At 39.5% G+C, this 72,089-nt stretch overlaps 2 protein-coding genes and 2 long non-coding RNA genes across 4 annotated transcripts in view; 3 read left to right on the plus strand and 1 right to left on the minus strand.

Annotated features, from left to right (window-relative positions):
* The first annotated feature begins 19,299 nt into the window (after positions 1-19,299).
* Positions 19,300-43,626, plus strand: LOC122987886. The gene is made up of 3 exons (XR_006404651.1): positions 19,300-19,401; positions 33,107-33,116; positions 43,613-43,626. It is a non-coding gene; the product is annotated as an uncharacterized LOC122987886 (long non-coding RNA).
* LOC122987068 lies at positions 23,970-33,793 on the minus strand. The gene is made up of 14 exons (XM_044358714.1): positions 33,151-33,793; positions 32,195-32,400; positions 31,914-32,051; positions 31,173-31,311; positions 30,758-31,082; positions 29,492-29,633; positions 29,244-29,387; positions 29,092-29,160; positions 28,512-28,570; positions 27,520-27,710; positions 27,037-27,437; positions 25,473-25,572; positions 24,821-25,019; positions 23,970-24,730 (listed from the first exon to the last, which is right to left on the minus strand). The coding sequence occupies exons 1-14, from the start codon at positions 33,274-33,276 to the stop codon at positions 24,588-24,590; spliced, it is 2,382 nt and encodes a 793-aa protein (XP_044214649.1). The 5' UTR covers positions 33,277-33,793; the 3' UTR covers positions 23,970-24,587.
* Positions 25,009-26,494, plus strand: LOC122987803. Its single transcript, XR_006404610.1, has 2 exons — positions 25,009-25,123; positions 25,962-26,494. It is a non-coding gene; the product is annotated as an uncharacterized LOC122987803 (long non-coding RNA).
* Positions 43,627-70,909: 27,283 nt separating the features above from the next.
* The window catches only part of si:ch211-71n6.4 (para-nitrobenzyl esterase), a 17,797-nt gene continuing 16,617 nt past the window's right edge, over positions 70,910-72,089 (plus strand). The window contains exon 1 of the mRNA XM_044358781.1: positions 70,910-71,029. The gene's annotated coding sequence lies outside the window, so the exon portion shown is untranslated. The remainder of the gene's footprint in view (positions 71,030-72,089) is intronic.

The raw sequence follows: 72,089 nt of genomic DNA on the forward strand, positions 1-72,089 counted from the left end.
AGCACTATAATAATGTCGATATATGATGTTCTTTACTGAAGTAATAAAAATTACGATAAAACTTCAAATACATTCAATAATCTCACTGAGTTTAATACTTTAATAATTTGGTAGCACGTTACATTCCAGCTCAGTAATAACAAGGTAATACTGGAGAAATATCCCGATAACAAAGAAGTAATAATAAAGTAATATCACGGTAATTACCAGAGTAATAACAAGGTGGTTTAAACAAAGGCTACATCTACTGTAGTTAATATTAGAGAGAAATGTTTGTAATAAACAGCTAAAAACAAAAACACATCTTACAAATAATGTTGAACTATTCAGTAAAACGTTGGTAACCTGCTTACAATAATAAGAATTTATCAGTATGACATTTTGATTAAAATTGGTAACATGGTGACGTTAATGTGGTGATAACATGATAATAATGAGGTAACACAGGTTTATATTTTAAAAACATTATATAATACTATCAGCCTCAAAATCACATGAAAATTCTTGGAAGTCAAAGTTGGTAATTATTAGATTCCCTGATGTTCCAAATATTCCCTTTTGTTTTAAGGTAATACTGTAAAAATTCTACTTTTAATGCTGTGATTTGTTACCTGGAAAGACTTGTGGTCGTTTCTGTGTAACAACAATGAATCAGTGCTGCAAAATGCAAAACTAGCGCTACTCTAGCCTAAACTAAATAATAATCATTGATTTACAAGAAACAATGAAAAGAATCAAGTATTTTTAGCGTTTCAGGATCATGCTGTGACAGTTTTTGGTCAATTTTAACTGTAATCTTTCTTAATCTTTGATTCATTATTAATAAAACATGAATAATTTATGTCGACTTCAGCAGTGTGAGAATTTTATAATATGATTAAATGAAAAGATGATAAACAATTGTAGATTTATTTTTGAATGTTTGGAGGACCAGAGAAGTTGTTTCTCTTGATAACTACATAATTTTATTTACCCTGAAATATATATTTATAAATAAAAAAATTTTCTCTAAAGATCCTGAAATAAGTATTTGATTGTGTCGAGAAAATGTAGGTTGTTACATCTGGTTCACAAACCTCATTATTTTATTGGTGGTGTGATTCCAAGACAACAACCTCCACAGTATAATACAATAATTTTCTCATTTCTCAGTTTTGTCATCTTTGGTCTTCCATACTTGTATCATAAATCAAATTTCAGTTTCTACAGTTTCCATTGAACCAATTTATCTTTTCTTTGCTGCCTCCCTGAAGGCTATCTCGCCACAAAAAAACAGTTTGTCAAAATGTAACAAGACAATTTAGAGTAACATCTTTCAAACTGAACATTGACATGCAGATCTTTAATAACACCACTTGAGTAAACAGCACGATACAATCACCACTATACAGTTTAACTCCGGCTACAATGATTTACTGAATTTGTTTCCATAATGTGTAATTTTACTCCGCCGACACACACGGAGGGAGGACGAGGACGAGGACCGAGACGCTCATTAAGACCTCCAGCTTCCTGTTCTCTCTGCAGTAAAACATCTCACAGATTTTATCAACACGACTCCAGTTTAACTCCTCTGGTCTGAGAGTGTTTTCTCCTCAGTAACCAGTAACGTCATAACTGATTCAGACACATATTTTCACAAATCGACCGTACAAATTGTCATCCGGCTCCTTTTTTACGATTACGTTCTTCTATACAGGCTGCAACCAATTACTCATCCAATAATGTATTTAATTAAGAGACTATCAGGGTTAACTAAAGGACGTGTCTCTTTAATTTATAACACTTTGTTAGAACGTACACAGATCTCATTAGCGATAATAACAACGTGGCATAAAGACATAAAGACTGTTCTTAATCATAACAGACTGGATCAGAGTTTGGAGGAATGATTCTCTCTTAAACTAACAAACCTGAACTTCATATATCAAACTTATTTGAAACCAAGGAATGAATTGAATATAACCGTTTCTCCAAACTGTCCCCCATGTGATTGAATTACATTTTCACATATCATGTGGAGGTGTCCATCACTTTGAAGTCTCTGGGTACAAAAAACTAAACATCTTGGTTTAGAGATCGACTGCTCTCCAGAACGTTTGCTCAGAATGATGATTCTGGGCAGAATTTAAACAACACTGAGAGACAGCTGTGGTTATCAGATGCTGGCAACCACCACATACTCTTCTATTCATCAGCGGAATCACTCTTTAATACAGTTTTTATCTTTGGATGAACGGGGGTGGGGGGTGGGGGGTGGGGGGCCAGGTTATTGTGGTGGAAAACTGCCTTTCCATGAATAGGCCAGTAACAGTGAAAAGATAATATTTACGTCAGTAAGAGACAGTTCCCAAGGGAATTCGGAAGAGGAGGATCAGTGATGTCACATTTTAATCTTCTGTGTGTGATGAGTGAAGGCTGCTAGGCCATGTGTATTGTGAGAAATGTGGAAGGTGCCAACTACAACTGATACACGTTAGAGAAGTCTGAGACACCGTTGTTTTCTGAGATGAATCATGTCTGGATTATTACCAAAGTGTTAAGATCAAGCGAGGTGGGGTTCAGCAAATAAGCCCCACATTAGGAGGAGTTATGAGAGGTTTATAATTTAATGTTTTATGATTTTTCATTAGGTTCTTTATCCCGGCATCAAGGCCTCGGTGTGCTTTGTATTGCTCTTCATGCAGAGTAAACCTATTCATGTTGAACTCTACCAGCTTCCAGTGTATTTCTTTGAGTCTTTCTCTTATAAGTTTTGAGTTTAATACTAAGTTGTGGGTGACCTGAAGATTTATTGACCCATCTGAAGATTTTCCCACAACATCATGCTCAAGGCTAGGACTCAACGCAGCTAGAGAAGAACCATGATGTATGTTTTTACTCTTATTTTGTTTCCTTATTTACTTTGCAACGTACTGTCAGGAAATATCCTGCATGTATATATTACATTTGCACGCAAGTGGACATTGTGGGGCGTTGGAGGAAAAGTCAGAAGGTCACCAAAAAACATGGTGATGGGGAATGTAAGAATCCACAGATAATTCTGTGGAGATCCAACTGTTTTAATTTGGATATTATGTGTGATTGTGGATACTTGAGATTGAGATACTTTAGTGTTTGAGTTTTCTTTTTACAGGACTATTTTTATCCAATGGCTGAACTATAATAAATGTAGCACCACCCACCGGGACCAGCTGCATTCAGTTTCTGCTGTTAATTAATCAATAAATTAGTTATCCTTTGACAGGAACAGAGTCAGAGTCACTTCTTTGACTTCTGTTAAACACATTTTCCTGCTAATGAGAGCTGCTGCAACTAGCCATCATTAATTGTATTTTATTGACTAATCTATGCATTTTTTAATTAATCAGTCAAAATGGTTTTGTAAATTAAATGTCCTGCTGCCTGTAATGTCTCAAATTAAAGGTATTTAATGTAAACAGAGAAGCAAGAAACACTTTGTAATTAAGAAACTGCAAAAAACAAATAATATTCTGTTTTTGGTCTTTTTTATATTTACTATTATGGGATTGTTGCTTTAACTTAAGTGAAAGATTAAAGTCCTTCTTTAACCGTGCTGGCACTAAGTGACCGCCGTTATCATCGCGGAGGGAAAATGAAACAGGAGAGCGAGAGCCGAGTTAAATCACAGAGCGAGGAGAGAGCGGTAGAAAGTAGGCAGATCATTAATTCAAAGAGACAGATCAGAGGAAGGAAAAAAAAAAAAAACTTTTTAAAGTCAAGTCATCCACGGAAACTTCTCAGTGCTTCTCTCTGCTGTGAGTGTGGCCCGTCACTTATTCAGGACCACACACACACACACACACACACACACACACACACACACACACACAGACGGGTGTAAACGCTCACGCTCCACTGCACCGAGTCCTGTGAGTTCTGATATTACTGCAACATTAATTCCATTTGTGATGTTATTACACGGCGCTGGTTTCTGCTTGCCACCAGTCAAACATGCAAAGACTGGTGGGCTGGTGTGAGGAGGAGGAGGAGGAGGAGGAGGAGGAAGGTGGTGCAAAGATGAAGAAGGGAAGTTTGGAAAGAAGAGTGTTACTGTCACCCAACTCCCTCTCTCTCCTCTCAGTCTCTGTCTTGGTTTCTGTTGTTGGCAGTAAACAAGGAAGCAGGAAAAATGAACGTCCATAAGGAGGATATATTCCTGCTAGAGGTAACTGGCTCATTAGCAGGTGGGAAGCTAGTGAGGTGTCTCATCCTGAGTGACTCCTGGAGGTCTCAACGGGTCCAAAGATCTGAAACAGACCTGTGGAGACCCACCTCAACCTGACGTGCATAAATATTTTTTCAAAGAGAGACTCTTGATCCAATAAGTTCTCCAAATTACATGAAAAATATGTTGTTTGACCATGAAAATGTTTTATGATGTGACAACACTATGTTTTTTACTATTGGTTGCATGCTGGAGTCAATACTGAGTCAAAACTCTTCACACAGTCAACTTAACCAACACACAGCTGCACACAGCAGCTCATTTTACACACAAAAGCAAAATCCTTCCAGCAGACACGAACACAATGTGTCAATCAGACACACTGAGATAAAAACACTGACAACAGGCAGCACATGAGGATCTTTTTATGGCCGTCTGTGAAGTTACATCACTGTTTTATTCTGTATATCATCACCTTCCTAAAATAATGACCCAAGTCATTTTTTCAGGTTTCTCAGAAAACACAAAATAATCATCATGGTGTGCATGAACCCCTAGGAGTGCACACTGCACAGCAGGCTACTATAATACCGGTCAAATGATGTTATCATTACTAATATTATGTTCAAGTGAGATTTTCATGAAATAAAAACACAAAAGTAAAGAGGATCCTTTGTAATTTTTTAGTTATACACATAATTTCTAGCTGTTAGATTACACTATGGTATTCAAATCTTTCTTAATTAGATCAATGTGTAATGTGGAAAAAATTAGACAAAAACTGTAGATGAAATATTGTTTAAAAGGCAGAAAAGAGTTAACAGGAAGCCTTGTAATCACTATTAACAGCTACAGATTCTGGAGCCTTTACACTCTTTGCTAAATGCTAGCTCCATGGACTTAGCTATTTAGCGGACTAAAATGCTGACAAAAAAGACTAAATAACTACGCAATATGACGATTTAGTCACACTCTTAACATAGGCTGTTATACTACAGGAGTAGAATCACATGATCTGTTCAACTGAGGATGTGGGCGATTTTACCAGAGGTGACATCATGAGGAGATGATTTAGGCAAAAAAATCATTTTTGTCAAAAAATTACTTGGGCCATTATTTTAGGAAGGTGACGATATGTAGTTTTTAATGGTTGATACTGTATAAATGTGTATATTGTGTTTATGTAGTTTTAATGGTTGATAGTTTATAAATGTGTATATTGTGTTTATGTAGTTTTAATGGTTGATAGTTTATAAATGTGTATATTGTGTTTATGTAGTTTTAATGGTTGATAGTTTATAAATGTGTATATTGTGTTTATGTAGTTTTAATGGTTGATAGTGTATAAATGTGTATATTGTGTTTATGTAGTTTTAATGGTTGATAGTGTATAAATGTGTATATTGTGTTTATGTAGTTTTAACGGTTGATACTGTATAAATGTGTATATTGTGTTTATGTAGTTTTAATGGTTGATACATCTGTATAAATGTGTGCTTTCTGTGTGAAAATGATGCAAATGTGTCACAGTTTGCTCCATAATTGCTGCTGTTGTGTCGACTGTGTGAAGAGTTTTGAAGGTGCTCAGAATTGAACCGTGAAAATTGTTAACAAATTGTAAAAAAAAAAAAAACTGTAATTATAAACAGGAAGTGAACAGCAATCTCTTGTTTTAAAGGCTGATATTTTGTTGAATCATTCATCCACTCTCACCTCCTCCCTACAGGGACTTTTTTGATCTATATTAACATCACCTGATTTCCTTTGTTCCTGTCATAATTACTACAGTTACCAGACATAACTGTCGCTTAAACAATGAACACAGAGTTTTGAGACACTTGTAAAATGACAGAATATGTTGTTTTTCTTGGGAGGACAGTATGATATGATATATGCTATGTGATGTTCTCCTTTTTTACTCGTATGAACATTTTTGCAACAAATGCAGTAGAACAGGAAACCTTGTGTAACTGTTTCATGGCACGAACTACGCTGGTGATCAAACCTCACAAGGGCACACATAGTCGTGGAATTCATCAAGCTAAAAATGTGCACCAACAAAGGCAGAGAAGAAGAAGAAGGTTGCAAGCTGGATGTGAAGAATGCAGGATTTAAAGTACTTTAAAAACTCAGCTTTGTAAATGTTTTAAGAGGAAGGAAATACATTCAACACTTTTGTTTAGACCTCAAGGATGCACACAAAGCGTTTGGGCGGGAAACACTGAATGTTTTTTTTACAACAACACGCCACAGGGCAGCTTTAAGAGAAACACAAGAGGGGACAAACAATAAAAAACTATTTTCGTCTCTGCGGGCCAAAGAGCAAAAAAAAAAAAAGATGAAAAGCTTAGTTGGTGAGGATGAAAATGATGTGAATAATATGCTGCGGCCTTCACAGTCAGCAGATCTCAACCCAACCTTTAGGAGGTTTTGGAGGTCTGACAGGGTTCGGAGTCACCTGTATAAACACATTTTTGCTAAGTTAGAGGCAGAGTCTGTGGATGGGGAAGTTGGATTATCATCTTGCCATGAAACTAACTGAGATTATTATTTTCTTTTCTCTAATCCAGGTAACAGACTTGTTGAGATTAGAATCTCTTTTTTCCCTCTGGTCCCCCTCCCTCTCCCCCCGGGTTTGCTGGGCGGGGGCTTGGTAAATTTACAACCACACAAGACTCAAATCACCTGCACCTTCCATTTTCATTATTATTATTACCTTATTTATTATTCTCTCTACCTTGTTTCTTTTCTTTGTTGTTACTCATTCGTCTTCCCCTTTGATGATCTCTCATGTTCTTATATCTTTTTATGTTATATTGCACCAATTAAAAAAAAAAAAATAGCATGATTTTGGATTTGACCGCATTTAACACTAATTTAAATTGGATTTAACAACATCAAAGGTAGACTGCAGATGTTCATGCTCCCCAGAGGATGAACCCTGATCAGTTTAGTGACCCTCTGACCTTTTCTATGGTTCCACCATCAGGCTAAAACTTACACTTACACTAAAAGAAACCTCAAAATGTAGATGGCAGGTTTCTATGAACACACTCCTGCTCCCCAGAGGATAAACTCTTTGGATTTTAGTGCCACTATTTTTAGCTCCACTTTAAAGGAAGGATCTAAAAGTAGCTGAAGCATCTGGACATTTCTTGGCTTTGTGGAGTGTCGGAGCTTTACACGTAGTTCTGACAAAGTAAACCAAGCTAATCCTGATCAGGTTTCTTCAGGCAACCTCTGATCCCCTCAGTTACTTGGCGTATTAATAAATCTCTCTGTGTGACTCAACAGACAGTCAGGACACTCAGGTCCTGACAGGGAGGAGGGATATGCTCCCCGCCAGGGCCTGACCGCAGCGTGACTCCAGGCGCCCTACTTTCCGTGCGGAAGAAGAGAAAGAGAGAGAGAGAGAGAGGGAGAGAGAGAGAGAGAGCTACTCTGCAGGGGGAAGCGAGAGGCTGATTTTCGAGAGAGACGCTGAAGGAGCAAAACCGAGTGAACTCTAATTAGGACACGATTAAGGCTAACTCTCACAGCTGTAAAAATCCATTAACCTTAATCGTACAGTTCATCACACACTTGCGGTTGGAATCAGTGTGTGTGTGTGAAGAGAGAGAGAGAGAGAGAGAGCAAGAAAGGAAAGAAAAAGGAAAGAGAGGTGGATCTTTATATGTATGTGAGGTGGGAATCAAGTCTATGGAGTGATAGAAAATGTATCATGACCTTGACAAAACAATCAGGTAAATAAACAAAAGCATAAATAACCTCATCACTCAGTAGAAGAATCCTGGTTATAGATGGAAGTAGACTTACTTGTAAACCTGCAAATAATAGTATAATGCATGTAAAGGAATGTGAAATGTGTCCAGGAGTTTCAGCAAAAGCGGTTATATGTTGAAAATATATTATTATATATGATATTAAATTAAAGGTTATAATTGATCAGGGTGATAATTGAGTGGATCGCCGAATTATATGTTTTTATTGTCAATACATCTCATGTATCACAACCTCTTTGTACTGACTGTGAGAAATGTACAAAGTCAAGAGATTGTGATATGTAGCACAACAAGCTGACACAGCTGTAAACAGGACCGTGTTCTGCACATGCTCAGTGGCGTCTGCCTTACACAGACCTACTCTCCGGAGACTGAAAACATGATGCTGTTATTAGTCTTTGGAGCCGTTTCTAAACAAACTAACCTGACCGAACTCTTCATAATGAAGGAACATGTCACCCAGTGCAGCGTTGTGACTCACTGACGTGTTTTTAACAGTTTTTGGACAATAACGCAGGTCTACGGCAAAGAGGAATAAGACACACAACACTTGTTAGTAGATTAGTTTGTAATTGGTTCAGCTCCAAACATGAGATTTGTTGACAATAAGAAAAATATAGAAAATTGCCAGAATTATCCTTTAATGTTATGTTGGAGCTCAAATCCCGATCTGAGATATGAGAGTGGACAACGCGAACAACTGATGGAACAACGTTAGCAACAAATGCTACAGAATGGACGGCAGTTTGTGGACATGTGCTAACACATCAGATAGATGGGGAAGTAGAGGTAACTCTGCAAACAAAGTGTTCAGAGCAGGTTGAAGCCCTGACTTTTGACGTCAAGGTGGTCTTTTTTTATATATATATGTGCTCACGTCAAGTTTTGGACCTTTGACCACCTTTAACATCCATTATAACTAGGGACGATGAAGGGGCTCAGCAGAGCAGGGAAGCTGTGGTGAAGTGAAGATGAAGGTTTTAATCGAGTTAACAACTATGCTCGTAACTGTAACTGCAATAAAAACCTTTGCGAGTAATAAGCAAGTAAGATTAATTTATAAAAACACATGTTCAACAAGCATAAATGTGGAAAAGACTGTAAAGACTTTTTAGCTGCTGAACAACAGTAATTTTACAGCACAGGAGGCTCCACCATCACCCTGATCCAGCCCAATTATCAGTTTTCTTGTTTTCCACCATACCAGCCCTTTAGTTTCATTCTGACGGACCGACACAGGACCGCTAAAGACGGAGTGATCTGCCCACACATCAACCCCACTGATCTCTGTTAGCCTGGTGCTAACATTACGTTTCCTTTATAGCATCGTGTGTTTGATATTTGTATGAAATGATGCATTTCTTCTGATTACAATGACATAAATCACAAGTTTAATGACTGCAAAGTAATTCCTGGTTCAATGAGCGACTCCTTACAAACAGCACTTTCACATCTAGACTGTGAAGGTCGAATAGAAGCTACGTTCAAGTTTGTTCTCCACAAAGTCTGCGTCACAACTGATTAAAGTCGATTAGAAAGAATGTACTTGTGATCTATATTTTATTGAAAGCTGATTTCTATATGAGGAATCCACTATATTTAACTTAATTATGAAACAGGGACAATAAACTCAAGGAAATAAATGGAAAATGTCACAATAACAATATTTTTTATTTGAATACAAATAATTAAAAGGTCTAAACTCTACAAACATGACAAGTAAACATGTCAGTGACTGTGAGTGAGTCAGCCAGCCTTCAGGACAATCAGTAACGAGATGCGTCACCCGTCCAACTGTCAGCAGCGATGGCCTTTTTAAAGTTTAAAATGTTGGTTTTTAATTACTGCGTCAGCCTCGGGCCGACCGCTGATGTTTTCTTTTTAAATACCAGAACAAGGTGAAAAGAAGTAATGGCTGTCAAAACTCAACCCGTAGCTCCGTGTGTTGGAGTTAAGAGAGTTTGACCTTTGTTGGAAACACTTCACTGGCCTGATGTTAACTGAGGTGACAGATGGATGCAGCCTTCATCCTCACTGCTCCTGTCATGTTGTATAAATGAATAAACATGTAACAGCTTCAGTGATTTTATTTAAGTACCCGCACTGATGCACTTGTACTTCTTTTGATGGGGGATGTAGTTTTTTTTCTGTGCGCACAACGGAAACATTTCACTTTGTTATAAGGTATAAATGTTTGACAGCCGAGTGGCTTAATATATGGATAACGATGAGGTGTTCTCATGTATAAAGACAACAGATGATGATGTTAAATTACAAAAAAACATTTTGTATTCCCTTGTGGTATCTATCCATGTACTTTAAACTGAAACTATGTGGCTAAATATTAGTAGATGTAAGTGTGCACAATGTTTTTTATGATTTGAGTGAGCTGAACCTTTAATATCTGAAGTTTTTTTCGGTGAAACTGTGGTTGGAGGTGGTAGGAGGTGATGTGTCTGACAGCAGCTCTTCCATATTTTCAGCAGTGTGACTCTATCTTTTATAAGCTCAGACGCAGCTGCACTTTCTGCTTACAGAGCACATTCGGTGAAAGTTTTTTTTTTTTTTTTTTTTCTTTTTAATTTAGTGTTGAGTTCAATCTTCCACAGCAGCAGCAGCAGCAGCAGCAGCAGCGAGGCTGTAACGACGGCGCGGCTGCACTGTGTACCTGAGTGGTCTGAGGCCACAGACGCTAAATGACAAACAGATGCTAAATAATGAGCTGAGGATGACAGAGCTGTGACTTCTGACACTGCAGATACACAGGTAGACAGACAGACAGGTAGACAGGTAGGTAGACAGACAGACAGGTAGACAAACAGGTAGACAGACAGACAGGTAGACAGACAGATAGACAGACAGGTAGACAGACAGACAGGTAGACAAACAGGTAGACAGACAGACAGGTAGACAGACAGATAGACAGACAGGTAGACAGACAGACAGGTAGACAAACAGATGCTAAATAATGAGCTGAGGATGACAGGGCTGTGACTTCTGACACTGCAGATACACAGGTAGACAGACAGACAGGTAGACAGACAGACAGGTAGACAGGTAGGTAGACAGACAGACAGGTAGACAAACAGGTAGACAGACAGACAGACAGACAGACAGACAGGTAGACAAACAGGTAGACAGACAGACAGGTAGACAAACAGGTAGACAGACAGACAGACAGACAGACAGGTAGACAAACAGGTAGACAGGTAGGTAGACAGACAGACAGGTAGACAAACAGGTAGACAGACAGACAGACAGACAGGTAGACAAACAGGTAGACAGGTAGGTAGACAGACAGACAGGTAGACAAACAGGTAGACAGACAGACAAACAGACAGACAGGTAGACAAACAGGTAGACAGGTAGGTAGACAGACAGACAGGTAGACAAACAGGTAGACAGACAGACAGACAGACAGACAGACAGACAGGTAGACAAACAGGTAGACAGACAGACAGGTAGACAGACAGGTAGACAGACAGACAGGTAGACAGACAGACAGGTAGACAGACAGACAGACAGGTAGACAGGTAGGTAGACAGACAGACAGGTAGACAGACAGACAGGTAGACAGACAGACAGACAGACAGACAGACAGGTAGACAAACAGGTAGACAGACAAACAGGTAGACAGACAGACAGACAGACAGACAGACAGGTAGACAAACAGGTAGACAGACAGGTAGACAGACAGACAGACAGACAGACAGACAGACAGACAGGTAGACAGACAGACAGACAGACAGACAGGTAGACAGACAGACAAGTAGACAGACAGGTAGACAGACAGGTAGACAGACAGACAAGTAGACAGACAGGTAGACAGACAGACAGATAGACAGACAGGTAGACAGGTAGGTAGACAGACAGACAGGTAGACAGACAGGTAGACAGACAGATAGACAGGTAGACAGACAGGTAGATAGACAGACAAATTAAAACTGACCTGATGATGGTGCTAAAAGGAAAAGTGTATCAACAACATTATTAGAATATTATTATTATTCAATCTCAACTTTCAACATGGACGTGGAGTATTTAAAGTGCTCAGATAAATGAACATTTGAATGTCTACATGACGTCTAGGAAAACTCCATCTGCTGAGGAAGTGTGTGTGATACATGTGAAAGCTCCAGAAAAGCTGCCAAATGGACCTTATGGTGCTACTTTGTCACCAGCAAGAAGCTCCACAGCTATAAACCAGTGATTCAGTGGGTGAGAATAGTGATTGAGGGCAGTCAGTTCACTCTGAAGATCTGTTGATAAAAGATTCATCTGTACATGTACTGAATGTCTCTATTCCAACCACGACCTTTAAGGGGCAGAAAGGTCTCCTCACTAATTCATCTGATCTTGCTGTTTGTGTTTCTCAACAAGACATCACATATCTGCAGACTGCTGCTAGCTAGCGTTAGCCACACCAGCAGGTAGAGACAGATTGAACAAAGTAGAATCTGGAAGCTGTTCAGTCGACTGGCAGCGCTTCAGCTCTCCCAACCGGAGACGAAACCTTTTAGCAAATGTAAACCAAGAGTGCAGATCAGTGTGCAGAGTCACTTCCCGTCTGGAGCCTGAAGTCACAACAGTCAAAAAGTAAGAAGTGATGACGGCTGCTACATTAGCCGTGTTGAGTCATGATGAACTGTGATGTGAAATAGCAACACTACATGTTGATCTGCTGCAGTTTACGGGACTGTGATGACTCCAGACGGCTAATAGAGCAGCTATCATCAACTTCTTAACTTTTTGATTAAAAGTAACCATATTGTGCATGTTTTAAAGGAACCATGTGTAAGATTTAGGGGGATTAGAAATGGAATATAATATTCATAAGTATGTTTTAATTAGTGTATAATAGCATGAAAATAGGAATTGTTGTGTTTTTGTTAGCTTAGAATGAGCCCTTTATATCTACATAGAGAGCTCGTCTCACCATGTTGCACCGCCATGTTTCTACAGTAGCCCAGAGCAGACAAACCAAACACTGGCTCTAGAGAGGGATTTTCGGGGGGGTTTTTTGTGAGTTTTGCAGCCACCGTAGGTTCTTCTACAGGCTTGGCAGGAGGGGATGGTGTTCATTTACACTCACATTGCCATTAAATCCTACACACTGGTCCTTTAATAACTCAATTTTCATGATTTAGATATTTTACACATCATGCAAAAACAAAAAATATTATTTGTCAAATGTATTCAGTATATCAACCAGCCCTACTCTAGAAACAGTGAAAAAAATACATGTTTTTGTAACTTGAAGTGAAGCTCTCCTCTTCTCTCTTTCTCTCAGTTGTTCAAGTTCATTGCTGTTTGTCAAAATCACAATAATTCATCACATTCAGCCTTTTTTCCTGGATTTTTCTGAGCAAAATGACTGAGTTACAGTCACCATTTTGCAGTTGAAGAACCTTGTACTGAGTATCATATTTTTGTCTCCCAATCACTCTAAACGCACCGACGCCACGCTCCACTTTCCTCTGAACATCCGCAGGCTCAGACTGAGGCCATCCTGACCCTTTAATAACAGGCTTCACCTTCTAAAGCTCTCCATTACAGACAGATGAGAGGCTGGATGATGCTGCTGCTGCTGGCAGCCCGACGGAAAATTCCAGCCTTCATCCCTCCGAGATGACAGGCTGGAAAAGACAAACAGAGAGGACACACGTGCGGTTGATGGCGTGGAGTGTGTGTGTGTGTGTGTGTGTGTGTGTGTGTGAGAGAGAGAGAGAGAGAGAGAGAGAGAGTTCTGTCTCTCTCTGCTCTCTGTGAGGAGACGAAACACCACCTGTTGGTGAGACTGAGGTAGTGTAGTGACTGGCTGTGGGCCTTTAGAAGACTGAATCCTTCATCTCCAAGTAGTAAACTGAGGTTGAAGATGATGATGATGATGAGGAAGAGACAGGTCTTACTACTACTTACCACTTGTATTTTGTGGACACTTGACATCAACTTTGTACTGAATAAATTGACACTAAAGTCGAAAGTCAAGAGGTTGTGATGCTAATGAAGCTGTAAACAGAACTGCACATGCTCAGTGGCGTCTGCCTTACACAGAACTGCTCTCCAGAGACTGAAAACATGAAGGAATGTTTCACCCAGTGCAGCGATGTGGCTCACTGATGTGTTTTTAATAGTTTTTGGACAACAGCGGAGGTCTACAGCACAGAGGAATAAGATATATCAGGCTTTGATACACACATAATACTTGTTAGTAGATCAGTTCATCGTTGGTTTGGATCCAAACATGAGATTTGTTGACAATAAGAAAAATATCGATGGCCGAAGAGCAAAAACTCCTTTCTGAAAAATGCACTTTTTTGAGAACTAAAAAAAAAACTTGCTGTTTTCTTGCAGAATGCGATTTGTTAAGGATACCCGATACATAATACACTGTTTTTGGACTATATTACTATATTATGTGTTAACAATATCGTAATAACCGTACAAACATACCATAAACAATACCACATAACATAGTAATATAGTCCAAAAACAGTGTATTATGTATTGGATATCCTTAACAAATTGCATTCTGCAAGAAAACTTTGCAGAATTTTTTTTTTCTTTAACAAGTTTTCTCAAAAAAAAAAAAAAAAATCACCAGCCTTACGCTTTAAGTTGTGCTCTGAGATACATCCACTGATTTAGAGCTTTGGAGACAACCTGCGTTTAAATTCTTCTGAACAGTGTAAGAAATTTTGGACCAAATTCTCACAGTTTGATTGCTGCTGCTCATCTTCACACCAACCAATCATCAGACGTCAGGAAATAATACAGAAAACACTCCCAGATGTGACGCTGGAAGCACTCTTTCTGAATCAAGTTAAAATCAGTGCCGTTGCCATGGTCACAGGTTGTTGTTTTTGTTTTGATTAACATCCAATAGTATTAATCCTTTGCACTCAAGGGAAACGTTAAAAAGTGTGTTCTTTTATCTCAAGACCACACAAGATTTCTTGGTATTTTATTTTTTGGAGGATTCAAGGATCAAACAGATTTCCTTTTTTTGCAAGGTCAGCCATTCTCAGTGTTTCCAAATTAATAATTTGTAAAATAATAAATAATTTCCACTAGGAGTCCTTGAATCTGGATTTGAATTTCCAGTAATCTAGTAACTTTATCATCCCAGAGGTCTTATATAAACTATGTTAACCCTCTGGAGGTCAGGTTTATTTTAGTTAGAATCATTTTTGTCTTTGTTTTGCATCTTTTAAACTGTATTACCTCACATTCATGGTATCATTTTTTCAAACTCAGCTATGAATGTAAATGTAAGAAAGTAGAAAAGTATGAAGCTGCAGGAACCAAAATTACAAGAAAAATAACACAGGCACATATAAAAACGTACAATTCTTTAGTGATAATCACTCCCAGAGTAAATCACTATTATTGTAGAGCAGTTCAAGGTTGCTAAAAATATTGTTTCATTATTCATACACACAATTACAGCCAAAAGATATAGAACTATAATACAGTCTTGCTTTTGTGCTTTTTCATAATTGACTGAAAACATGAATAATTCACAGTTTTAAGCATGTTTCTGGTCTACAGACATGAATGAGATACTGTGTGAAAGCTCCACATCGGCTCTTTCAACTGGTTCTCTCTGCTCGTCTCTACATGATTTATATAAATAGTTACGTTGCTGGACGTAAAACATTTTCAGTGTGTGCACCGATCAACAGAAGGTTAAGAAGTTCCTCATTGTCAACTCTTTACACGTTTCTATTATTAACAGTGTTGCAGATTCACAGATGAGTGCATGCAATAAAACGTTATTTTATGTTCTGCCTGCACATCTTTTGTGATTGCATGAATATTTCTCTTGTGTTTTTAACCTGTTATAATTTTAATTTTCTATTTAATATTGTATAAATAAACAAACTGTATGTCAGAGCCAAGGGCTGTAATTTACTGATGTGTCATCAGGGTCAGCAGGAAGATCACCTGAAGGCTTTGACGAAGGATTCCAGCTGATTGTCTGACCTTTATACTCTGCCACAGACACACACATAGACACACACACACACACACACTACTGACACACACTGACACACAACCACACACAGACACACCAAGTTGAGGTTTCACACCAACGTGACTTTTGAAAATTTGCATTTTGACAAGTGTTGACTCTAATTACACATGATGATGCTGAACCGCAAACACGACAGAGCCAATTACAGGAAACACTGACATATTAGTGCAAATGACAGCTTACTAAAGCACACACACACACACACACACACACACACATACACACTTTCTCTTGGTTCAGTGAGTGCATAAATGTGTGTGTGTGTTTATAAAAGCTCATGCCATGCTTTTAACGCCCACGTTGGTATCTGTAAGTATAACTCACAGACAGAAATGTGATCAGCGCCGTGTGTTAATCCAGAAGAATCTATCAGGTGATGCTTCACATGTCCAGCCGGCTGCAGCTGATAATAAAATCTATCCTCACAAAAGGTCACACAATTAATAAGGTTTCAGAGGAATAAACACACCGTGAGGCTGCTGTTGTCTCATGCATGTTTTATTTTAATCGATACAGGTGTCTTCAAAGGCAGCGGAAAATCTCGCGTTTCACTCGTACTTTATGCACGTAGCCGTGACTCAAAGCGTTTTTATATCCTTCATGTCTGCTCTCTTCTGTTTTACACGCCTAACACACACTGATTGTGTGTTGTGCCAGGCAGAAACTGCATTTTTTATTAATTGTGTACGTTGTGTTAACTTACACTACAAAGCCGTTAATCCTCTGACCTTACTGGTCTGTGTGAAATGCATTCTGGGATACTTGGCTACCCAGAGTTCATACAAGTTATCTCCCAAAGACTTGACTTTGAACTGGAACAGTAGTTGAGCTGTGACTGATGACCAGTGTTAGTTGAAAATTACTGATTACATATTACTCGTTGTTACTTTACTGATTATTCAGCAGCAAATGTAACATGTTGCAGGACTCTGCAGTGATCCAGAATAAAAATCTGTGTAATTTAGCGGAATGTTTTTTTTGCTTGTAATGTGATAAACAATATTCATTTAAGATAACAAAGATTGTTTTTGAGCAAAAATAAGCAAACACACAATACATTAAAACATATTACTAATATTACCTCAAGCAGGCTGAAAGTAGATTTTAGTAAAACCATTGAATTTGAGATTTTTATTTCATCACAAACAGTTCAGAACAAAATGTGAAAATTTGTTGGAAAAGTGCAAAAGTTCAATGTGGAGCAGAGAGAGAGCAAAAATTAATTTGCGAAAACATTAACCATTAATAACTGGTAAGGCCCTTGACCTCAACTTCACCAAATATCTTTTAATAATAATAATGAGTTTATTTATTATAGCACCTTTCACAGAAATGAAATTCACAAAGTGCTTCACAGGAATAAGAGTTAAAAATAAGACCATACAAACATACATACACTAAATACATAGAGCTTCTCATAACATATTTTGAGAACATGACACTCAAACATTAAATTTACAAGCAGCATCTCTGTTGGTTTAAAATCTGCGGAAAAATCTGTGGAGGTGTCCTTGGAAGTCTGTGGGCGCAGATTACTGTGAGGGCCTGCTCATTACTTTACTTTTGTTACTCAGCCGACAGACGTTTGTGGTTTAACAAGCAGGCAGGAAACAGTTTGGAAGGATTTACTGGCCATCCAGCTGTTAGTATTAGCGTTAGCGTTAGCGTAGCCTCAGCGACACACAGAGCTGTAGACGTCCCGACCTCAGCTGCAACTAAACCAGCGTCAGGTGACTCCTGAATGTACCTGTGGCTAACGTTAGCATGCACGCTATCAATCCTCCGTTAATGCAATAAGGCAGCGAGCACGTCGAAGTGTAAAAGTAACGTTACTGAGATTAGTAACTGTAATATAATCACTGAATATCAAATTGTAATCCCTCACACTACTGTTACTGAAAAAAGTATTAATATTACTGTGACGTATTACAAAGTAACCCTGCTGTTGAGTGCAGATTAAGAAAGGCTGATGATTTTCTCTAAAACAAGAAGGTTTTTTTCCATAACAAATGTCAATAAAAACCAGGTCAGTCTGTCTTCTTCACTCACTGACTAGACTAAAATGTCCTGATAAACATCCAAAATACAAAACCAACTACAGAATGCTGTACGTCTCTGATTTGGCTTTTTAGTTGGTTATTCTATCTCTTAATCTTTAATGCTCTGCATATTTTCAGTTTTTATGTCTGAAACACTTTTGTAAACCTCTTTTTGAAAAAGCGTTATATAAATAAAGGGTATTATTATTATTATATTTGCACAATTAGATATTATGATTTAAAATGAATAATAAGTTTGAAGAGTTTATTTGAATTTATGATTCCAAAAAATGCCCGAAGACAATGGGATCAGAGGGAAGAGAGAAGTGAATTTCATCCCATTTTAAGCTCCACTGCTACACTCTTCCTCCAAACACAGGACCAGATGAGGTTGTGATGTGGTTATGGTTTCATGTGAATTGAAATGTATCACCTCATCTTGTTTTATTACGGTTAAATATAGATGCAATGGGCTGCGGGTTGTGTGTTTGTGTGTGTGTGTGTGTGAGGTCTTCCAGGTTTCCTCTGCATCCATCACCGTGGCAGCACCAGACAAACCAATCTCCTCCCTGTCTGTTCTCATTGCATCACACTCATCCAACAAGCAGCTTCATCAGCCGGCCCGGCTTTCATGAAGACACACGGAGGACAGATCATCTCGCACTGAGATGGACTACCGGAGGTTTGTACTGTTCCCATGTGACCCGAAACTTTGACCTACTGCATGTGTTGTTTTGAAGTGAGGAAACAATGGCGATAGGAATGCTTTTGGATGAACTGATCATTTCTTGATGGATTATTTTGCATTTAGAAGCTCTAAAATATATTATGTCACAAATAATCAAAACTACATTGATTTTACATTTACCTGCTGCTTTAAGTATCATTACTAATAGTCCAAAAGGATGTGACCAAAAGATTATAATTTAATATAATATACAATAATTCAAGATTGAGGAAAAGTGTCACATTCTTCAGTCACACATCTTTACCAAACAAGCAAACATCCCCTGACTTTTCTTCTAGCACCACCAGCAGGTCACTTATTAAAATGATGATAAAATGTGAACAAGCTATTACCAAAGTGAAGATATTGATCTGTGTATTAACTTTAAACCTGCAATAACTGATGTTTTGCTCACTAGTTTTCATCAGAAACAAGCAGTGAACACAACTCTGACATATCATCAGCTTTTAAGTTGATATGTTGAACTTGTTAGCAAACAGTTGCTTATTTCCACATCCAGCAGTTACGGAGCAACATCAACCTTGCATTGATAATGTCAATAATTACTTGTGGGGTTCCTCAGGGTTCTATTTTTGGTCCTTTATAGTTTCAATCTGGTTAAAACTGTTTATGTTTTTTGTCCACTTTTTTGCTGTAAAATAGTCTGTAAACATAACTTCTCTCACATTATCTGCTTAAAAAGTAGTTGTGACTAACGTATTAGCAAACAGCTGCCTACTTCACATCCAGCAGTTACGGAGTAACGTTATCATTCATTTGGAGTTTCAGTCCACCTGGTGAATGTAAGTCCAATATTCACTCTCTTTTAGCTCTGTTTTTGCTCTCTACCAACTCCTGAGGGAAATATCTGGCTCTTTAGCTGCTAAATGCTCCACTATGTTCACCAGCTAGTCTACAGCTAACTGTGTCTGTTTGCCGTTTGGTGCTGAGCAGGTAGTGTACAGCAGCTTTTTACAGCCTTTTCTCTGAAAACAGCTGCCTGCTGCGGCCCAAAACGTCACTCAGCTGGTTGCAATCTGCAACCTCACCACTGGATGCCACTAAATCCTACACACTGGTCCTTTAAGGTAAGTCATTTTATCTAACTAAAAGGTATCTGTTCATAAAAAGTATTCAAGTAACTCAAAAATTACATATACATTAACATTCTGAATAAACTCTGATGTGTGAAGTTTAGCAGTGATGTGTTTCTATGTACTCCGGCCTGCCTTGAAACCCTACTTACGTATTCCAGTGACTGTAACTGCTGTCACTTATTAATTTACTGATTCAGAAGCAGCTTTCAGATACAGAAGCGCCTGAGGAAGAATCTGTTGCATTATCCATGTGTCTGACTGATACAAACACAGATCAGTTGAGGCCTTTTTTGCTTGCCAAGGACACACGAGCAGACGTTGCAACTAAATGTCAGGCTTTGAAGTTGTGTGTTATTTTTTTAATCTCATATTCAGCGCACGGTGTCAGAGCAGAGAAAACCTCAGAGAAAAAGAAGTGAAATCCTGAAATCCTGCTACTATAGTTTGTTTAATGGTTTGTTTACGTAGACTCCTCAGTCACCGGATGTCGGCTGAGACGAAGCAACCAATCAGAACAGAGTGGGCTCATCGGGAGGCGGGGCCTTAAAGTGACAGGAGCTAAAACGGCCTGTTTCAGACAGAGGCTGAACTGAGGTGCTGCATAAAGGACCAGTAGAAGATAAATAAGAAGTTTTTAACTGGAAATTATGCAAAGATATTCCAGTAGAAGTATAGAAATATAGACCTGGAAATGTGCAGAATATGTCCCCTTTAATTATCTTCTATAGATAACCGAACCACTGTGGTCCAGACTGAAATTTCTCAACAACTATTGAAGGGATTGGGGGGATTTTTGTACAGACATTCATCTTCCTGAGATGATTACTCCTACTGACCTCTCTCTATCCTACTTCCTCCTCTAATGGCACCATCAGCAGATGAACCTTTGACCCTCAGCTTTTTAAGCCAACATGGACAAGAAGTCCTTAAAGGGGGCTCATATTCTGCACATTTGCAGGTCTCTGTTTATATTCTGGGGCTCTACTGGAATATCTTTGCATGATTTACAGTTTTCTCCTTCTTTATTCAAAATGTCAACTTCCCAAATACATCCGTAAGTGTTGGAGCTGAAATGCAGTCCGAAATATGACAGTGGACAATGTGAACAACACGTGGGATAACCTTAGCAACCACCTTAGCAACCAAGGCTACTGAGCAGACGGTCATTTATGGCCATGTGTGATCAGATGATGTCAGCTCGTCGGCAAAGTAGAAAAAACTTTGCCAATGAAGCGTTCTCGGCAGGTTGAAGCCCTGACTTTTGACTTGCAGGCAGCATTTTCTACATACGTTCAGCTCAAGTTTTGGAACTTTGACCATGTTTAACATCCGACATCAGAGCAGGATATAAATAACATAAAATCACAAAAAGCACAGTATGTCCCCTTTAAAATGCATCTGATCTGCTGATGAAGTCAATGTGATATGATCAAAAGCTCCAGCATCAGTTTCTGATGTTTTTGAGATATTCTGCAAACTAACCATCAAACAGGACTGAAAAGAGCCTCCTTTAGTGATGTAATAAACATGTGACGGGATATTTTACTTCAGTTTATTATGTAAGCTTCCTTCCTGAATGTGATTTGATGCTGTTCTGACTGTTTTGGTGATTTCCTACATTTTTCCTCATCGGCCTGCTGATCACGTTTAGGTATTTGCCTGTACTGAGCATGTGCAGCATGATGAAATATAGTATGTCTCTCTATATATATAATCATGCTGCACACACACAGTCAATCACCTTATAAACAGTGAACGGAGGAACACCGTGAGACGAGACCAGAGCACATTAACCAGCAGCTGTAGCCGGCAGCATAAGTCTACATACAAAACAGTCTGAGTGTAGGCAGAAAAAAAAAAAAAAAACACAACATGAATCTCTTTCCAGCAGCTAATATGAGGCTCAGCCAGCCGCCTCCCAGATATCAGCTGAGAATAACTTCCACTGAGATTACTATGCAAATGATTAGGAGACAGAACACGGCAGGGTCGCGCTATTTGCATGAATGAATCAGTGTAATACATCGCTCCATTAAATAAACACACAAGGAGAGAGTGTGGTGGCAGTTCACAGATAGAGAGCATGAGTCAAACCCAGTGGAGGAAATAAAAATTCAGAGCACACAGAGAGACGACTGTTTAAACTGCCCGGCGCACAGATTTATGTCTTTAAATGGAGAAGTTAAAGCTTGAACATTACAGCCAATTTCCTGCACCAGCCTTTTTATTTTTCCATAAACAACTATAGAAATAGTAATGGGACACATAAGAGGGAAGAACAAAAAGACATTAAAGTCACAAAATGATCTGTTTGGAAATAAAGACGGTTACTGGCAAAATGTTTGTGAATGACACAATCACAGACAGCCAGATTGTTGGCGAGGTGCCCCGGGAGGCCGAATCTGTGAGTCAGCGTGCACATAATCAGAGTTCTGCAAGAGAAGTTTAAAACATACTGGTAAACACTAGAGTATGGGACTGGATTTGTTTTATAATAACTGAACATTTTGTTATATAGTATATATTGGGGTTTCTGTTATTTATATACTGTAATGATGTTGGATATCTATGTTAAGCAGGGTCAAAGTTCATAACTTGAGGTTAACTTATATAGAAAAGCTGCCTGCAAGTCTAAAATCGGGGCTTCAAGCTGCTCTAAGCACTTTGTTTGCAAAGTTTTCTCTACTTTGCCTTTAACTGAACAAAACTTTCAAGTATAAAACAAAAATTAAATTGAAAGTGAAAAATCTTGAAGGGATAAACAAGTCAGACACGATGGCGTGTCTGTCCTCAGGGCAGGATACTAAATCTTTAAGGTGTTTACAGGCGGCTCTGCTTACACACAACACATCACACTTTTATTCATTTATTACCAAAGCTGCACTGCAGAGAGGAAAGCTGTCGGAGCATTATTTACCCTGTTTCACCCAGCCAGTGTGCTTTTTACTGAGTTTGCAGCCATGTGTGTTGTTGAAGCTTCACATTGGCTTCAGCTGACCTTAAAGGAAAATATTGGTTTATTTGAACCTGGCGTATATTCGGTTTGTTTACATGTGTGAGGCTGACTTTCACTGCAGTTAGACTGTGAGGGAATGACAGATTATCCCGTCTGTTCGATTAAATTATCAGACTATTATGAGGACGATCATGAGTCATTTCACTTTGCCTGGCCAACTGTATTTTTTTTTGAGCCGGAGTCATCCTGGAGACTTTTACCTCCACAAAATCAACTGGAAGAAAAGAACGAGGCCGGCTGTCATTTTATCCTCCCAACTTGGAAACTTGCAGACATGAACCATTTTATTTATCTACTAGGTTCCTACTTCTCTAGCAGGGACAGGACGCTGAGCTATCCACAGCCTCAGACGTAAACAAACCGATGTTCAAGCTGCCCTGGATGTAGTTCTCTACACAGTTAGCAATAATGGCTGCAACAGGAGGCCAGTTACTGTGTGCCCAAATACAAATACATTATTCAGCAAAGAACAAATAGTGGAATTTTTACAAATATTTGATTCATACATTATTTGCTTTTGGGAAGACAAAAAAAAACCATGTCAAATACCAGCACGCAGGTCAGTTACATGACTTTCTCAGTGTCTCTTTTCTGCTCCGTTGTTACGTATATCAGCAGGTCTCAACGAGGGGAGTCACATCCACCTGCTACAGGACACATACTTCCTAATTTGGACATCAGTCCTGGAGTTGCTCACAAGGGACTCTCCATAACCTGTTGTTCCCCTTCTCCTCTCCACAAAGTTTGGTTGTAAAAAATAGACAATAAATGAAAACTGCAAAGCAATAATAACCTTTGAAGTTCTTCCCTACATGTTACATGCTGTGCTGTCTCTGTGTTATGGGTGTTTAAATAGGTAGAGGTCTGTCTGCAATGAGGTGATGAGTAAAGTTTTAGTTCAGTAGTCAGCGCAGTCGTCTATGATCTGGGAGACTCCAGTTGGAGACCCGGTGTGAGGACTTCCTTCATAAGATAGTTTATTCATGAACACTTGTTGTGTTTTCAAAAATTAAAAGCACAATAAAGACAAAAACAGGATTTTCAAGCCTCTTTCCACTTTTATTCAAAAACAAATACAAAAACAAATAATTTTGCTGCCTAAACAGATACAAATACAAATACAAATACAAATACTGGGCTCTCTGCACATCCGTAGTTTCTGTGTTAACTTTCGTTCAGATTCAGAAACAAATGTTTGAAAAGATGTAAAAATCATATTTCAAAGCAGTAGGAAGCTGACAGACGTTGCCCCGATAACCGTCATGATACATGAGGCTTCATTCACCTGAATCTCAGTAACAGAGCTGGAGAGAGCTAAGTTAGCGTGACACATAGAGCCACAACTGCCACATTTATAGGAAATACCAGGTTGAAATAAACCTGAATTTTCCTTTAAGAGGTAATTTTTATACAGAATGAGGACTGAATAGTGTCTGTCCTCAGATCACCTCAGAGTGAACAAGGGGAGCAATGGCAGTAACCAAACACTGTTTTAATGTACAAATGAACAAGTAAGTATTGTTTTAAGATTTGAGAAAATGTGAACCTATCCTTCAGTATAAAACTGATTCATTTACATGTGCACATAAATCACCTGTTATTTCCAAACACCCAATATTTGATAGCAGAAATGATCAAAATTGCTTTATAAATTCAAACATAATGAATACAGAATTGGTATTCTGCACACGCTGCTGTCCTAGCTTTCAAATTCGGGCAAGGGTTGGTATTTGACCTTTGACATTTTAGCTTTGTACATGACCACTGCACTGATCATGCCAACAGCTGCTAGAAGACATCCAGCGATGAATACCAGGTTCAGGTTCAGGTTCAGGTGGGTCACTGGAGAAAAGAGAAACAATTTGAATTTGAGGCAGACAAACAAGGCAGTTGTGTTGTTCAGAGAACATTTTATGTTTCATGTAATCATACCTGTGTTTTCAGTGCTCTCTGCTGATCTCCTTAGGCGCAGTGGACCCTGGGAAACAAAGTGGCTTGCACTCTGGACGACGGCCTCTCTCTTGCGATGATGATGGTGACCACCTGACTGTGTGGAGTTGTCGCATCCCCGTGAGCATCTGGTGTTGGGGTTCCCGGCTTCACACATCAGGACTGAGCAGCTGATGTACACCTGAATATAACAGGACATGCAGTCATTATATCAGCAGATATACTGATGTGTCTCTAAGTGAACGAATCGCAGAGTTGTATTCAGACTCCACTTTGTTTCTGCATGTAAGTCGGTGCTGTTCTACCTAATCGTCAATTCCATTTGAGTCAAGTGGTACGTGCTCATTTTTAAAACTTGCCAGATAAAAAAAGGAAATTATGAATTGCAATGATTTGTTGAAAGGAATAGTTTGACATTTTGGGATATAAATGTAAACGCTTTCTTGCCAAGAATTGGACGGGAAGATCAACACCACTCTCATCTGTCCGTTAAGTATGGAGCCAACAGCCAATTAGCTTGGTTTAAAGCATAAAAAACTGGAAACAGCTAGTCTGGCTCTTTCTGAAGGTACCAAAATAAACGAAACTTCTCACAGTAATTTGCACCAGTCTAACTAAATAGTTCATTCCTTACCTGGTCATGCAATCCAATGAACTTGAAGGCCTCCATGCTGAATCTGAATTGTTTCTCATTGTCGGTGGAATGGATTTCAACAGTCTCCTCCACTTTACACCTAATCAGAAGAACAAAAAGAGACATGAAACATTGTCTGTCTACAGTGGATGCTGTTATATGGCCAGAATATAAGTATGCTACTGAGGTATTTGCTAAGCCCCCAGGAACAGCACCGGGCTATGAAGCCAATTTGACAAAGTGGCCAAACTGTGTAATTACAAGGTCCAGGTCTGTCATGTGATGCACACTGACCCAAAAAGCATTTTCCTTGCACATAATCATTGGAAAGGAACAGCTGTGAAATGGTGGATACATTTTTTTGAGTGTCACAACCCCCACAAAGTGACTCCTCTTGTCACCAATTCTGTATGGGAATATCAAGGTGCAACCAGGAGAAGGAGCATGTCTGGTTTGGGGACCTCAGGATTCCTTCTCTGCTTTTTGCAGATGATGTGATTCTGTTCCAGCAAGCACTGGGAGCCAACTGTGAAGCAACCGGGATTGAGAGTCAGCACTTCGGAATCTGAGGCCTTGCTGCTCTGCCGGAAAAAGGTGGACTGCTCCCTCTGGATTGGGAAGGAGTTGCTGCACCATTGAAGGAGTTCAAGTATCTCTGGGTTATATTCAGGGTATGAGGGTAAGATGGAGCGTGAGGTTGACAGGCGGATCGCTGCAGCAGTAATGCAGGCGTTGTACCGGACTGTTGTGGCGAAGAAATTACCGGTCAGTATATGTTTCAACCCTCACCTATTGTGGGGCTGTCTTTGTACATGTGTTGTCTCTCCATTGTGGGATATCTCCTGCAGCATCATTTGTGGGAGGTTTATGTTTATGTTTGACGTATTGTGCTGTTAGATTATGGTGGGTCATCATGTGGGAATGTTTGGTTTGTTGGTGGTTAATGTGTTTGTATTATTCCATGAGGGATGTGTCATGTAAATGACCAGACATGAAAATAAAAGTATTAATTAATTAATTAATTCATTCATTCATTCATTCATTCAAGTAGGGAGCCAACCAGAAGTTAGCTGGCTCAGCCAGTGCAAGTCTCTAGTGAGCATGCTTTATGGGGCCCAGCGTTCAGGAAACATGAGCAAAATCCATGTAATTTCCTTACAGGATAAGGAAAAGAAACATGATTATACCAAAGATATGAAGTACAGTGATTTTTAAGGCATTGGAACATCAAGACATTTTCATGTCAAATAGGTAAACTTCTAAAGGTAGACAGAGGTAACCATCTACAAGCAGAAACACACTGGTGGAGAGATTGACATTTAATTTCCATCTGGATAGAGAGTAAATCCCAGCTCACACTCGGCGAGAGGTGGTGCACAGTGCACCCAGGTCACCGTTTATACAGACAACCATTCACGCTCACATCCATGGCAATTTAGTCACCACTTCATCAAACCTGCATGTCTTTGGACTGTGCGAGGAAACCAGAGCACCCAGAGTAAACCCACACATACTGGACACAAGGAGAATAGACAAAGCGATTGAGGTGTGTACTCATGCTTACCCATTTTCAATGATGGGGTAGGTTGGCCAGTAGTTGGGGGTATCATACGGTGCAGCCCTGCAGGACTCCACGAACATCTCAGTGCCGTTGACTGAAGAGGAGGCGTCGATCTCCATGTAGATCCTGCTCCCTACGTCGTACTCCAGAGGGTATGAATTTGGATCGATCATGGTTTGGAATTGATTGGTTTGGTAGAACTCAAACTGGTAGGTGAATGTGCCGAAGCCCTTCTCCCACACTGTGACATTCTTCCTGTGTGCAGTGAAACCCAGTGTCACATTTCCCCGTTTGGGGTATTGGCAGTAGAACTCCACTTCCAGCAGGTGTTTCCTGGTGATCAGGTCTCTGTGGTTGTCAACCGTTGTGATTTCATTCTTGAAAATGAGGTAGTCCTCATCCTCCTGCAGAGTAAAAAGTTATTTATTCAGTCCTCAAAGCAGCGATCACAAACAGCATATAATGAAACCAATGACCCTTCATTACCTCGAGCTGAGTACCGCAGGCGTTGAGGGGGATGACAGCGATGACATGTGTGCTGTTTGAGTGGCGTTGGAGGCTGCAGGCGGTATTGGTGGGATCACTGAGCTGCAGATGATCCTCATAGAGACCAGAGAGTGAAGATTTGTCAACCTCTACTGTCATTGTGGACTCACTGCAGATCACGTTGGCTTCAACTAGAGCAAGGGAAATTTTTTTAACCATTTTGTTCCCACATTATGCTGAAAACTGCATATTTTCGATACAGTGTGATACAACCAAAGCAATATTTTAGATTGAAAATAAGGCTTAATGAAGTACTTATATTAAAATATAATATTTTTGTATTCATATTTTATTATATATCTATATTTTGTCTGCTGAATATGTTAGTAGGCAGCTTTGTTTAAAGGACAATTTTCCAGTGTGTCTTAAAACAGCAGTCAGGTGTCCACATGAACAGTGAAAGAGGTTTTCCTCCTGTTCACACTGGATATTTAAAAGATCCCCGTCAAATGTGCTTTCAATGTAAGATGGAGGCCAAAATCCACAGTCATTTTACGCAAAAATGCATTTAAAAGGTGATGTGAAGCTTCTATTCAGCTTCAGCAGTCTGAGTTAGTCATATCAAGTGGATATCTGACACATTTACAGTCTTTTTAGCATCAAATTCCCTCTTTGTGTTTCCTCGGACAGTGTTTCCCTGTTGAGCTGCAGGTGGAAGTATAGTAACAAAAAGAGAGACTTTGGCACTAAAAAGACTGTAACGCTACATTTCTTTCCATTGTGCTGTGCATTGTTCTGAATTCTGTTTGGTAGCCAAAACAGCAACTTATAAAAAACAAAAAACAGGTTTTTTTTCTGTGTACACCAGCAACATGGCCTACATTTGGAACTTATTTATAGCATTTTGCAGGTGATATATGTGGTGAAAATATACACTGTTACAGTTGTAATTACACTACAAAATTAGACACTAAAGTCGGCCTTTGACTCACCTTGCTCCTTGTTAATGTCCACCAGAATGCACCTCATCTCAGACTGATAGATGCCGGACCTGAAAAGTATTGGTGAGCACTGATTTAACACTTTAACTGAGAGGAGTAATGCCACATATTATTGTTATTTTTTGTCTCCTAAATACAATCAAACTTGCAAAAGTGTATATTTTAGGTAACTAAAAGAGATTTTCAATTTAATTACAGTATAAAGATATGGTGGATGGATTGAGTATTTTTGTATTGTATTCAGTTAAAGTTAAACTGATGGTCATACAAAACTCTCCTTAATCTTTCTTGCAAATTTTTAATATTATTCTTACAATTATAAAATCTTGAAAATTATAAAAACTGAAAATGCAGATTCTGTTACCTTTGAATATAGATTTCACCTTTGATACATATTTGCTTCTTTTTTGAGTTTAATAATTTTACATCTTGGCAACTTGAAAGGTTCCATCTTTTATCATAGCTTTCCTATATCAATTCTCATCTCACAGTCACAACATGAGAGGTGCATTCTACCTTTTTGATTAGAGATGTACTTTACAAAACACTAAACACAAAAAATGTCACTTACTGTGAAGTCGGGGTGGGATGGTGATGGTGATGGCCAGTGACTGAGCTTTGACTGGCGGTTACAGCAGACCTGCTAAATATGTAAAACAGTTAAAACACAGTTTTACACAAACATACTAATGCAAACATAAAAGAAATGAATCCAAGGCTCACCCTGTGAATGATTCAACAGCAAAGCAGATCGGATAATGATCTCCCAAGTCCTCTGGAATAGGCGTCCACCTAATGACAAACTCGTCATGTGTGGTCCTGTGTTTACTGATGTTCATTGGCCCACTAATGATGATATCATGTAATCTGTATGAAAACAAAACAAAGAAACCAGAGATTTCCTCGTGATTACTGATGTTATTTGATGAGAATGTTTTGCTGCCACATTGAACACTTTGGTTCTCACTTACGTTGAGTATCTGGCTTGTGCTTTCACTCTGATCTCCACCTCTTTGTTGACCTCTGCATGGATGCGTTCTCCATTTTGGGGTGTTGGATTCACAAACCTTGGCAGGTACTCTCCCTCCTGACATGAGGGAGCAGGTGGGTCCACTGGAGTTCAAAAAGAGATCAATTTAAATTCTAAAGCGCAACATGTACTCAATACCTGTGAGAAAACTGCTCCTGTGCTGCTCTTTATGGGTCAAAACTTTCAGGCTTTTACAGTCTGGCCACACCAAGGCATCTAGTGATGTCACAGCAAATGTCTTTCATTAGCCGTCAAAGGCAAAGACACTGAGGTCATGTCCACTGCATTTTTTCCCAGAATTTGTCTGTTTCGGCTACTCTTAAAGGGGAACTCCACTGATTTTACACATCAAAGTAAAGCTAAAATAAAGATAAATTGCCTCAAGTGATGTCCTTGAGTCAGAGTCGATTGGGGCTGAAGACTACAAGTCTGAAAATGAAGAAAAATCCAGACTTCTGTGGTCCATTTCTCATCTATGCTTGGGGCTAGTGGTTCCAGGCTACATTAGCTGCTACTAGCATGATTCACCCAAAACTCCAAACAAACAGTCAGTGGTTTAGTTATGTTGTGGGTAAATGTAGTCAGCAGGATTTGACAAGGAAGAAGAATAACTGGAATACAAAAAACCCTTCTCTTGCTCTGCTGCATTGATTTTGATCCTCTTTTTCCAAATCAAGTGCAATGCTAAATGATTGGAGGACTTTTTTAAAGTATTAAGTGTTTCTTTATGAGTTGAGAACATGTTGCTACTTCTTAGGCTAAATAAACCTTTTAAAACTTAAGCTTAGAATAAGACTGTTTCACAGCATGTGAATGGAGATACATGGTTTTCACAGTACAGAGACCCTCATGTTGGAAAACAAAATGTACAGACAATAAAACTAAATAGTTTCGATTAGGAATAATGGAAAGTATATAGTGTTAAACATTCAATTAGTGTTTTTCAAGAGTGAGACTTTTTTTAGTTTCTGGTCAAACCTTCGAGGGCGGGGAAGACTTGGACTTCTGCTGTCACTATTTCTAAAATCCTTGCTACGGCCCTGTGTAAATATCACACATTAAGGCGTCGCCAGAGCTGCAAGATGCATGAATGTCTCAACCCATTATGAGGGGATTGTCCGGGGAGGGGAGGGTCAGCGCAGCAATTTAGTTGATTGACTCATGAAAAATATAGTCAGACAGTTATGAGGAGTAAAACCTGACTTACCAAGCAAAGAGAACTGCAAAGGTAGTTTGCTGAGGGGAGGAGTGTTGGGGTACGGGACTCCTGTGGTCGCAGCGGGCGGAGGGGCGGTTGTAGCTGGGAAAGCTGGGGTTGCAGTTTGCCACCACCAGGGAGGTGGTGCGGTAGTTGGTGGTCTTCGGGTGGCGGCTCGTCTCTTTCTCCTCGCAGCCAGTGGAGATCTGGAGGAGCGGGATCTGTCTGCGTAGGCCAGTGTGATCGGTCGTCGTGGGAAGTCTTCCACCACCAACTCAAATCCAAAAACTCTGGGGTTGGCATTGGCGGAGCGGTAGTGTAATGTGCAAGAGCCCTAAAAAGGTGAACATTTACCAGTTGATTGAGGAAATGTATCAGTCCGTTACTGTACAATGTATTATGAAATAGGAATTTTTCAACTAACCTGATCTAAGTGGAAGCCTGAAGGTTGGTTGCACCTGCTGCACTCTGCACCTAAAATATTTCCATATCTGCATTGAACTATATCACCATCAGGATCAAAGGATGTCAGCCTGTATGCTCGTGGGCAGTTCTGAGGAACCCTTGAATATGCACATTAACATGAGTTAGTAACAGCTTTTTAACTTTGAAACTTGAAATTGTTTGAAAGTATAAAGCAACATGCGGGTAGTTGGATAGTAGAGTTCATAAATTGTTACATGCAGAAGTCACAGAAATACTTTTACTGTAATTCATAATGAAAAGAGAACAAAATTACTTTATTTTATTGTTTGATTTATAATTGGTTTGTGATTGGTTCCAGGTAAGATATTTGTAAATTGTTTTCTTTTTGTGAAGACTGTGGTTTTCCCTCATGTTTTGCACTACAGACAGTTAAAATAAGTGAACACTCTTATTATTCAATGAATAAATTATTTTGAAGCCACGGATGTTTATGGCATATTATCATTTTCCAGATTATTCTGGTGATATGTGTTTTTGTTCAGACATCAGAAACAGTTTGTGTGAAGGCTTTCATGCTTTCAGCACATTCATTTCAGTCTTTTTGGGCTTTCATGGCCATTTGCCACCACAGTGTCTTTTTCAGTACAACCACTGGGGGGCGCCAAAGAAGGACGAGTTCAAATTCTAAACAGTTTCTGATGATTAGAGGACAGTTTCACTCTGACTGCAAGAGACTTACCGTAGGAAAGGCAGAATGGCAATGTCTGGTGACCTGTTTGGCTCTCTGGTGTCAGATCTTGTTCCCAAATCCACAGAAGTCAGTAGGTTCCAGTTACTAACAGAGTTACGTGTTGGGATCCAACAGCAGCTAGCTGCACTGGTAGGTGTGGAAACAAACAACACAGCATCTAATAAACACTAATTTTATGATAAGCAGAGCCACAAAATATCCACTTATGTGCAACTGGATGCTCCATAAACTTTACTCTATTATTCACACACTTTAAGTAAAAAACTTACCTCATTTGAAAAGGTTTGTCATTTGTGATACGTTTTGTCAACACTGTTTCAGTTTCACACCATTGCCCGTTAGATTGTGGTGCATTTGTGCTCATGTCAAGTACGCCTCTCTGACTTTTGACATTGTAGCCACAGTTGCCGGAGTAACAGTTCCAGGAGTGGGAGTGCTGACAGCCGTCGAAAGTCGCCCTGTTGCGAACGTCCACCTGTGGAAAAGAATCGAAATAAGCAACCATGCATTCAGAGATCTTGGCTCGACTGTAGCTAAGGATATTTTTATTTTAATTACGTTTTTGTAACACACCAGTTATAGCACTCATGAATTTTATCGTCATTTTAAGAAGGACGATTATCTGTTTTGTTCATAATCATTTTTGAGCAGCAACGACTAAACGTTGTATGTTCGTCAAAAAATTATACTCAAGTTTACCTTAAGCTAACTAATGTGTCTTGTTTATGAGAAACAACTAAGCTCTTATTCGACAACCTGGATATTGTTGACAAACAAAAACAAAAAAACATTTTACAAAAACAGACCACATCATTTTAAAAATCTTTCCTGGATATTTCGACGTACACTAACAAAAAATACCTCTTATGTCTTTTTTTTTAGGTTTTTAGGTTAAATAATAAAAAGCCTGCATCTCTTGATATAAATATATTCAGCATGCAAGCAATATCAGTATGAAGGAGTATTTTTAATGACACAAAAAGGAAGGTTTTTTATCAATAAAGTCGTGGCAAAATAAAAATAATAAATAAAATAATTCTACAGTATTTAGTGCTTCTTATTGTACTTAAAGAAACTTATCAGACAATAATCAAACTTAAATAAACTGACAGCAATAATAATAATTTAAATATAGTGACAAATGATTCCTGGTATATGATGAATTTCTGTTGCATAATCAGAAAAAAAAATGTGTTAGAGTGAAAAGTTAAGTTAAATTTCTCACCTTGAATGTTCCATCAGGGTTTCTTCCTTTGTAGCTGAAGGTTACGGTTCCCCCGAAGTAATGTGATGCAGACACCAGTGAAACCAGCAGCAGCAGTGGAAGCAGGAGCAGCCGTGTGGAAGCCATGATGCACCAAACTCACCTCTGTCTCCAGATTCTCTGCCTGTCACATCCACCTGCAGCATCTTTATATACAGGTACGGGTGTGTGCAGAAGCATGCACACTTTGTTTTACAACAATAGGCCTGTAGCTGTAAAACTGGTTTGTATAAACAAAGAAACGTGACTATTCAACCATGTTAACCTGTAACAAGTCTTATGATGTTTATGTAACTTATTAACTAAAATTCCCGGCAAAATTACTTCCTCATCCGACCCAGAAACTTCAACTCAATCAATGTTCTGTCATAATGCGGCACGTTTGTACACAATTCTCGCCCCGATAACTCAGAATGACAGTTTTAAAGTGTTTCAGTTATTTTCCAAGCATCAACCTTTCTGAACATGGGAAGTAAATGCAGAAAAAAATGTCAAAATTGTGGTTTGTTGTCATAAAAATATTGAAATTTGTTCTATATCGGTTCCTGCTTCATTTTCAAATATTCATGTGATGTCAAATGAAATACTGATAAATGACTAGTTGTTTTTTCCCCTTCAAATATGAAACACTTTTGATACTTAATTTATTAGTTTGCAGTTTTGTTTACCAGTTTGAATGTTAAGTACATTAAAAAAACAACTCATCTTCATTTTCAGAAGTTTTTTTTTCCTTTAAATGAGAACTTTTAATGAATGAAACACTTTTGATATCTTACTTTTCAAGCAGTAGTTACAACTATATCAGCCAAATGGTATTCATAACAGTAATAATACGCCCATCTCCTCCTTTAACAACCAGCCTTTCTACATTTCTCTCTACAGTCACATGCTACTGGACTTCCAGGTGTTGCAGCCTGACCCTCAACACTGATTCACTGATGACACGGTGACGGTGGGTCTCACCTCTAATAACAATGAGAGGGTCTACCTGGATGCCTGGTACCATGTTAACCGCCTCTCTCTCAACATTACAGTAAAATATTAAGACATGTTGGTGGATTACAGAAGACAGGACGAACCATACATCCCTCTCTGAAACTCAAAGCATCACCAGCCACTTTAAAAAAACCTGTTGCACTGCGGCCATCCAGAGCATCTCTACCTGGTGCAGCAGCTGCTCCCTCCTCTCAGGACCTCAAAGACCTCCACAGGGTGAAGCACATCGCAAAAACCCCTCACCCCCAGTAACCGTCTGTTACTGGGGTGACAGGGCTGTGCTGTTACTGAGGAGGGGTTTTTATCCTCAAGCTGTCAGAGCTATTAATCAGGAAATGTAGCAAATATAGTGTTTAGTGCTTACCTGCTGCTAACTACACTATACATTAAGTGTACATACTGTATGTTATCTATGTTTATTTATGCTTTTTTACGCATTCTTTGTACATTTAATGTTTTTAAATCTTTCCTTTTTTTCCCCTAAGCCCTCCCCTCCCTTCTTATTCTTCTTTTCTCTTCTTATATTATCTTATCATACCTATGGAGCAACCATAACAAGCCTGCATGTGACAAATAAAACCTTTGAACCTTTAAACAGTCACACCTCTACCTGTATTGTTAATAAAAATGTGTTATTCCCAGCAACACTTTGGACAGACCTGTTTACCAATTAATCATAATCTATAAGTTTGACGTATACATCGGCATGACGGATTCTGTGGTTATTTTGCAATAGTCTGATGCTGTTTGCACACGAACGGCTGAGTTTCCACACTCATGTGAAGTCAGTCTAAAACTTATCAAGCTAAATCTACAAGGAAGTAAACACTTAAATATATGGATCAATGGATCAAAAGAGTTAAGTGTCCTTTCACATGAGAGCTGTGAGGAGCCTCAGCACGTGTCTGTCTGGATATAAGTAGGTCGGGTTAACTTGAACATCTAACTGGACAGGAAACTGAAAAGGGTCCATTCATCTTTGATAATCAACATTTTATTGATCTGGAGTGCTTCCAATTCAAAGAGAAGAAGAGAGATAAAAGAAGCAGGAACAGTAGTTTTTATGACGTATAGTAGATGATTCAGTGATTGTGAAATCTAACAAGGAAGTTTTTAATGAATCAGTGATCTATTCTGGTGGTTGTTTTGAAAGGTTTGGTGAGGATAATGATAATTCTTCCTAATAAAGATCTGCCCTAACCTGTATTTTAACAATTCTTAAAGAATAACAACACACCAAATCATTTTTTTTCATTTAATCACATCGGTTAATATGGTTGATTTGTCCAACAACAGACTTATTGTGAGTAAAAACTACTTTTTCTGCTCAAAATAATTTTATCTCTGTCTTCTTGGATTTGAAAATAAAGTTCAGCCAAATTCTCCGATTGTGACATAATATGCAAGACTCAAGAGGTCTATTTCATATCAGTATAAATATCACAGCAACCGGCTAACTGTAGCCTCAGTTTGTGCCTCTCACACAGAACCACTGGTAGCGTTAGCAGGTCTGATAAGAGACAACAGAGAGGCGACGTCGTGCTACTCAGAGAACCGTGTTTATAGAAATAAACCAAAGATTTATTCCTTTTCTTCATCTGATAACTAACTGTGCTATATTCAGAGCTTTACAAGATATTCAGGGCTGATGATGGTAAATTTAACATGATAAACAGCAGGGCCACGGCTACATAATGATGCACATACCGGAGCGCCTCTCGTAGTAGAGCTGCTAGCTCAGCTACAACACAGGTGCCACACAGAAGCTTCTACAAAAGGCCATGAATGTACTTCTACTGACTGTCAAACCTCCAGCGGCTGACAGCAGCTGGTTAGCTCTGATTATAGACCGTATATAAAGATGGATGATGAGTCTCCATCAAGCCCCCAGGAAGAGCGCCATAGCAGCCAAACTGTGTAATTACAACATCACGTGATGCTACTGGGCCCAAAAAGACTTTTTCCCCATAGACTTACATTGTGAAGGAGACGTCTGTAAGTCAGCAGATACGTTTTTTTAAGTGTCACTACCCCCGTAAAAAGTCTAGAAGAGCCACATGATTTAATTATTTTAACCCCATTCAAGTTAGCCGAGGGCTAAAGTGGAAGTCTCGGCCAGTAGAAGTCTCTATTGAGCACGCTCCATGGGCACATTGGGCCCGTAGAGCGTGCACAGTACGTTTTTATTCAGGTCATTTTTTACAGTGGCTTTTTTGGCTTCTTGTGCTACTGAGCAATTTTCATTTCCCGTCACTGTATCCAGTTCTCTTTATACATCCATGGTCTCCACTTTCTACCGCTACGCAAAGGTGAAGCCAAAATACTGCGTTATCTGGAGCTGCCATCTTGCTTCTGTGACATCATTTGCAAACAGAGTCTGCGCAGTAGAGTCGGGCGGCAGGATGATGGTCTATGGGACACGCCCCCCTCAACTTGGCTGCCGAATCCGAGTGAACCCGGGTGCCATGATGGAGGTAAACCAGCTAAAACTAACTGGTAACTCGCAGCTACAGCTGGTAGTGATTCAACCGCTGCGGTCACTCAGCTCGTCTGCCGCGTGACCGCGTCTGTCAATCACAGCTGTCAATCATAATGTCACACCCCCTTTTTATATCATCAATTAACCAATTAAAAACAAACTTATCAGGAAAATGAGCACCTGAACAAACATCAGCATGATAAGAACTACCAGAAATGACAGAAAGCATCTTGGGGAAAAAATTAATCTGACATGTGCTTTGATTTTTTAGTTTGGCTCATGTCCCATTCGCTAAAGTGGAGGGGGGGCGGGACTTATGACCCATAGGGCAACCAGGCACCAGGGGGTCAGAGATGTCTTGGCTTCACTATTGAGGAGCTGTCATGTCGTCCATCTTTATATAAATGGCTCTGACTACCACCTCTACATCACTTTTCATGCTACACTGAGCGGTGGTCAGTCAGAGTCAGTAAGTCTCTCCAGCCGTTGACCTCTTACCTCCCATCACACGCTATGTAGCCACAAGGCCCCCCCCCCCCCCCCCCCCCCCACACACACACACACACACAGGCATTATCCCGTGCAGTCCTCTGCTTCATTTTTAAATATGCTAGTCTTGAAAATATTTCCACCCACCGACTCTTTTTCCTCCTCTCATAACTGACGCTCCGACTAGAAGGTAAATGTCCTCTTAAAGGGGAAATGTTCTGCTTTTTCTCTGTCATTTATATACTGTTATGATGTCAGATATTTATGTTAAACATGGTCAAAGAGCCAAAACCTGAGATGAACGAGTGTAAATGCTCCCTGTAAGACAAAGCCCAGGTTTCAGCTTCGTTTGTGACCTTTTCTTACTGTCCAGACGAGCCCCAGAATATAAAATTAACAATATAGATATGTTGGCTGCTGGATATATATGAATTTGAGGAATGTGATGCGATAACATTAATCACATTTGTTGTTTGTTTTGGCATCATTCAGCTGCAAGAAAGCTAATGCACTACTTGGCCAGCGTTGCTGAAGGACTACTTTATTAAATACAGTATTGTATTTATTGAATGATTCATCTATTATCAGCTCCTGTTTGCACGCTGACCGTGGATGTACAGACAACTATCACTGGATTACTGTGACACTGAAGAAAACTCAAAACCTGATGATTAGAAGGTGACATCTGCAGTGATGAGTTGACTTCAAAACTCATTTATAGCCCGAAAATATGTAAAACACGCTGAATCTAACAAGATGTACTTTATATCTTGTCTGCTGTTTTAGACTTGACTAGATTTGACAAATTGCATCCATCAAAGAGTTAAACAAGTCAGACATGATGGCGAGTCTGTCTTCAGGTCAGGAGAGTAAATCTAAGTTGCAGCCCTGCTTACACACCAATACATCACAGTTTTATTCATTTGTTACCAAAGCTGCACTGCAGAGAGGAAACATGCAGGTATGTTGCTGTAGGAGCATTATTAACCCCGTTTCACCCAGCATGCTTTTCATTGAGTTTGTGGCCATGTGGGCTGGTGTCACCCCTGCTAGGACATGAGACTTTGGTGCCAGAGTACATCGCCAGGCCCAGATGGCTCATTAGACTGGAGCGGTGAGCCACTGGCAACGCTGTAAAAAAAAAAAAGAAGAAGAAGAAGAAAAAAATACCTCTACCTGAAATACAGCTCTGGCAGTTCAGAGATGGCAAACCTGACAAGAGGCCAGCGCGACAAACGAATGTCAAAATAAATTTGAAAATCTTCCCTTCTCACCCTCACAGAAGGTTCACTGCTTATCTCTCTCCCTCCCGAAGCTGCAGCGAGGCAACAAAATCTTTACAGAGGAGGCGCTCGGCGGTGGCGGCGGCGGCAGAGGAGCATTTCACTCTTTACTCATAACCTTAGATGCCCTCAGCAGCTCACACTTTCAACAAACTGACAATATTGTGACTGCAGGAGTAAGCAGGAGATAAAAAAAACAGAGACAGACAGAGAAGTTACAGAGAAGAAGTCCTCCGAGTGTCGAGTGCTCATGAAATAATTAGCTGCTCCTGTTGCCTCCATGACATCCCGGGTCCTGACGCTGTCACTCAAACCGGCTGTGGGCGCCACGTCTGAAAACTACAGAGATAATTAACCTGCCTCCCGGGCAGGGCCAAGGAGCTGCACACCTCGCTTTACCCTTTCACATTTCAGATGTCAAGAGGAATCATGGAGGGAAAACACGAGGAATAAGACTTTCAGGTGGATGGAAGTTTCTACTTCTGTGTCTTAAAGGTTAATTCTGGTTTAATGGCCGTTAACACATACGCAGTTTAAAGTTGTGCTCATAAGTTTACATACCCTGGCAGAATTTGTGAAATATTGGCCATTTTTTTGGAAAATATGACTGATTATGCTGAAAACTTCTCTTTTATTTAGGGACAGTGTTCAGGTGAAGACATTTATTTTAATATAATTGTGTCCTTTTTAAAATCATAATAACTGAAATCACCAATTATTGCCCCGATCAAAAATTTATATACCTTTGAATGTTTGGCCTGATACACACAAGTTGACACACACAGGTGTAAACGGCTATTAAGGGAAAGTTTCCACACCTGTGACTTGTTTGATTGTAATTAGTGTCTATGTATAGATCCCTGCACATTTCATCCAGGGCTGCTCTGACTGTACTGGATACTGAGACATGAGGAAAAGAACTGTCGAAGGACCTGCAGGAAACTTGAACTTTATAAATCAGGAAAAGGATAGAAAAAAATATCCAAAGATTTGAAAATACCAATCAGTAGTGTTCAAGCTCTGATAAAGAAGTGGAAAATTAGAGGTTCTGTTGATACCAAACCACAATCAGGAGATTTCAACCACAACTGCCGGGAAAAGTGGGCGACTTGCAAAGAAAAATCCACAAGCAACTGAAAAACAGGCTCTTCTGCAGAAATGTGATGCGGCTGTTTCAAGATGCACAATAAGGAAACACTTGTACAAAAATGGGCTTCACGGTCGAGTTGCCAGAAAAAAGCTGTTACTGTGCCAACGCCACACAATATACGCCGGCTTACAATACGCCAAACAGCACCTGAACAAGCCTCATAACCTCTGGAACAAAGTCCTTTGGAGTGAAATTGAACTTTATGGTCACAACCATAAACACTATGAATGGTACATATCTCACAGTTTCTGCCAGGGCATCTAAACTTATGAGCACAACTGCATCATAACTTTTAGAGGCGTTGTGCCCGTTCAACTGCTGTATGTTTTATTAGTGTTTAACACACACAGACTCCCCTCTCTGTTTAGGCTACTTGGTTCCTTCCTGCTAGGTTACCCCATTAAAGTAAGCTGTCAGGGCTTCATTAGCATATCAACACCACGGACACTTCGGGGCACATTCATAACTGGGGCTAAGCTCCGAAGAGCAACCAGAGTCCTCGCTTTTGGCTACGACTGAGGAGGAAGGATATGAGAACTGGGGGTCCAGCTGCAGGGGGCATTAGGGAGACGTCTTTGCTACTGCTCCAACACCAGGAGATGTTCTGGAGTTGAAGGAGCCAAATATCAATTAGCAGTAGTCCTCGGCTGATGATCCTGCAGCTGATGCCGCTGTTGGAGGTGCAACAGGAAGACATGTCTAGCAGGAAATAACACCCACCTGTACAATCTAATGCTAAAGAAAGAAATAAAGTTATCATTGTTCTTGTCTAAAGAAATGTGCGGCACTGAAATGTGTCCTACAAAACAGGAAGTGGACAAAGAGATTTTTTTACAAGGAGCTAAATAGTGTCAGTAAAAAGTGAACTTTCTTTACTTCATGTTAAATGATCAACGGCGCTGCTCGTAACCAGAGTTTAAAGCCTTTCTGCTAACATTTTCTTGTTCCATATTGCTATTGAATGCAGTATTGAAGAGTTAATAATTAAAGTGTTAATGATCACGTTCCCACCACAAACTAAAACTCCGGCACTGGTTTGTGACCGCAAACAAAGTCAGATGAAGATTTTGTCACCAGCGACTCTATAAAGCAGGTTCTCACTAAAATTAACTTTGCAACTTTTATTTTGAAGTGGAGATGTAATGTAACGTATGTTCCTGTTATGCTGCCCAGTACGTTTCTTTAAGCCAAGTAACTAAAATAAAGATGGATAATTGTGTCATCTGTAGGCCTTCAGAAGTAAACTGTGCTCTTTATTTACAAAGATAGCTGAACTATGTGTAGGAAATGTTCTCCTTCTTAATTAGTGGGCTTAAAAAAGGTTCTCTGAGAAAATGCTGAGTAGTGCAGTTATTCATGTTCAGTAAATAATGTTTGGAAGGTTTTTTTTTCCATCTCTGACTATAAAAGAAAACTGTGTTTTTTGGTCAGAAAATTTGTTTTATTTCATTTATTTCATTAAATCTAAACATATTACGAAATTCTATAAGGCAGGTTTTCACTAAAATGAACTTTGCAACTTTTATTTTGAAGTGGAGACATAATGTAATATGCGTTTCTGTTATGCTGTTTCTTTAATTTATATAATAAATTATACAATAATTTAATTTGATTTATTTCATTGAATCCATTCTATAAGTCGGCAAAACAGGTTGACAGGAAGTTTACTGACATTCAGTTTGACATGTTTTTATGAGGAAAAATTAATTCTATATGAAGAACCAAACTGTTTCTGTTGCAGAGCACATAAGACTTACTGTATCATGTGTTTGGTCCTTGACACTGTGGCAGATTTCTGATGTGGCCTCTCTAGAAAATTATTGCCGACCCTGCTCTAAAGTCAACGAGTGATTTCCACTCTGCTAATTTATGCTTCCTCCTGTTCTCGCTCCTCCGTTCTCCGGCCGTGACCCGGAAACCGATCTTCCTCCTCCATCATCGTCGAGGATGTTCCGGTCCCTTAAAGGCATCTCAGAGGAGACGAGGAGCTCAGAGCAAGGAACCACAGGTATGTCCTCTGTGGAAGAAATGTCTTCATTGATTAGTTATTGATTGGTCAGCTGATCTGATGGGACATTAAAGAACAGTCGGCCAGCTTTAATGTAATATTAATATAATGTGATATTAATATAGTCCTACATGATTGTAATACAGCAGGTCAGGAAAATTACCTGTGAAACCAGGAATGACGACACCAACAGCAGATATTCATATTTATTCATGAAACAAAAATTACATGTGTAGAAGATCTGAATCATAAAAACACTCTTATAATTTACTTTATTAATATCCTTCAAGCTTAAAAGCTTCTTTTCTTCTTCTTTTCTGTGTCAAATGCATCTTTCAGCTCATTCAGGAAAATATGACGCTGCAGTCAAAGTGTCTCATAACATCCGTCTGAGCCTGAAAAGGACGTCAGACTGTCACAAACTAAATGTTTTATTTAAACATATTCTGCAGGCTACAGCTGTTTTTATTGCTTCTTTACATCCTCTCTGTTCTTTCAGTAATTAACAGGTTTAAATTGTCTATTTGTGTTTTATTCTGTGACTGCCAGACGTTGCTATGGATCTATACTCAAATAATAAAACACTGGAGCAGTTATCAGGTGTTTTTCTTTTAAACTGTTACTTAATTTCTACATATTGATAGTTGACTTCTTCATATTTGACAGTTGAGATGATGTGCGTCGGGAGCATAGACTGTATATAAATATGGACGACGCCTCTCCACTTCCTGCCGCGATGCAAAAGTGAAGCCAAAATATCTTGTTTCCTGTGTGATGTCATTTGCAACCATAGTCAGGTGGCGGGACACTCCCCCTCAGCTGTCCCACCGCCTGACTGAGGTTTGAGAGTGGCTGTCGCAGCTGTCAATCATGACGTCACATCCCCCTTTTTATATCATCAGTTAACTCATCAAAAACAAACTTATCAGAGAAATGAGCACTCGGACAAACATCAGTGTGATGAGAACAACCTAAAATGACAGAAATCATCTTTGGGGAAAATTTATTTGGCGTTCAGTTTGATTTTTTAGTTTGGCTCATATCCCATCCGCTAACATGGAGGGGGCGGGACTTATGATCTATACTGCAACCAGCCACCAGCCACCAGCGGGCGATCCAGATTTTTATATACAGTCAGTGGTCAGGAGTAGTTGCTGTCACCTCAAAATGACGCTTGAGTGAGCGAGGACGTCCCGTTTGGTGGATTAAATTCCTCCGTCCTCGCGTGTCTCTCTCACATCCTCGCTGGGAGGGACTAAGACGTGAGAACAAGACACGTGTGAGGGAAGCAAGGAGCCACATCGCCAAATGAAAAGCAGCCTGTTTGTGGTTGCTGTGAAGAAGAAAACCAACCAGACTCAACGCAGCTTTAGTCTGTTTACTGTGTGAACTTTGTTGCGTTGTACTTTGGGAGTGTAGAGGCAACATTACAGATGTTTGTAGTCTAGACAACAGAATTACTGGATATTCTCTGATCAATGATCAACTGACAGTAAATGATATGTAAAGTCATTATTTTTTACGCTAATTGAGAAAACAATACTTCACCTCCTCTTCCTGTCTTTCTTAGAAGTCCTTAAGGACGCTTCACGACTCTCGGCTCATGATTGATGACTCCCTGCTGATGCAGATACAGTGTTTTACCGCCTTTGCCATTTCATTGATTCATGGACAGAATCCCCTCAGGGGAGCAAAGTAAATCACCCAATTACATCCAGTCTCCTCATTGATCTCTCTCCACTGCTCGTCCCGCTGGAGCAGCACAAAATGAAATACAAGCTTCACGGCTTGTGCTAGCATATGCTACGGTGGCAGGAGTTAAACATTAAGCAATTACATTAATATTCATGCTCTACGGTTCCCGCATCGGGACACTTGGCAGCTTCCCTGAGCCGTCTGAGGGGACCTGCGGCCTGAAGGAGAGGGACGAACTTCAGTCTTCAGTTTCAGATTTGAATACTTTAAAAGCTGCATTAATTCATTTGTGGCCACAAGGAGGCAAAAGACCCCAAAACAAGCTGACATATTATCACTGGTTTTATTTTACAGGTCTAATATTATACTGACTTCCTGAAATATTTTGGAATAATTTACAGGTACTTAACAGTTAATTTTTAGGACATTTTACAGAGCGGGTGGTGCAGTTTGGTACAAATTAATAAAAAAATGGAAAAAAGTGTTAAGTTGGTTCCCACTCATTGGCTATTTACGTTCATACTTAGATATTCTTTTTCAGAATTAGATCCTTGACAGTTGTTTAACTGACAGAAAATGCTGAGCTTTCAGTGTGTAGTTTTTTGTGATTAGCATATTAGTATTTCTCAATAATTTCCCAAAAGTAGCTGCTGTGTAACTGTTAATTCTTGAAAATGTTCTGGACCACAACAGCAGGGCCAGCCCTATAAACATGAACGTGTGTGACTGAGTGATTAAGTTACACTATTGGTTGGCCAAAGGCCAGGTATCATCAGGTGTCGCCACTTCCTGTATCTGTCATTTCAAATTAAAGTCCCTCTAGTGTTTCATGAACACTCCAGCCATATACCAGGTTTCGACCTGGTCTTGTTAGAAAAACAACCTAATATGCTAAAATGTAGTTTAACACACAGAACTACACATTTTTATTTTATTTTATTTTATTATTTTATTATCTGTCAGTTAAAGGTGCAGTGTGTAGAATTTGGTGGCATCTAGCGGAACATGAGAACCATCGGCTCAAAGTTATATAAAAAAGAAAATACTGTACTTTAGTTCCATTTATAAGCCTTTAACCTTTAAGTAAACTTCACCTCAACATTAGCACCAAATAAAAGCAGCTAATAATGCCATTTAAAAAACTCATTAACATAAAAATACAGTCAGCTATGAACCTTGATGCAGCTGCTTCAGTCACAGTGATTTTTTTTTGCCTACGTTGCTCATATATTGCAGACAGTTTCTTATGTTTCACGGTAGAAAAGTGATTTTCCAGTGAAGATTTCCGCTTGTGGTCGACTACAGTGTTACAACAAGAACAAAACAGTTTCCCTCCACTGTTGCGTAAAACATTTGGAAGCTGTTTTGCGCAGCCTATGGCAGTAATTTTTGTTGTCAGGTGAGATTTGTCCGTCTTCCACCTGAATCCTTGCTGAACGCTGCAATGACATAAGTTACCACAACGCGACATGTGACAACTGGTCCAAATCACAAGCAGTCTGTTGATTTGTCCATTTCATGTGGAAAAGTTGTGGTTATTTAGGAAAATTGCAGGTTCTTGCAAATATTACAAAGTTTTCTTGAATTTGCGTTAATTATTGTGGTTACAAAACCACAATTTCCTGAAGGGACTCAAATATCAACAAGACAACGTACTTGGTTGTTCATTCTCCGGCTAGCTGCTGCTAGCAGCTAACAACTGCTGATTTCACTCATCAACATCCCAGCATGCAAAGCTGCACCTAGCTACGGGAGTCAGATGGAGGTCGGATCATGTCCCTACCACAAAAAAAAAAAAAAAAAACGCTCCAGAATTTGTTTGAGACTGGACCGAGACCACTTCCTCTAAAAGGTGGTTGTTTTGGTCCAAGCTCGATCGCTGAGTTCAGATCTGCACAAATGAATCTCAACAAGGAGGAAAACCAACTAAATCACACAGGTTTGAAAACACTCAGTTAACACAACTGAACGTTTCCGTCTAGTTAGAACTTGCACTTCACCAACACCAGAGTAACCAGAGAGATAAATAAGTAAAATAGCTTGTTTTTGATCTTTCAGCCCAATATAACAGCAGCTGGTGAAATCTGTGAGACGTAATTATTCAATTATTAATATATAATTATTCAGTATGGAAAGCACAACCTTTACAGCTGCTGTTGATTAAAATCTGCTCTGCTGATGGAGAGTTCAAAGCCCGGAGGAGCTGCTGACAGGCGCTCTGTTCACACTCTCTTCATCATTCATTTGTCAGTTTAGCAGAGCTCACGGCCCTCACACTGCATGCTGCAAATTAGTCTTACAGATGATTTTAAAGCAGTTTGAATAGTAGCCCACATGCACACATGGTAAAAAAGAAAGAAAAGGGACTGTATGTCCTTGCTGAGGTGATTAATCGTCAACACACAGATACACCTCAGATACATCCTCACAGTAATGAATATTTACAATAAAATAAACAACTGTCCAATGAAATCATGAGTCTTCAATGAATAGTTGTAGTTGTACATGTTTGTACATTAAAGGCGCACTGTGGACTTTTTTTTCTGAATAGGGCTGTGTAGTGATGTTACAAAACCTGTGTCCAAACTTTTGACTGACACTTTGCTCCGTCCTCTGCACGGCGCCCTATTCCACCGGGAGCGTGTCAGAAGCGGCGCATCTTTACTGAGGGGAAGCCTTCCACCATTTAAAGTCAGTTGCACTCCTACTACAGTAATTACAGCAGCCTAGTCAAAGCTGATAAAGTCCCTTAAGGCTGCCGTAATTACTGCAGTAGCAGGGCAACTAAACTGCCCAATTTTGTTAACTTGCTCAGCTTTCATTGATTTGGTCATTTTCCTTGATCTTTGTGCTTCTACTATGGTTAAGTAGGCTGCGTAGTTGCGTGGTTTCTTTATTCATCTGTTTTAATTGTGTTTATTGTTGATATACAACTAGGAGTCTGCACTGGGTGTTTTATTTTGAAAATTGACCGGATGCTTACTGCTGTTTCTGTGTCTGACTTCCTGCCCAGCTCGATCTGCTCTGTGCTGCTTGACGCGGCCTCCGTTAAAAAATAGACGAGGTACTTATCTTTGGTGCAGCGGAGCGGAGAGCCGCTTCTGGAACGCTTCTGAAACACGCCGCGGCGCGCCTGGTGGAATCGGATACATTGACTAGAGTGATATTTGAGAAGCTGCAACCAGGAAAGGGCTTTTCCATCCTTGAAAAATTATTAGAAATAGTTCACAATTAATTTTTTTGTTGATCGACTAATCTATTAATTTGTTAATCATTGCATCTGTACTTGTAAACAAACAAAATGTATGTCTTCATTCTGTGTTACTTACCAAAACTCAATCATGAGAGAAACTAGGTGAAATGTTTGGTCATCAATACAAAACCAGGTTCTAGATCTCACAGTGACACCGACGGATGATTTGGAGCTTTGACGACCAAAAACAGCCTGAGGTGTAAATCTGATGAAGTCAGAAAGCTACGACCCACATCTACAAACCCACCAATCAGAATATAGCATGAAATGACACAGAATACACTGGCTGGTGTTGGAGTTTTTTGTTTTTTTTTTTATATAAAACTTGAAACACACTCATTCTTCTTAATACGTCCGTGACACAGAAACAAAACAATGGAAGTGAAACTAAAAGGAGTTTGTGACTTTTCTGCATTTTCAAAATAAGAGAGTTACTTTTGTTCAGCTAACATCGTATCACTGTGATTCACCACATTCCTCTGAGTTTCTGAGTTACAGCCCTTTTTAATATAAAATTCCCTCTTTGTGTTTCCCTGATAAGCTACAGTTGAAGGATAGAAAAAAAGAGGGAATTTTGCCCTAAAAAGACCAACTTTGGAAACTTGATTTGTCAAACTCAGACAGCTGAAGCTTCATTTTAGCTTCAGATAAACTTTTAAATACATTTTTGCACAGAGGGAGGACTGTGGATTTTGTCCAACATCACTGAGAGAACATTAAGAAAATATCTTTTAATGGTCAGTTTGAACAGGAGGAATAATTACAGCAAGAGAAACATGTTTCAGTGTTCATATAGGCACCTAATTGTGAACTTATCCTTTATGTTCAGAGCTGCAACTAGTAGGCAACGAGCTAAATATACAGACTGGAAGCAGGGGAACAGCTTGTCTGACTCTGTTCAAAAATCTGCCTGCCAGCTCTAAAGCCTGGAGTGAGCTTTTATTTTTGGATTTATTTATCAGGGGGAGGTGTAGTGATTCTAACGTTACCTGCTGGGCAGTGATTTTAATCCAGTCTCTCTCTCTGTATGAGGCTCATTTTTCACCTCGACCTGCAGTAATAATTCCAGCTGCAATGACCGACTGTTTCTCAGTAAATCGCTGCTGCACCTGTCATTTAAATCAGATCTCTGAATGTTTTTTCACTGGAGGAGCTGCTTGTGCTTCTACCACAAAAGAGCAAGAGCCCATAAAAGCTCATCAAATATGCTGCTGTAATGTCAGCTACAGGTTGGAGCTGCTGTTCTCTTTCACACCTGTTTTTACATCATATTTGTTCACATTTAGTCAAATTTTCTCCATTAAAAGTCACGTGAATCAGCTGTTAGCAGCTCCTGTTTGCAGTGTAACATGGATGTATAGACAACTATCACTGTTGTTAGTGTGATACTGAAGAAAACTTTAAAATGTGATGATTCTCTGGTTTCTAAATGGATTTATGGAGGTTTATTGGTGATGTGTTTCATGTCTGTGTGTGTTCAGATTTGACTCTTCTTCACCTCGTCGCCTCACCTTCAACTCTCCGGCGCCCCCCAGGGGAGGTTTTTGGCTTTGTCCTGCTGAATGTCTCCTACAGACCAGATCCTTTCATCTCCTCACGGTTAAAATACCGTCCAGAGCCGTGAGTTCAGTTACCGAGGAGCACAGAGAATATTTCACTCCCCCCTCTCCTCTTCCTCCTCCTCCTCCTCCCTCTGTAATGTTCAGCTTGTCTGAATGGGACTTAATTAACACATTGTGTCTCGTTTGTTTAATCCGTACACAAACAGAAATGTACAGATTCTACAGTCACGCTTGCAGCTCTGGGTGGCTGTTAACGCTCATTGTAAAGGAAAAAAAAAACGTTTATCTACAGAATTCTCATTATGAGTTTGGCAGATTTAAATCTGGAGCTACAGAAGCGCACTGTGCAGAGAGCCTTTTGTCCCTCAGGTTATGAAGTGATATTATGGCTTTTCCTTTCATCTCCAGCAACACTAACACTGAAGAGGACTGCCGGACTCGAGTCATTTAGCTGCAGCCTGCTCCGCTGAGTGTCTTTCTTCCGCTCGTCGCTGCAGGTTTTCGCTCTAATGGGACGTCTGTATGAATACCACAAAGGTCTGCGACGTCATCTGAAGCATACTAATGCTTCGCTTTGACTTCTGGAGGCACACCAAGCTATTTTTGTAAAAAAAAATCACCCTCCCACAAGGAATAAGAATGTTCCCCTTTCTGCCTTTGATGGAGAAAATGTAAATGGGTTAACATTATTCTTCCCAAATATCAGTGTTTTTCATGCAACAAGACTCATTATGGATGCAAAACACACTGGCAGACTTATCTTGCACCCCCCCACCTTTCTTCCATTAGCTAACAGGTACAACACTCATTAGGATAAAATATAATTTAGACCACCTGCCACAACAGAAGAAAAAGAGCTGGCTGTAATTGCTGCACAAAAACTCGCAGTGAGAAGAATAATTTAATTACAAACTTGATTTTTTTTTTTTTTCTTAAACTCTTCTGACAACTAAATCAACCGCATCCTCTCCCAGAGCCACTTCGGTTTGCAGTTAACGAGGCGGAGATACAGTGGCCTACATACGCCGACACACACACACACACACACACACACACACACAGTGAAGCTTGTTTGAATATGGCTGTCACATGCACTCAGTGTAGTTTTTGCCATGGCATCTATTTCTGTCCTGTACCAGGTGTGGGAGAGCTCAGAACAATCTCCTCGCTTTCATTGCCCTTGAAATGGTTTACACACACACACACACACACACACACACACACACACACACACACACACACACACACTCAGTCATGTGACCCGACACTGATGCTTGGGAACATACTCAATTTCAAACATGTAATGACACACTTCAACTTCACGTTTTCTCATTAATTAATGGTTTCTACTGTAACCGGCTGTATTGTGTTGTTATAATAAGGCTGTCAGACTCTCACTGGATGTGCAGAGAGTCCAGTATTTGCATTTGTATCTGTATTTGTTGACAAAATTATTTGTATTTGTATTCGAATGAAAGTGGACAGAGGCTTAAAAATCCTGTTTTTGTTTTTATTACGCTTATAATTTTAGAAGATTAAAGATGAAAATTGAAATGATGTCCAAATTAGGAAATGTGCGTCATGTAGCAGGTGGATGTGACTCTCCTCGTTGAGACCTGCTGATAGACGTAACAGCAGAGCAGAAGAGAGACACTGAAACTATAACTGACCTGCTCGCTGGTATTTGACATGTTTTGTTTTTTTCTTCCCAAAAACAAATAATTTTAAAAATATTTGTACGAAACAAATATTCGTTAAAAAAAAAAAAAAAAAAAAACTCACTTGCTGAACAACGTATTTGTATTCGGGCACACCCCTAGAAGACTGATAATTCTCTGTAGGTTCATCACACACTGTCGGCTCATACATACAGTAGTGTTATAAAAATATTGATCACATCCTCTTTAAGCTTGGGACAAACCTAAAGACCAGCTGAGATCTACAAAGATAAACCACGTAAAGATTGTTTCCACCAACGTTTGCAGATATTTTAAGTAATCACACAGATAACACACTGAACCACTGCTCAGAAACATCTGGAGTTCTGCAGGTAGACGACCTGCAAATCCTGCAATAACATCAAATTATCATGTGTTCTCGTACCAAAACAAACATGGACGACAGGCCGCTTGTACTATTCATATGCGCTGCAATTTGCTCTTAAAGGCAAAAAAGCTCCGAGTTTGGTTGAGATCCTGGATGGAGAGGTGTTGGTACTGTGGACTGTGATTGGAGGTGAGTGAACTTCAGGTTCTGGTCGGCTGTGAAGCTCCTTGATTTGATGTTATAGAGACGTTCGTTCTCTGGGTCCACACACAGGGAAATCAATGGTCGAGAACTTTATTTTGTTCAGAAAAGCTGTATGAATACTGTCCACAACAGATCAATAAGCCTACAGACAAATGACTCCAGGACACCATACAAAATATTACAGGAAACCACCTGTGGGTTTGAGGTTGCTAAAGCACTTTTAGCACCTCTGCATCTCGTCTGTCTTGATGTGAGATCTCCTCAGGACCGATGCATCAATCAGCTTCCCTCACTGTTCACACAACAGGTTTTCACCCACTGCAGTGAACGCACCAGTTATCGATCAGTCTCACCTTTTCCTTTGACGTGAAAGTTAATTTTGTGAGGTGGAGAGAAAGAATCCTCTTATTCAGTTTCATATGAAAATAATCCAACATCAGCCCAAAGCTTTAGGCAAAAGAACAACATACGACCTGTTGTCAGCTTCCTGTTGTCAGGATGCCTCCGTTTCTACAGGAGACATTTACTCAGAGATGTTAGTCAGTAAATCACACTTTCACTCATTTTCCTCTCACACAGACAGAAGACTGACATGTTAACAAATTACACTTAACTGCTCTAAAACACTTTTCTCAGTCAGTGACCTTCATTCAGACCAGTTAACTACTAACACTTATGTTTCTTTTTGCAGCCCAGTGGACTCGAACATGAGTGAGTGGTTTGAAAACAGTTTTAACACATTTTCTATTTAATGACCCGCGTGATTACCAACAACTCTCACTTGTCTTTGATACTCAAAAGATGCAGACTTCAATCCTGATTCATGATCCATTATTCATTATTTTGAGGCTTTAGAGGCACAACAGTAATCACATTTCATTTTATTTTTAATTCTGGACCCAAAACCTGCAGGTCTGGTTTTAGTCTACTGGTGTTTGTGAGAACAGGACTGAAAAGACTTTGAAGACTTTGATATACAAACATGAGAAATTAAAATCACTGCTATCTGAGAAATGAAAGATTTGAAATAAACAGAGTCCGACAGAGAAAGACAAAGAAGTTTTTGATACGATTATTGTGATTTTTGTTGTTCTGTGAACCTTTTTGGACAGGTTGTTTACTCTCTTGACAGTGATCCCCATGAAGCAGCTTTTAAAATGAGTTTTGAGTTTGTCAGTGAGAGATGAGGGGAGGAGGTGGGGAAGGCGTTTGTACTTTGCCAAGATAAAGACAGAGGAGACTTTTCCAGCAGGGATTTCTTGCGTGAGACAAGCGGCGCTAATCTGACAGCCTCGAGCCAAAGCATAAACAACGTGAGCCTCCTGCTGAACCGAGAAGATCCTCTGATTTCTCTTCCTCCTACAGTGGTCGTGTACTCTTCAAAAATAGACTTGCATGGCATGTTCTCGGCCTCTTAATATTTCATCACTCCACTTAGCGAGACGAGCATCTATTATTCACAAAGAGGTGGTCGCAATTAAGGACCCTGCCAATCAGCGGCGCCCCCGAGGGACCCGGGCGTCACCGGAAATCTGCTCGCAAAACTGCAGAGGCGCCTCGAGAGGAGGATACGCGAGGACAGGAGACATTAACGCATCTGGTGGCTGAAGAGAGAGAGAGAGAGACAGACACGTGTTTAAAAAGATGTGATGTCTGTGTGCACGAAGTGTAAGGAAGCAGAATGAAACAGCAGCGGGAAGATTGTCCTGCAGACTCCCAAAGGATCCAGGTTTCAAGCTGCTGAAGCATCCTTGAGCTGGATACTGAATCCAACAGATTTATCACAGTCATGTACAAACACACACTGCAGTGACTCAGTAAAAAACAGGCTCGGATAAAAGGTTCAGCTTTTATTTGAAGTCAAAAACCAAGCAGACGAGTCAAACAGGGAGCAGGGAGGGTGGCAAAGATCCAAGAAAAAAAAAGGCAGGCAGGAAAAATATCTGGAACACTAAAGACTAGACCGTGACTCAAAGACGATTTGGCAGAGAGTGAGTGGGCTGATATAAATACTACTGGGTAGAATGGGGAAGTGGAAACAGGTGTGTAGGAGGGGCGGAGGAGGCGTCAGGTGACAGAGAGTGGCGGGAAAGGAGGTTACTGCAGGACAGGTGGGTGTGACAGGATCTGGAATGACAGGAGAGTCAGTTCATGGAAAGTGAGAATGAAAACAGCAGGGCTGCAACTAATGATTATTTTCATTATTGATTAATGTGTCGATTATTTTCAATTGACCCATCAGTTGTTTGGTCCATTAAATGTCAGAAAACGGTGAAAAATGTCACAATCACCGTTCCTCAAAGTCCAAGGTCACATGTCTTAGATATTCAGTTTACTGTCATAAAGAAACTACAGAAAATATTCACATTTAAGAAGCTGGAATCAGAGAATTTCAACTTCAAGTTATGTTTTAACCAAATATTTTAATTCAGTAGTTTGGCAACTAATTGATTGATCAGCTGTGAGGTGCCGACACTGAATGATGTCAGCAGGTGATATGTGCAGAGAAGTCCAGTCTGATCTCTGACAGCGATAACACAGCCAGAGATCAGATCTGGATCAGATATACGACCACGTATGCAAGCGGCCCATCTGATATGAAACAATCAGATTTGCTTTGTTCACACTTCTGTGAAAAAAATCTGATCTGAGTCACTTTGAGGCAAAAGAAAAGTGGATTTGTGCCACTTCAGCCCCGATACAGAACATCTCACAGCATCTTGACTTTGTACAACACTGTAAATTTATCAAGAACTTCAGTATAAAGTCAAGAGGTTGTTAAATGTAGCACAACAAGCTAATGAAGCTGTAAACAGAACCGTGTTCTGCACATGCTCAGTAGCGTCTGCCTTACACAGAACTACTCTCCAGAGACTGAAAACATGATGCAGTTATTAGTTTCTGAACAAACTAACGTGACCAAACTCTTCATGATGAAGGAACATGTGACCCAGTGCAGCGATGTGACTCACTGATGTGTTTTTAATCAGATATATCAGACTTTAGATAAACACATGATACTTGTTAGTAGATCAGTTCATTGTTGGTTTGGATCCAAATATCAGATTTGAAAATGTAGAAAACCACCAGACTGATCGTTTAAGGAAATTACATTCATTTAAAAATGAGATTACATTTCACCCTCATTAGTAACCAGTGGGCTCAGAGCTGAGTGTTACAAATCCACCATTTTCACCAGTTTTCATGTGCAAGTTCAGTTTGAGCATAAAAAACAAGACAAAAAACACTGAAACATCTCCAGAACTCTTGTCTGAGATATAAAAATAGTTGTGTGGATAAAAAGCAAATATAAACAGACTGAGTGAATAAACGATGACGTGCATGAATCATGTAACACGTCACTGAGGAGCTGAAAACATCAGATCTGTGTGGAGCGATGATGATGATGAGGAGACTGTAACCTTCCTCACATCAACACATGAAACTAACAGAAACGTCATATTTCCATCATGTTTTCCATCATTTTGAGTTTTGACTCTTGTAATGAAGTCGTCTCGTTGCGTCTTCTTTTTCATCTGAAAGTTTTTATTTTCAACTTTGAAGCTTTTATAAAGCTCTGACTGGTTTTCCTGCCTGTTAAAATCAGAGATGTGGGCTGTGTGGATGTTTCAGAGTGGATGTACCAGTAAAGTAAAAATTTCCTCACACGTTAAAACTTCTGCATCAAAAATCAGCATCACAGATGGATGTAAAACAATGGAGAGGATCCTTAACATCTGCTCCCTCCCCCCCTAAAAAAAACCCAGCACATCAAAAACCTTACTCGCAGCATTTTAGATTTTGTCGACTCTCAGTCTCCACCCCGTCTGCCTCCCCGAGGGGGCGGAGAGAGCTGGAGATGAGAAAATCTGCCCACTCAACCCCTCTGGGAGCTCCGAGTGAGATGAAGTGATAGAAAACTAAATAGAGAAAAAAGAGAAAAAAAGGCAGCAAAGCAGAAATTGTCAGAGACAGAAGAGCAAGAAAGTGCACAGGAAGACTTTTATCAGCTGACTGCAGGTTACTGTTGTTTTGATTTAATCATAACCTGCAGAGATGAGATCAAACGCATCAGTTAATGTTCAGAAATTAAAGCTGCTTTTATTAAACGGACCAATCTGCTGCTTTCACCGTCAAAACACATTACATTACATTTGTGGAACAGAAATCTTTTAGAGGAAAAACATCATTTTTCACGAATCTTTGAAGAGTTGACAGGATGTGTTCAGTTTTCATCCAAATGTGCATCACAACAGAGTTTCCCCCAATTTCTACTTAAAGATTGATCGATCGATGAATTAATCAATGACTTTTTGGGTAATTGATTCATTTTTCAAGCAAAAAAATGTAAAAAATCCCTTCACTTCAGCTTCTCACATGAGATGAATGTGACAGTAAATCTGAATATCTTTGAACTATTTTGCAGTCAAACTTTTGATGATAATGATGAAAATGATAATCTATAATAAATAATAGTGCAGCCTGTTTTAGAATTCACCAGTTTGAAACTAACTAGAAGTTACTGAGAACTTCACTGGTGTTATTAATGCATTTATGAATAGAACCTCATGCAGACGCACAGTTTCTCATCTGTTCTATTTCCTGTTTTGTCTCTTAACATCCTGAAGCTGCTAATGTCCTGATTGGTTCACACAGCCTGCTTTACATTTCTATAAGTCGGAAACACACGTCCGCATGTTTGAGGAGGTCATGTGACCTGACGACAGCAAATACAGCACAGATATCAGACCAGTAAACAGACCATCTCCTGCGTAAAGGATGCTAACGTATCAGCATGACGATGCAGATTATTACTTAATATAATATATTATATTAGCTTATTACCATTATTTGCATTCTTTCCCAATGGTCACTAAACCAGATGGTTTTATTACTTCATTGGTCTGTTATCTAATTAAAACTTTTCACCCAATTATGCAATATAAAATATTTTATATATATGATATATTTCACTGATAGCAATGCTCTCTTTATCAGAAACACCCTGATCACATTCACACTGTTACACATTCCTACCTGGAAGCTGCCCAGTAAAACCACAGTCTGATCTGCTGCCACTGAGTGGCTCCACTGGAGCAGTTGGGTTTAAGGGTCTTGCTCAAGGGCACCTCAGTGGTGGTTATGAGGGGCGAGACTTCTTCTCCTGCTGGTCCAGGGGATTGAACCGGCGACCTTCTGGTCACAAACTCATTTCTCTACCTCTTTAAGCCACCACTTGTTACAAAATGAAAAATCCACATCATAGGAAACTGGACTGTGTGTAATAGTTTAACTAAATTAAGTTGTATATAAACGTAATTATTATTATTATTATTATTATCATTATCATTATTATTATGCTCATACTGCACACTACACCTCATCTGTTGTTTGTTTTGTTTCTCTACATACAGTATGTATTATTGCTTACATGATGAATTATACATCTGAGTTTAGTTTAAAATGTCTTGGGGATGATGAGCTTAAAATTGTTTGGTTTAGAGAAGCGTTTAAAGATATTTTCAGCATTTACAAAATCACGGTAAATCAATTTAATGTTCGTCACACAGACACAAACAGAACCAGATAACAGCCCCTAAATTTGCAATTTCAATTATCTTTAACACAACCTAATGTCTTCATTGTACGTCTGCGATTCACATTCTGCCTTTTTAATTAGTTAAAAGCTGCTGTTTGGTATTCACAGCGGCGTACATGAATTAATCAAACCCGCTGACTCAGACTGTTTTTTTTTTCTTCTTCTGTGTAACAGTGAGAGAAATGTACTACACAGAAACAAGAGTGTACGGAGTCTGATCCACACAGCGGAGCAGAGATCTGACAGCAGGGAGCCGAGCAGACGTCACGTTCACAGCCAAGAACGCAGGAAACACTCAGATCCAACAATCAGACTGCTGAGAGAAACCTGAACTTATCTTTCTCTAAACTGTACGGAACAGTTTCAGTTTCCAACTAAGCTGTTTTTTTCACAAACAGAGACGTCGTTTCAGCAGTTCATTAGAGACTCCTGTGAGCTGAATCTGAGTTAAAGGAACAGTCTGTCACAATAGGAAATACTTCATTACTGGAGCTGCTGTGAAACATTAACAGTCAGGATTAATGCTGTGTAAAATAAAATAACAGGTTGTTTCATTGCTGTTCTTGTGTTTTGTGTTGCTGAGCGATGAGCTTTGGTAAAGTAACTTTATTGTGCATGTTATATTTTGTGTTTCTCTCCCTCTATGTGAGTTAAAAACCATATTGCAAGAGGCCAAACAATTTTCCAAACGATGCCAATTAACCTGCTCAAAACCTCAGTAGCTCTTAAATAAAGAGGAATGCAATTTGACTGTTTAGTGCCTAAAAAAAGGGCCTCAAATCATCAGTAAATATCCCTACAACATCAGCCAAGTTCCTCCAGAGGGGTTCTCGGGACTGGAAGCTCCAAGTCGACCTGGGAAAGCAGCTCAAGTTCCCAGAACACATCTCAGCCACTTCACTCCACCCAGACATGGTGTTAACATCAGAGTCTGGTACTTCTGGTAGAGCTTACTGTCCCCTGGGAAGACCGGATTGAGGAGGCTAATGAGCGCAAGAGGGCCAAATATGCTGAACTGGTGTCGGAGTGCAGGAGCAAAGGCTGGAAAGCCCGCGGCGAACCAGTTGAGGCGGGGTGTCGGGGTTTCGCTGGCCAGTCATTACACCGAACCCTAAAACTCCTCGGAGTAAAAGGTCAGCTGTGCAAAAGAGCCATCAAGTGGGCCACTTGGACACAAGTCGGGGGCTGATTACCCCTGACTGGGTCGCCCGGGCGAGGGTGTCTGATGATCTAAAACACCCTATGACCTCAGGTTCATCACCGATGATGTGTCCAAGTAGCACCAAGAGGTTTATGCTAGAACCTCGTAATGACTTTCTGACTGACCGACAAATTACGTTCTCTCTCTCTTATCCAAAAGGCAAAACTGAGGAAGCTTTTGGATGATTGACAACAACTGTATGATCACAATGACATTCAAAAAAACAGATTGATAGATAGATAGATAGATAGACTTTAAGATAAGATAGATGGATATTAACTGTTGAGTTTTGATGTGCTAAAGTTTGTTAACTTTGAGTAAAAAGCCTGAACATGAAGACAGGATGGATTACTTGGTCAATATTTATTCAGGGTTTTCCAGTTTTAAATAGTTTTGTCAGTGATTTATGACTGTTATGTTGTGGACCTGAGGGTCTGAAAATGACTCATTGTTTCTGCAGGTTTTTTTTTCTTCACTTTTTGTACTATTATGTAAGAATGTTCACACAGTATTCTGGACATGCTTATATGAATTTGTATAAACGCACATGCAGGCTGAGGAGATATATATGCATGACTCAACAATGAAAACTTAATTCATTCATTTATTAAATATCTAAAGAGTCAGCCGGCACCACAGAAGATTCATATCAGAAAGTGTCAAAACAAACTCGCACACATAAATAACTCCTTTTAGAAATAGTAAAGGAATATTATAGTGAGGGCATTTAAGAACTCATAGAGCTTATAAACTTCTGAATTATTCTACAATAAGTGATATTTAATCTCAGTTAGAGGCAGTCAGCTCACCCTCTCTGGTTCCTCTCTGGTTCCTCTCTGGTTCCTCCGGTTCCTCCGGTTCCCCCGGTAACCACCAGGATCACAGACTGTCAGGTGAGAGCGACCTGTTGCAGCTCCGCACTATCAAACCACACAGAATGAGACGAGACATTTCTGGCTGTGACTTTAAAAAAAACACCTTACATCTCAACAAAACTAGTTGAAGTGATTTACACACTTCCTCTAACTGTCCGTCAGGCCTTTTTCCACCGCAGGAACTTACCTACCTGGAACTTTACCTTTACCCTTTACCATTGTCCCTGTTATTGTGATTAAACCACCAAATCACTCACTCATCACTTTTTCTACTATAATCTTACAGACAAATTTTAGTCATCTTTCCCAACTTTATATCAAAGATGCTGCAGAGGCCACAGAACAGATACAGACTCCTCAGAAACCTCTTAATCCCACTGAATGAAAAGATTTAGAAAGATTAAGGGTAGAAATTGTTTTCTATAAACGGTTTCTCTTTACAGTTAACGTGGGGATTACAGCCATCATGTCTGCAGATTAAATCCTCTTATGACACCCGCCTGCAAAAAAAAAAAGTTTTTCTTCTCCAGGTGGCTTTCAGTACGGACCTAAGTGACTTAATGAAAGATGGCAGTGAAGCATGGCGGCATGCGGTCTGTCACACACTTTGAGTTTAAGGCGAGTCAGTGGATCTGACACGTTAATAGTCTGTTTATCAGACCTGCAAAGACACAGCAGGACTCCAGTTGAGCCCAGAAACAAATAGCCGACTCTCGAGGGTTGGATTCATATCTGTACATTTGACAAAAATGTTTTAGTTATGTTTTTGTGCTCTCTCTCTCTCTCTCTCTCTCTCTCTCTTCTTCTTCTTCTGTAATTGACCAAATCTTCCAGCTGCTGCTGCTGCTGCTGCTGCTGCTGCTGAGAGAAAGGCCTTTATTATTTTCTTTTGAGGGATAAATCTGTCTCCTCCTTGTCGCTTAAACCACTTCAGAAACTCTGATGTCTCCTTTATCTTGGAGCTTCTCCTTCCAAGAAAAACTACACTATAGGGCGTAACAGGGCGGCCATCTAACAGCCGTAGTAATTATGACCTGGAGAAGTGATGCAGTTCAGATGACGTGACAAATGTGGAAATGTGGTGCAAAAATATTTCCATATTTGGAGTTGGCAGGTTGGACAAGTAGACTTTGGACTTTGCTGCAGGAGACCTGCTGTTAGCTTCCGGCTTCCAACTGTGAGTGTCATGTTTCCAACTGCGAGTCAGGACAGTTTTCTAAAAACCGTAACCACGATTGTCATGGTGTTTACTGTTGCCATGACGACAAAGGTTGGCTTATTTTAAGGAAGTAGTAGTTCTGGAGTGTATGCATATTTGGGTGTTTAATTTCTAGGACTTGTTGTTATCTTCAGCAATAAAGTCAGAGAGGCGTCATATAAAAAGCTAATCTATAAGAGGCGAGTACTTTGAAAAATGAACAATTGCAGTCTCTATATGATATACAATGTTTGCATATAATGTAGGTTTTATACATTACACTTCTGCTTTATGTGTTGTATAGAACAACATACATTAAAGAGGACATTTTCTGCATATTTCCAGCTCTATATTTATATTCTGAGGCTCTACTGGAATATCTTCGCATGATGTACAGTTAAAAACTTCTTATTTATCTTATACTGGCCATTTATACAGCACCTCAGTTCAGCCTCTGTCTGAAACAGGCCGTTTAAGCTCCTGTCTCTTTAAGGCCCCGCCTCCTGATGAGCCCACTCTGTTCTGATTGGTCAGCTTCAGGAAGCTTCCTCCGGCTCCGGAGGCTACGTAAACAAACTATAGTAGCAGGATTTCACTTCTTTTTCTCCTTCTTTACTCCAAATGTCAACTTCTCAAATCCATCCGTACATGTTGGAGCTGAATCACATCTGAAATATGAGAGTGAACAACACATGGAAACACCTTAGCAACCACTTTAGCAACCACCTTAGCAACCAAGGCTACGTAATGGATGGCTGTTTATGGGCATGTGCCAACAATCTGATATCAGTTCAATGAGGAAGTAGAGGTAACTTTGCAAACCTAAGCCATCAGGGCAGGACTTGACTTTTGACTTGCAGGGAACATTTTTATATACATTGACCTAAAATTTTGGACTTTTGATGATTAAATGTTGTTTAACATTCAACATATAACAGTATATACATAACAAAATCTAAGCTTCACTAAGTTGCTTCTGTGCCTAAACCTAACCAAACCTTAACCAAAGCACGTCAGAACACTGTTTTATTTTTGAAACCGCATTGTCTTCCTGTTGATCGTTCACTGGCGTCAGATCAGAAAATGCTTTTGTGTGTCGTTCTGGAGTGCTTAGACCAACAACATATTTTGCCTTTTCATTTCAAGGACTTGTTGGAAAATGTTCCATGTTATTTAAAAAAAAAAGTTTCAATATGAATCTCAAGGCCTTTATTTCTCTGCAGGGCACTTTAAACAGAAAACAAGGAGAATAAAGCACAGAATAGAAAAACAAAACAACCTCTAAAGTAAAGGACTAAAGTGATGCATGTGTGTTCTTCAAGTCACAGAAATGACAGGACAAAGTGTGAGCTGCAGTCTCTTAAAGGAGGCTGATGTTGTTGTCGTCCGCCTTCTGCCAGACTGTTCTGATCCTGCTTCACTGAGCCTGACTTCTGCTGCTCTGCACCCTGAGGCCACTGAAGATGCACTTATGTACTTTTGTATCTTTTAGCAATCAGTTGGCTGTACACAAACAGAGCAGCAGCTGTTACCCCCCAAACACAAACTGAGACTTCATGCAGAGGGACAACTCTTTTTTAGCATCTCTGCTCTGTAAGAACACCATAAGATAAGAGTTTTTTATGCTCCTGCACCACAAATTCTAATATTTCTTGTTGGATCGTATCGATGACCTTCAGGTGCTGAGATTTCTTTCTGCTTTCAAAACTCACTTTCTGCCCTGAACTTTGTTTTTGGAACAAACCCTGCAACCCATTGGTGTTTAAATGCTCAACAACGCCTCCAGCAAACACTTGACTTCAGCTCCAAATAATAAAAAGCCTCATTTTTCAGCCAAGAGAGAAAACGCCAACATGCATCCTCAGTGTCTCAGGAGCACCACCAGTTGGGAGCAGCACCAAAGAGGAGGGAAAACATTTTATGATGCCTCACATACCTTAAAATGTCCATCAAGGTGCAGCAACGCTACAACCTAGAGTGTATCATCTTTTCTTTCTTTTCTTTATAGTTAGGGATAGTGATGCTTTTATGACTTCTGGCAACCCAACAAACAAAAACAAATGTTTCTGGCTTCTTTTATTGCCACCAGAAAGTCACCGTCAACAACGAGGAGGTGAAATGACACGAGAATTAACAATTAACAATAAACAAACAGACTTGATTATTGTTTCGACATATATCTCAAAAGACACAAATCTGACAAATCATCACATGGCTCATCTGAGGTGTTATCACAAATGCTGTGGTTTGGATTATGGTAAATAATGGTAAAGCCTGGATTACCCCCCCCCCCAACAAAAATCTACCAACTTGAATGTATGTTGTGTCATGATAGTAGTAGAAATATGAAATGACCAGGAGACAATAAAGATATTTAAATCAAAATGCATTTCATATAGCACCTTTTATACAGGAAATGCAGCTCAAAGTGCTTTACAACAAAGAAATTACATGCAGCAAGTGCTTCAAATGAAAAAAAAAAAACATAAAACAAAAATAAAAACATTTATTTCAGTGGTCTAGATTCAGTTGTGTGTTGCCCCTAGAGGCCAGAAAGTAAATGATTCACGTACTCAGTGTTGTACACCTGTGGTGACTGCAGCTATAATTACTCTGTTTGTTTCTTTGTGTCTCCACACTCTCCAGAAGGCACAAGCTTTCTTTGTGTTTTTTAATGACTCTAGCCCACTGGAATAAAAGCCTTTTATTTTTCAAATCTACCTTGCCTGGACGTGGATTTTTTAATGCCTTTTCTTTTCTTTTCTTTTTCTTTGCTTTGGTCATAATTCTTCTGCTCTCCTTGATTATTATTCTGGTAGTTTGATGGACACCAGTAGCACTTCTGTTACTTCTCTCTTGAAAATAAAAACATGTTTAAAAACATTAATGTAACATAAAATGGATAATAAAACCCACTGACTACTACTATTACTACTACTATTGAATAAAAACAAGCGAGCTGGCTTCCCTGATATCTATGGACAGTGGGTTCCATAGTTTTGGGGCATAATTGACAAAGGCTGCATCCCCGATTTTCTTGTGGCTGTTGCTAGAATCTCCAATAAACCAGTAGCAGATGATTGCAGTGTTCTTGAAGGCAGATAGTTAACAATGGAGTTAGCAATGTAGCTTGGTCCTCGTCCATTAAGGGCCTTTTATGTAAGGAGGAGGACCTTAAAGTCAATTCTAAACGTTACAGGAAGCCAGTGCAGAGCAGCTAGAACTGGACTAATGTGTTCTCTCCTCTTGGTTCTGGTTAAAAGCCGAGCTGCAGAGTATTGAATGAGCTGAAGTCTCAGTGTTTTCTTTGGGAGGCCAGTAAAAAGTGCATCACAGTAATCAAGTCAGCTTGAAATAAAGGCATGATTTATAAATGGTCGTACTTTAGCTATGTTTCTAAGCTGGAAAAATGATGTTTTCATCACCTTGTTTATGTGCGACCTGAAGCTTAGCTCTGACTCTGAGATAACAACAAGACTTGTAACCTCAGATTTAATCCAGGAAGTTAATTTCCCCAGATTATTAAACAGCATTTCTGTTTTTGTTTTAGGGCCGGAAGACAGGAAGTAATGGAGTTTGTGGCCGAAGCATCGTTTGGTTCAGCGGAGACGTACAGTTGTGTGTCATCTGCGTAACTATAGAGACATACATTGGCCTCTCTGATGATGTCACAAAGCGTCAGCATGTATAGTGAGAATAATAATGGACTGAAGCAGCTCCTTTGTGGAACCTAAAGCATTTGTCATGTTCCTCAGACACATGATCTCCAAGACTGATGTAAAACTTTCTCCCTTTGATGTATGTTTTGAACCAGTTTAACACACAGTCAGAATTATTAATTATTGCTGATTATTAACACTTACCATCACTAAAGTCGTCTAACTATCAACCAAACTCTGACATATCAAACATGGCACTTTATTAAGTATTAATAATACAGAAGTGTCTAAAAACCAAATAATATTGGACATCTCATGTCAGCCAAAGTGTGTTTGTGGTACTGAATGGTCTCAGCAGAGAACGCTTACAGCTACAGTAAACCACAGATGCACCATAATCTTCTTTTCCATTTATTTTATTATCAGGTGTAAAGACCAGTGGAGCAGACAACATATTGATCTGACTGTCGGAGTGAAATAAGACTTGTGTGCCTGGTTCCACAATGATTGAGATTTACAAAACAAAACCACACAGATTTATCAATATGACAAACATAATGCGTCTGCATATCTGTGTCTTTCTTCAGTTTTAATCGTGAATCTACAGAGTTTTACAAGTTTTCCTTTCTCAGGCATTTCTTCAGTTGATTAACTTGAATCTCTGCAGTGAAATCTCTCTGTTGTCTTACAAGTTTTAAAACTAATTATCAAGAGTGACTGTGCACATATTTTCCATTTTTAAACAATAATGTCTTGTGGCAGATCACAGAGCTTGTATGATTTTGCTGATTATCAAGTCACATATCATAAAACTGTACACTTATTCACTTTGTTGTGCTGCCAGCTGGCACACACAGTGTACCGTCTCATATCTGTAAAGAGAGATTTGGTTCTAAAACCAACTTAATGAATCTGCTGTAGTTTCGCTTTGAGCCCCTCACAGATTAGAAGACAAAAATAGAAAGACTTTGTTGTCAGCGCTGTGACGTGTTCATTTGTTTGTTCAATTTTGGAATGATTTCAGCAGTTTGCATCAGAGGTTTGAAAGTTCTGTTTTAGAAAAAGGTTATTTTTTTTTATCTTTATTTAGGCCTCTATCTCACATCCTGCAGTGAAGTGTCTGTTCTGCACTCTCACTGATCAACCTGTCAATCAAGTTTTTTTTTCTTCTTCATTAGGGAATTTTCTAAATGAGTTGACTGGCCTGGGAGAGTGTCAGTGTCAGCCATGATACATGGTCAGAGGTCCCAAACCTGAGGTGAACGTATGTAGAAATGCTCCCTGAAAGTCAAAAGTCAGGGCTTCAGGCTGCTCTGAACATTTCGTTTACAGAGTAACCTCTTCTTCCTCCTCGTGATGATGCCAGATTTCTGTTCCATAGCCTTTGTTGCTGAGGTTGTTCATGTTGTCCACTCACATATTTCAGATTGGATTTGGGTTTGATCATGTACGGATGTATTTGAGAAGCTTCCATTTGGAATAAAGAACGAGAAAAAGAAGTCTGAGACTGTCCTTCCAAGAAAAATGACACAACAGCTATTAATGTCAGTCTCCCAAAAATGTATCCCAGTTACGTTTGAGTGACAGATGCCATCTAGCAGCTTTAGTCATTGTGAGGTGGAGGAGTGGTGCAGTCCAGATGACGTATATGTATGTGGACAGATTTGTTCATTGAGAGGAGGAGGGTGGATGGACTTTTTCCACAGGACACCGCGACTGAAAGCTTAACTATGATCGTCCCCTAACCTGAACCACGTGGTTATTATTGTAGCCATGACGACGAAGGTGGCCTAACTTTAAGGAAGTAGTAACTTTAACCCACACCACATGTTTCTCTAAACCTAACCAAGTGGTTTTTGTGTATAATGTAGAAGACTTGTTGCAAAATTGACTTCTATAGTTTGTATCTCTTTCGATCTCACTCAGACCATCACCACGGTCTTCACCTTGAATGATGCCATCCTTCTACCTGTCCTCAAGACCTTACGTCAACAAAGTCATGTGACTGACCTTGGGAGGCTTGGTCTCGCTGTCTGTGAGAACATCCATCCAGAACATGCCTCTTCCTCTTTGCCTTACTCGCCTCCTCTGAGACCGTAAGTACCATAACTGTTTTTTGGGACTCCACGATAATTAGTCCGTCACTTTGATGCAGTTGCGTTGTGTCCCTGAGGATTGCACATGGTTTGTCATTTTGGTAAGTTAGCCGCATTTATTAGTGTTCCTACTTGTGCTTACAACGGGCAGAACCTTCCTGTCCCTTGTAATCTTGTGGCACACTCTACTAGAAGTATGGCCGGTTCCTGGGCTGGCTGTGCGATGACCGTCACCATCTCTTGTCACTCAGAACAAGCAACCTGGCAGCACTACAGCATTCCTGTACTGGACAGAAAATATTTCCCCTTTTCTCTGCCTCTGTTTTTGTTTTGTTTTGTTTTTCCTCTTATGTTGTCTTATGTCCAGGCAAGAGGAAGAGGCATGTTCACCTGGATGCTCTCATAGACGGCAAGCCAAGCCTCCTGAGGTCAGGACTTTGTTGACATAATGTCTTGATGATAGGTAGAAGGATGGCATCATTCAAGATGAAGACCGTGGTGATGGTCTGAGTGAGGTCGAAATAGATCCATAGATAGTTAAAGCCATAACTTATGTTACGTAGCCTCCAGAGTCGGAGGAAACTTCTGCCTTAAGCTAAAACGGCCTGTTTCAGACAGAGGCTGAACTGAGGTGCTGTATAAATGGCCAGTATAAGATAAATAAGAAGTTTTTAACTGGAAATCATGCGAAGATATTGCAGGAGAGCCCCAGAATATAAATATAAAGCTGGAAATATGCAGAAAATGTCTCTTTTAAAGGTTACTGTGCTCCTTTCCTTTAACCTAGAAACACCAGATCATCCTTCACAAGAATAAGAGATATTTAGAAGAAGATTTGGGGTATTTTTGCTTTGCTTTGTCCGATTATAGCCTTGTGTGACTTCAGTTATATTCTCTTCCTATAAATATTTTGTCTAAATGATGTGAAGTTTTCCTTTGAAGTAAGAACAACAATGTTTGGAGAAAGTAAAAGAAAGTTGTAATTTTTTAAGATTACTCCATAAATCCAAACCAACAGAAAAAAAAACCAAATGTGACTGTGCTGCGTCTATGTGGAGCTCTGAAGTTCTTGCCAGCAATGCAACCTGCAATCAGCTGTCACCACACACACACACACACACACACACACACACACAAACACACAGAAATGTTCTGCTGTCATTCATAAGTCGCAGTATAATTCTGGCCTCCTGGCTGTCTGGTTTAGATGAATGTTTCTTTCTGGAGAGTAAACAAGATTGTGAAACCATGTTAATATTATCCAGCTGGGTGAAACTGAAACCAATCTTTTTTTCTCTCTCTCTCTTCACACCAATCCAGTTTCATCATACTGTGAAGGGAAATGTCACTGCTGCTAAATGGATGATGTCAGGAATGGGAGAAATTACAAACATGTATTGTCGCACCAGAGTCTCTGTGAGGCTGTAACGTTCATTACAGGTAGAGCATGATGTTATAGTGCTGGAAAAGTCATGGTGGATGGTTTGGTGTACAAAGCATCGCACCTTGTTATCAGATGCACAAAGACAAACACACAGTGACAGAAAAACTGTCATTGGGCTGCCGGAAAGGTTGAGAAAGTGCGGTTACTAACCAGTGGTGATTGAACAAGAAGAAGTTTAATTTCACTTCAAAAACAAGTCTGTCCTTCCATGAAAAACGACACTATAGGTCATAAATTCAGTTGCCAAGTAATTAAGGTCGTAGTAATTATGACCTGGAGAAGTGACGCAGTTCACATGACGTCTATATAAGATGACATCAAATTTCTATATTTGGAGGTGGCGGGTTGTGTGGATGGTTAGATCCCAACTTGCAAAAAAGTGGACTTAGTGGTCCTAGCTGCAGGAGACCGCTAATCGCTTCCTGTTTCTAACCACGAGTCAGAACAGTTTTTTAAAAAATGTAACTACTTTTGTCATGGTTTTTACTGTTGCCATGACGATGACGGTTGCCTAACTTTAAGCATGTAGTAACTTTATCTGAACCCAAACCACTAACCCTCACTAAGTGATTTTTATGCCTAAACCTAACCACAACTTAACCACAGCGTTGTCACACCATAAAACATCAGTATTTTTTAAGTGTTTTGTGACAGTTTTGGAAACCCAACAAATGACAGTACGTCATCCTGCCAGTCGCTGCCGATAGAGGCGGCATATTAGAAAACGCTGCTATGAGTCGTTCTGGAGTGCAAAGTACAAACGGCTTACGTTTAATTTGGAGGACTTGTTGCAAAAAACAAACACTGAAATCAAGTAAACACAACAATGCGTTACTTCATACTGGGAAAAATACCAGCTGATGTTCCTTGTGGTAACAAAGTACAGTATATATGTTAAGAACTCTATTGTTAACTGGAAGAGAAATGATTACTCTTTGTTGGTCACAAAACCAGCAAATGAAAGACTCAGACGTCATGGAAAACACGAACAGGTGGACTCCAGTCACCACATACTCGCTACAGAAGGTCTTCTGTCCCAGCAAAACCCTCAGAGATTATTATCTTAACTCAGTCTGGTTAACCAGCAGGCCAACTGGTGGTATCTTATGTATTCTTTAAAAATACTCTTTAAAAGTACAGCTTTTATATGTATGTATGAATATATGTGCATGTATACGCAAGTAGATTATATATGTACAGACGGGTGACAAATTAAAGGAAAAACTGGTCCAGGTCTGAATGTTTGACGCGTACGGTGAGGGGGTCTGGTGGCTCTGTTATGCTGTGGGGGGCATTTTGCTGGCATGGTTTGGGTCCACTTGTCCCCTTAAAGGGAAGGATCACTGCTAATCAATACAAAGTAGTTGTGAGTGATCACCTTTATCCTGTGATGAAACATTTCTATCCTGATGGGAGTGGTCTCTCTTCTAGGATGACAACACCCCCATCCATAGAGCACGTAGGGTCACTGAATGGTTTGATGAGTATGAACCTGGTGACCTTCACAGTCACCAGATCTCAACCCAGTTGAGAGACAACTATGGGAGATTTTGGACCGACGTGTTAAACAGCGCTCTCCACCACCATCAACAAAACACCAAATGAGGGAATATCTTTTTGATCTTTCTGCATTTCTCCTTTTTATTCGTTCATCACAGCCAACTAACAGTAAATACAAAGAACAACAGGACAAATCTGTGTTGTTGTTTCCTCATGTGTGAATGATTGACCAATCAGTGGTTTGCAGTGTTTTCATGTCACCTTCTAGTATCCGCTCAGCTCGAGAGAAGTTTTTTCATATGAGTAAACTAGAACTTTTAACCAAGAATGGACACACACTTAGGCTGCTTCCCACAGGCAGTTCAAAACCAGTATGTCTCATATAAACACAAATCTTTTGAGCAAATATGCTCACATTAATGATCCGAACTGAAGCCACAGAAAACAAACAATCTAAGAGCCCAAATATGATTCATCTACTTTATTTTAGGATGCACATTTTTTTCAAAAGCTCTCTGTTCTGTTATATATTTTATTTTTAAATGCAGCTCTCATTATACTTGAAATGAGAAAAGATTCACTGACAACACTGAACATCTGTGTATAATAGACTGTTAATTTATTTAATGTTGTTGTTGTTTACACCTCACATCAACTGTGCTCATTTTTCTATGCGTTGAAGCAGAAATTTCTCTTTGCTTTCTGTATCTGCAGATTTATCTCTCTTACCTTTTATATTTTACTTTCTAAGTGACAAACAGTGAGTCTTGTAGTGGAGGACTGCTGATGATTGTGTTTTTAAAAATCTGTGTTTATTAAGACATAAATAATGATAAATAATAAGCAGCAGAGAAGTCTTCCCTGCTGCTGCCTGATTACCACTTTACTTCTTGCTGTTTTGTCTCATTGACAACAAATAACTGACTTCATTCCAGCTGTGTGTGTGTTTTTTTTTTTTTTAGTGGTTAAACTCACACTGAAGCCTTCAAATTAAAGTAATTATTCCCTTTGTGGTTAAAATATTTACAGACATGGCTGCGTCCCTTTTTTTGTTCGATGTGGATCGATGCGTAAAATCGCTGATGCACTCAGCTCTGCAGTCGATCTCTCTGATCAAACTATTACTGAGAACATTCAGCCGCAGCCACGCGGGCCTTCGATCCCTATTGATTTTTTTTTTAGAGATGTGGTTTCTGTAATGCTGCTGCTGCCGGTGACAGAGTCGCTCCCAGGGTCTCTCTGCTCATTATGGATGCAGGTCACCGACTGTGCTAAACTACAGACTGAAGTCAGATAATTGAGCAAAGAGCCAGGTGAAGCTTTTCTTCTCTGTGGTGAAATGAGACGTGAAATCAACTCAAGCTGTTAGAAAATAATAATAGTAATAATACTGATAATAACCTTTATTTAAATAGCACTTTTCAAAAACAAGTTTACAAAGTGATTCATAGATATAAAAACAGAAAATACTCAGTTAAAGATCTGAGACGACTAAGAGTTCATTCAGTTGAAATCCTGGTGGATCAAACTTTTTTTTTTCACTTATCAATATGTTTTTTGATTAAAAAAAACAAAAACAAAACAACTGTCAAATTAGAGGTGATTGGTGAATGGTAATAACAGTTATTAAATGATAAGTCTGGTATTTTATATTCTTCTTATTGTCGACAAATCATTTTAAAGATCAAAACTAGCAATGAATTAATCATACTAAGTATTGTGTGTGTATCAAAGCCTGATATATATTATTCCTCTGTGCCGTAGACCTAAAAACTATTAAAAACACATCAATGAGCCTCACCGCTGACATGTTCCTTCATCATCATAAACACACACACTGTAGTTTATTTAAACTGAGTCCCACACACACACACCGTCCTGCTGCCAGAAATACTCCCTAAAGCACCAAATGTGGATTCATCCGCAGCTGAAAATAGTCCCCCCCCCCCCCCCCCCACCGCCCCCAAAACTGCACTATTTCCTCCTGTTTGCTTGCTAAAAACTGCAGCTGTGGAAAACATGATGGAAATATGACATTTCTGTTTGTTTCATGTATTGATGTGAGGAAGGTTACAGTCTCCTCATCATCGCCCCACACACATCTGATGTTTTCAGCTCTTCAGTGACGTTTAAGACAAACATGAAAACTTTTTTGTGATAGTTTTGATATTTCGAATTTCTGACATTTTCACCCAGTGTGTAGTCGGGGTCACATTTCACATGTCTATGAGTTGTTAACAGCTCCACCAAATAGTGATTTTTCCCTCTAAACTTCTCACATGCTTTCATTTCAATAAATGTTCAAATGATCCAATATTTCAGCAAAAATCAAAGATTAGAGAAAAAGTCCAAAAAACTGAAAACAGATTTGTGTATCAGAACTTTGTTTTTTCTTCTTTCCTCTCCCATTAATCATCTCACGACCCCTCAGATTTATCTGCTGACCCTTTGGAGGGGCCCGACCCCTAGGTTGGGAACCACTGGACTAAACTAGCTAACTGTATATAAAGTAGTGTAAACTAGCTCCACCTCCAGCAGCTACAACAGTAACATGCTGCTCTAACACTGATGCTTCACTATTAATAATCTAATGATGTCATATATAATAATATATCAGTCAGAGGGACCAAACCACTACTTTTACTGCAATACTTTAACTACATCAAGCTCATAATACTTATGTACTTTTACTGCAATACTTTCACTACATCAAGCTCATAATACTTATGTACTTTTACTGCAATACTTTAACTACATCAAGCTCATAATACTGATGTACTTTTACTGTAGTAGGATTTTTCATGCAGGACTTTTACTTGTAATGGAGTATTTTTCCACTGCTGTATTTGGACTTGTACTGCAGTAAAGGATCTGAATACTTCTTCCACCGCTGTTGTTGTTTATGTCACAATCACTGAGTCCAGAACTTTCATGTTCCAGAGTTCAGATTCTAAACTATCCGCGTACTGTCCCTTTAAATGTTAAAAAAAAAGAAAGGAAAGGGTTCAGGACATGCGCGCTCCGTCCAGCAGAGAAGTAAATGCGTCAAACTTTGGTGTTTTAGGAGTTTACTCTTCCATATGTTGTTTGTTTACAGGACATGGTAAGTACTGAAACTCTCTACTTTTGATTTCTTCTGCGGTTTTCCTTTAGTGTTGCAGTGTGAAGCTGCCAGGATGAAGACTGTCGAGCCAGAGGAAGTTAATGTCAGGACGGCAGGAAAACATGAATGTAGTTTAACAACACTGAGAGTTATTTCAGCTGGAAACATCTGCAGTGTGTTTTTCTTCTTCTTTATTACTCAATCTGGTTCTTCTTTGATTCACTTTGATTCGGTGATTCATCATTAAGTCTCCAGCCTACATTCAGACTCAGTTGGGCGTTTCACTGTCACAAGACTGCAGCTATTTATTGTTTTTTATCAAAGAATAAACTGCTGGAGCCCAACTGGAGGGAAGTTTCTCCTCATTACATCCGCTTTTTGTTGTTCTTCCACACACGCTTTTTTTTTTTTTTTGTCTTTTCCTTTGGTGTGTGTGTGCGTGCGTGCGTGTGTGTGTGCGCGCGCGTACTGTAGGCGCCACAAAGTGTCGCCTCAACCAAAACTGCAGCCACCCTTGACAACATATAGTGTGAAATTACACTGATAAATCATTTAATTAAAATACATCAAGCCATATTATACTTATATATATATATATATATATATATATATATATATATATATATATGCTACTGTATATAAAATGATGGCGTGTCATGCTGTTCAACAAATTACTCATGAGAACATTTAAATGTATAATTAAGAATATTGAGTGAAAGTCTGATAACATTTAATGAATAATTGCTCTCCTGATGGTTTTATTGTTTTCTGTCTCATACTGGTTCACAATGTTGGTGTTTGTCAGATTAGTAAAAAAAAATTGATTTCCTCCATTTTCACACGGCAAATTTCATACAGAGCTGATAAAAGGGTTTTATATGGATGTGATTATTACTGGAGGGGGTGAAGAATGAGCCACAGTCACCCTGCAGACTCATTAAAAATCATGTAATATAAAAGTTACCTCACCTCCGCTAGAGACATAAATCCAGTCTGAATGGGAGTCTGCAGCCATGTGAGGCTGTACTGACATCACAATGCTAACATTATTTAAGTGTAA

This window comes from Thunnus albacares, chromosome 1, assembly GCF_914725855.1.
Source record: "Thunnus albacares chromosome 1, fThuAlb1.1, whole genome shotgun sequence".
NCBI classification, from domain to species: Eukaryota; Metazoa; Chordata; class Actinopteri; order Scombriformes; family Scombridae; genus Thunnus; species Thunnus albacares.

What these genes read in the sequence shown, in the direction of transcription:
- LOC122987068 (XM_044358714.1), bottom strand. Translation starts at nt 33,276, where the DNA reads ATGGCTTCCACACGGCTGCTCCTGCTTCCACTGCTGCTGCTGGTTTCA. An exon ending in GCCATTCTGCCTTTCCTACG is followed by an intron (nt 31,312 to 31,913) that starts GTAAGTCTCTTG and finishes TGCATATTCAAG; the next exon opens with GGTTCCTCAGAACTGCCCAC. An exon ending in CCTGCGGTACTCAGCTCGAG is followed by an intron (nt 27,438 to 27,519) that starts GTAATGAAGGGT and finishes TTTACTCTGCAG; the next exon opens with GAGGATGAGGACTACCTCAT.